This window comes from Melitaea cinxia, chromosome 30, assembly GCF_905220565.1.
Source record: "Melitaea cinxia chromosome 30, ilMelCinx1.1, whole genome shotgun sequence".
In the NCBI taxonomy this organism is placed as follows: Eukaryota; Metazoa; Arthropoda; class Insecta; order Lepidoptera; family Nymphalidae; genus Melitaea; species Melitaea cinxia.
In genome coordinates this window covers 7075573-7136084 of record NC_059423.1, presented here as the reverse complement: position 1 = coordinate 7136084, position 60512 = coordinate 7075573, and the positions used below count along the sequence as shown (strand labels likewise).

Sequence of the window (60512 nt, the reverse complement as noted above, 5' to 3'; positions counted from 1 at the left end):
TTTTTTCCTCTACATAAACAAAAATTAATTGCCCGAGTGTATGTATGTGCACCTGTGAACTACTGTATCAAATTGGATAATGTTGTCTTGTGTTCCTTACTTGATTAAAGTTTTTTAAAGAAACTGAAATTGATAACTATACTAAACACACATTTTTTACAATATTTCACAGTATCTATATAGTTATATATATATTATAAAGTTTAAATGTTTGTTTGTTTGTTTAAACGCGCTAAATTTTTTTTTCTCTAATTAATATGCGTTAAATCATGGGACAGGTAGTAAGAAAATAAAGTAAAAAATGATTCCAGGTGTACGTCCCCCTCCTAACCAAGGCCCCGGTAGGCCCTCGAGTGGCCGGGCCCCTCCGAGAGCCGCGCCCACCACACCACCACACCAAGCACTTGTGGTAACTATACCAACACCCTAATCACTTTAGTATCATTGAGTCTATTTCGTTTGTTTATGTTTGTGTACGTTACGTATCGTCAGGTTGACGGATATTGTGATGTTGTCTAGTGATTTATTTGATAATTGACTTAACAATTAAAAAAAAAAAAACAAGTGTGCTTTATACCACACGACTGAAGTAATGAAACGTAACTGGCTATGACAGAAAGAGAGAAATAAAATTTGTGCTCACACCTTTACTATTACATACTTTACATTTTTGAAGTAAAAATTCCATAGGCACGCTTGACTTGCAGAGTAAGCTGGTGATTGCATAACGAGAGTGTTATGAAAAGTGTGATCGGGCGAGGCAAACGGAAGTTGAGAGGGAGATATAAGTTAGATGGGAGTTGAAGAAGTTTTACTTCAGTCGTGTGGTCTAAAGCACACTCTTTTTTCAATTTATTTTTTATTTTTTACTGAACGATACTATTTTCTGTTTACGACACGAACTTTTGAGCTTAATGTCTGTGCTGATAACTCTAAACTCATATAATTATTTATTATTACAGCCAGTGAGTGGATCGAGCAGTGCTAATGCAGGAGTATACCGTATGTCTGGATGTGGGGCAGCGGAAGTGGCTGCCCATCTCCGCTTGTTGGGAGAGAGCCTGGCTATCATAGGAGAACGGCTCAAAGAACATGAGGTTTGATATCATTGGTATTTTTTTATACGACTAGTTCAGTAAACAAGCATACGGCTCAACTGGTGGTAAGCGGTTACCGTAGCCTATAGACAAATAACACTAGAAGCATCGCAAGCGCGTCTCTAACCCTATCCCCAGTCCCCCCAGAACTCTGGTCACCTCACTCACCACGAGAACTCAACACTGCTTGAAACGGTACTATTTAGCCGTGATCTTCAGTGTATTTAGCCGGAATAGTCAACACGTAGCCGTGGGGTCCCCGAGGACCCGAGGACAGACCCGAGCTGTGTCCGCAGGGCCAGATCGCCGTGTCGGGCTCCGTGTCGGTGCTGCTGGACACGCTGCTGTGCTCGCTGGCGCCGCTGCTGGCCGTGGCGCGCGCCGTGCCCGCCATCGCGCCGCCGCCGGCGCTCATGCGGGACACCCTGCACAACATCGCCTACATCATGCCGGGCCTCTAGACCCCCCGCCGGGCCTCTAGACCCCCCGCTGCTGGCCGTGGCGCGCGCCGTGCCCGCCATCGCGCCGCCGCCGGCGCTCATGCGGGACACCCTGCACAACATCGCCTACATCATGCCGGGCCTCTAGACCCCCCGCCGGGCCTCTAGACCCCCCGCTGCTGGCCGTGGCGCGCGCCGTGCCCGCCATCGCGCCGCCGCCGGCGCTCATGCGGGACACCCTGCACAACATCGCCTACATCATGCCGGGCCTCTAGACCCCCCGCCGGGCCTCTAGACCCCCCGCTGCTGGCCGTGGCGCGCGCCGTGCCCGCCATCGCGCCGCCGCCGGCGCTCATGCGGGACACCCTGCACAACATCGCCTACATCATGCCGGGCCTCTAGACCCCCCGCCGGGCCTCTAGACCCCCCGCTGCTGGCCGTGGCGCGCGCCGTGCCCGCCATCGCGCCGCCGCCGGCGCTCATGCGGGACACCCTGCACAACATCGCCTACATCATGCCGGGCCTCTAGACCCCCCGCCGGGCCTCTAGACCCCCCGCTGCTGGCCGTGGCGCGCGCCGTGCCCGCCATCGCGCCGCCGCCGGCGCTCATGCGGGACACCCTGCACAACATCGCCTACATCATGCCGGGCCTCTAGACCCCCCGCCGGGCCTCTAGACCCCCCGCTGCTGGCCGTGGCGCGCGCCGTGCCCGCCATCGCGCCGCCGCCGGCGCTCATGCGGGACACCCTGCACAACATCGCCTACATCATGCCGGGCCTCTAGACCCCCCGCCGGGCCTCTAGACCCCCCGCTGCTGGCCGTGGCGCGCGCCGTGCCCGCCATCGCGCCGCCGCCGGCGCTCATGCGGGACACCCTGCACAACATCGCCTACATCATGCCGGGCCTCTAGACCCCCCGCCGGGCCTCTAGACCCCCCGCTGCTGGCCGTGGCGCGCGCCGTGCCCGCCATCGCGCCGCCGCCGGCGCTCATGCGGGACACCCTGCACAACATCGCCTACATCATGCCGGGCCTCTAGACCCCCCGCCGGGCCTCTAGACCCCCCGCTGCTGGCCGTGGCGCGCGCCGTGCCCGCCATCGCGCCGCCGCCGGCGCTCATGCGGGACACCCTGCACAACATCGCCTACATCATGCCGGGCCTCTAGACCCCCCGCCGGGCCTCTAGACCCCCCGCTGCTGGCCGTGGCGCGCGCCGTGCCCGCCATCGCGCCGCCGCCGGCGCTCATGCGGGACACCCTGCACAACATCGCCTACATCATGCCGGGCCTCTAGACCCCCCGCCGGGCCTCTAGACCCCCCGCTGCTGGCCGTGGCGCGCGCCGTGCCCGCCATCGCGCCGCCGCCGGCGCTCATGCGGGACACCCTGCACAACATCGCCTACATCATGCCGGGCCTCTAGACCCCCCGCCGGGCCTCTAGACCCCCCGCTGCTGGCCGTGGCGCGCGCCGTGCCCGCCATCGCGCCGCCGCCGGCGCTCATGCGGGACACCCTGCACAACATCGCCTACATCATGCCGGGCCTCTAGACCCCCCGCCGGGCCTCTAGACCCCCCGCTGCTGGCCGTGGCGCGCGCCGTGCCCGCCATCGCGCCGCCGCCGGCGCTCATGCGGGACACCCTGCACAACATCGCCTACATCATGCCGGGCCTCTAGACCCCCCGCCGGGCCTCTAGACCCCCCGCTGCTGGCCGTGGCGCGCGCCGTGCCCGCCATCGCGCCGCCGCCGGCGCTCATGCGGGACACCCTGCACAACATCGCCTACATCATGCCGGGCCTCTAGACCCCCCGCCGGGCCTCTAGACCCCCCGCTGCTGGCCGTGGCGCGCGCCGTGCCCGCCATCGCGCCGCCGCCGGCGCTCATGCGGGACACCCTGCACAACATCGCCTACATCATGCCGGGCCTCTAGACCCCCCGCCGGGCCTCTAGACCCCCCGCTGCTGGCCGTGGCGCGCGCCGTGCCCGCCATCGCGCCGCCGCCGGCGCTCATGCGGGACACCCTGCACAACATCGCCTACATCATGCCGGGCCTCTAGACCCCCCGCCGGGCCTCTAGACCCCCCGCTGCTGGCCGTGGCGCGCGCCGTGCCCGCCATCGCGCCGCCGCCGGCGCTCATGCGGGACACCCTGCACAACATCGCCTACATCATGCCGGGCCTCTAGACCCCCCGCCGGGCCTCTAGACCCCCCGCTGCTGGCCGTGGCGCGCGCCGTGCCCGCCATCGCGCCGCCGCCGGCGCTCATGCGGGACACCCTGCACAACATCGCCTACATCATGCCGGGCCTCTAGACCCCCCGCCGGGCCTCTAGACCCCCCGCTGCTGGCCGTGGCGCGCGCCGTGCCCGCCATCGCGCCGCCGCCGGCGCTCATGCGGGACACCCTGCACAACATCGCCTACATCATGCCGGGCCTCTAGACCCCCCGCCGGGCCTCTAGACCCCCCGCTGCTGGCCGTGGCGCGCGCCGTGCCCGCCATCGCGCCGCCGCCGGCGCTCATGCGGGACACCCTGCACAACATCGCCTACATCATGCCGGGCCTCTAGACCCCCCGCCGGGCCTCCAGACCTCCCACTGAACCTCTAGACAACCCGCTAGTTCTCTAGATTTCCGGCTGGACCTCAACCCATAGTGCGAATAAGTTAACAAAAACCTCCTTTCCAAATCTGTGTGTCGAAGAAGCAAACCACATAGTACGACTCGGGCCTCTAGGCCTCATATCCTCCCGCTGGGTCTCAACCCACCGATGACTCCGCCCTTCTCCATTGAATCTGTTCCCACTATTTCAACAATAACTCGTGTTTGTTTTTTGACAGTTGATATTCAATGTTACAATTTAATTAGTTTATTCGCGTTAAGAAACTAGTGACACATCGCTGAGCTTCAAATTGACAATTGAGCACTTGTTCAAATGGATTTAATATGTTTTAATTGTTCAAGAAACGTGGCAAAGAGACAAAGTTGATTTACTATTTCTTAAAATTCTAACGTAATATTAAATATATTGAAAAACAATGGATTGACAATTGATAAGATATTCTTTGATGATCTATTTTAATATAAAAATGTAAATTTATTTAAGATATGAAAAAGTAAAAGACAATGTTATGGGTAGATAGGAAACTTTTATCTGTTACTTATTTACATAAATATTTAATGTTCAAATGTCTTTGTGTAAGTTTGTGTTTAAATAAATTATTTTGACAGAACTGGTATTTCATTTCTTTAGCTGTAGAAATAAATATTTTCATAAAATGGTTTTACTTCGAAAACATATTAAACTTTTATACTTCGGGCACCGTTATCTGTCAAACAGCGTTCTCCACAAGCGGCGAAACAGGCCCATAAAGCATATTAAATACTGTTCATAATACATATACAAGCTGTGCCAGCGATCTTGTTCGCGATAACACATTCTACTTATTCCGTTCTAAGAAAGACCTGATTTTCACAATTATCCCGTCATAGCCTAGAAAGGCCTATTGTTCTATTTACGAAGGGCATAGCAGGGAATAGCTTTCTCAAAAGTTGTCCTAGCTTGATAATAAAAATAGTATTTATCTTAAATCTAGATATACAGAAAAAAAATAAAATAAATAACTAGCGCGGTCACATAGGGCTGTACCGACTGTCAGAGACAGGGTTCCACGCACCCACCGCAATAAGGACAGTACTAATTATCTGAGACAACGTTTCAATGTCCAATAGCTAGGCAGTACCGACTGTCGAGAGACAGTGGCCCGTGCACCAAGACGCATCCGTTTGAAATGCATGCAGACTCTTTTTTATTTTTTATTTTTTCGAATTGTACGAGTGCTGTTGGCCCTAGCGGCCTTAACAGCGTCACCGATGAGAAGGGCCGGGCACTTAGGCAAGCCGGCCGCGAAGGAAGAAGGGGAGCCCTCTGGGAGGGCTCGGGAAGAAACGCACGCCCTAAGGGTGTCTCCCGTGTAAGGGTGTGTAGGGAGATCGCACCTCGGCTTAGAGCGTCGTCGGAGTGGAGGAGGCGCTATGCGGAGCGCTGGGACGGCTTACGGACGGTCAGCTACGCGCCTGGCGCGTGCGAGCCGTCAGAACGGGGACCTCGCCCTCGCCGGCGGGGGCGGTGTGTGTGTGTATATTGTGTGTGGTGTATATGGCGTTAAGCGCCGTGATCCTATCGTCAGGGTCGGTTAAGACGTGCATGGGACGTCTTTGTACGGTCTGTAAGTCTGTAAGTAGTATTTGCAAGCCTCTGCTACAAGAGGATTTGGGTGACTGCGCGCTCTCTCAAAATACGTTGTAGCGAGTATTTTGAGGTGCTTCGCGATTGAATCGATCTTAAGGTCGCGATGTAAGTCGACATTACGCACGTACCACGGCGAGTACGTGGCAGTGCGTAGAAACTTGTTCTGAATGATTTGGAGCCTATGGATGAAGGTTGGCTCCACATGAGCGAAGACAGGACACGCGTAGGTCATAATAGGTCGTACGCAGGCCTCGTATAATGTCGTCTTATTTCTAAGAGACATTTTACTCCTCCCACATAACAGTGTGTGCAGTCGACCTAATACGAACGCTGCCCTGTTTCGAACCCGGTTAATGCGGGCTTTGAACGTCAGTTTACTGTCGAGTATGACGCCTAGGTACTTTGTTTCCTCTAGCCAAGGAATCGGGGTGCCGAATGGGGTTACTTTCCTGGGTCGACCTTTCGTCCAGAAAACGTGCCGACCCAACAGCGCGGCTCCTTATTATAAAGGCGATCGCTTGGCGGGGAGAACCGTTACAATATTGTACTGCCAATGGTGCGTCCGGTGCACGTTCCGCTAGCGCCATCTAGCCGCCGTCTCTCCCAACTGTTAAATAACATGGCTGCCGTCATATAGATAACATAATAATAAGGTTTATGGGAACATACAGAAAATATTAAAAATAAAAACATATTATTTATTCATTTATTTATTCTTAATGTACACCGAAATACAGACATACAGAAAGATACAATACAAGTAATTTAATTAAGATTATTATTTACAATATTTACATTATCACAAACATTTTGTCTATACCCACAACTAAGTGTAAAAAATTCTTACATTCGAATTCTTGCATTTTTTTTTATATTTAGCATAAAAGCAAATTAGTTGTTTTTAAATCTCTACCCCAAGGTTGTCTGGAAGAAATCGCTTACCTAGCGAAGGCTAGAGAGGCGGTCTTACCGCCTCTGTGCATAATATTATTTTGTAAGTTTTATTTTTAAAGAAACCTATTTATGTTAGCCTGTAATGTGCACAATAAAGTATATCTCTTCTTCTTTCAAGTTATGTATGTAAATGACAGTTAATGATATGATTCACTACCCACGTTTGCCTCACTTATGTATATCATTAAAAAGATCTTAAATTATTCCAATGCAAGTAGAAAGTCAGCGCTCAATATCTGTCCCTGTAATTATACCACTGAAGTTATCAAATACACAATTATTTAATATCTAACAGCTTGGTAAGGCAACACCCATACTACGTAACCCGTTTAAGGGGAAAGGGGTATTTAAAAAATACCATTCTCGGTCACGAGCGGAGGTTGGTCTTACGTTTTCGTCACGTAGTATACCGAGCTAGACTAGATACTAGACCGAGATAGTGAACTATGGTTAAAAATTATTTAAGGAGGAGGGTGGGTCTTAGCAAATACTACGAGTGGTCACCAGGGGAGGGGGGGGGGGGGGGTTAAATTGGAAAAAAAAAAACGGGTCACGTAGGGGTTATATGATATGAAAATAAGTAAATTGCCTTCTGTACTTCTGTGTTCTAAACTTTTAATACCACTACTCTTCCGTAGTAAAATATAATTGATTAACTGAAATTTCTCCTTTGTAACAGTCATTTTATACAATTTCTCACTTAAATCAAACTTAATACAAAAAAAAAAAAACTTAAAACTAAAAAAACTTCAGAGTTTATTTAAGATTTTAAGACTTCAATTGATAGTATAACAGTACTAAGTCCATTTTGATAAGGTTTACTTTATTTCCACTAAAATAATAACTAACGCAAATCAGTCTATTAAATAAAATATCGTTGACTAAAAAAAAACATTAAAAAAAAAAAAACATCTTTCAAACGAGTTTTAATCTCTTAGAAAGAATATTCTCGAAGAAACTTCTATAGGGGTGAAATAGGGGTTAAGTATTACATATTTAAAATCTTAAATTATTTAAATATACATTTTAAGGTACTTGAAAACTTTTAACACAAATTATTCAATGCAATTACTGAAAATAGGAAAAGAATACCGTTTATTTTCAAGTTACTTCCTTAATTTATGTAACTGACACAGCAAAAAGTTATAACCCATAATATAAACCAAAAATCAACTGAATATAATAATAGGCCTCATTACAATTGATCACAAAATCCTACATAACATTCTTAAATTTTTATAAATTTGACGTAAAGGACTAATCAATACATACCTATAATAAAAATGTAACGGGTCGCTGTCTGTACATTTAAGACATATGAGAAAAAATATTATTGGGACCTTTATCAACGCAAATAGCACCCAAAACAATGATTGTCAGAACTTTTGTTGTTTGTCTGTGCGTTTGTGCATGCTATTCTCAGAAACGGCTTATCCGATTTAGATGTGGTTTGTTATGAAATATTTTGGCAAGCTTAGCTTAGCATTTAGTGTTTGTTTTAATTCAATTCATTCAATTTTCTAATTGTTTCATTTCAATTGTGTCAATCGGTTCATAAATAAAAAAGTTATGATAATTTAAAGTATCACGTTGAACATGTAAAGTCACTATCCCACGTGGACGAAGTTGCGAGCACAGCTAGTGGTATATAAAACCAAAATTGACTAATTAGTTTCACCGAATAAAAAGACCTTATTATAACTCATTCCAAAATCTAGCCCAATAAGTTTTTGTTACAAAATCATTTTTACAAAAATGTTATTACGAGTACAAGTGATCCACACCCCTCCAACATCCAAACCCCTATTTTACAACAATCTCCCCCTACAGTTACTCGCCCCGCAGTGGCAGTAAAGCACCTTGCCCGGCACTGAACCCACGTCGTAGTTGTAATTCCACGTTAGTTCTGTACCAGCTCGGATGTGGCTCAGAGCGAAGAACGCCACCCATGGAAATCGGGGATCGTGGGTGTCGACGAAAACGTTCTGGACGAAAACGTTTGGAGAGCAGGAGTGCTGTAAAATAATTATACAATAAATAATAATAAATAATACACACACATTCTTTATGAACTACCCAATGGAAAAAATCTCATAAACCTCATAAGAACATGGATATTTTTGAATATCATATCAAAAATTGACCGCTCCAGCGGGGTTCGAACCCGCGTCTCCGACTGACCGTGTCGGCGCTCTAGCCAATTAAGCTATGGAACGATGTACCCGCTAGATCGAAACTTTTGATATGATGATTTTTATTTTCGGTTTAAGCGAACCGTGGCGCCGTCTATTTTTGATATGATATTCAAAAATGTTTAGAATTCCTAATGTGTGGGTAACACAAAAATAATATCGTAGATATTATAGATATATAAATCAAAACTCACATTAAGGTACCGTCCAATGTTGCCTTGGACCTTCGCGTCCATGATGTAGCAGGCTTCGTCCTCACCAAACAACGAACGGACCGACCTGCGAACACGGATAAACACGTCTTTCAATACAATGGTTACATTTGTATATCACTGAACTGAAACGTTCGTATGTCGAAAGGAGAGGGAGTGGGAAAAGAAGATAGAGAGAAAGAGATAGAGATATTTGGAACATTTTTGTATATGTATATAAGACGCCGCCATGACGCAACGGTGACAGCCATGGATTGTGCCTGTTGCGCTGGCGGTTGCGGGTTCGATCCCGCACATGACAAACATTTGTATTGGCCATACAGGTGTTTGCCGTGGTCTGGGTGTTTGTGCAGTCCTTGTGGGTCTCCCCACCGTGCCTCGGAGAGCACGTTACGTCGGTCCCGGTTGTTATCATGTCACCTGATAGCGATCGTTACTCGTAGTAGGGAATATATCCGCCAATTTGGAGCCGCCCGCATTGGAGCAACGTGATGGATTAAGCTCTAATCCTTCTCCTACATGGGGAAAGAGGCCTATGCCCAGTAGTGGGATATTACAGATTGAAGCGTCATATAGGAAATATTAGGGAAAAATATATGAAGAGTTAAAGAGAGACTAAAAATATTACACTTAGAACTCTTAACTGTCCGTCTGTATGTCCTCGTATCATGCAAACACTATTAAATGAAGATTAAACATAAAAACTTATGCATGTTTCATCTTAGAACTTGAGATATATATAATAATAATTTTTTCGCAAGACTGTATGTCTGTCACATCAACTAGTCACACATTGACATCCTTAGAGGATATATAAATAAATACAATAACACACCTATATTTCGATATAAATTCATTCGCTCCCATACCAGCGGCCGCCGTGAAGCAAGACGGCTCTCTGACTGCAACAAAACATATTACAATTGAACTACACGCATTTGATAGTTTAAAATACACGACAAGGGATTTTGAATCATACAGTAACTTATAGGGGTGTGTCAGCTGCGACACGCGACTGGAGTTAACTCCTAAAGTAAGATTACTTGATATTTAAAAATAAATTCATCTCGTTCTCGCAAGAGATGTCGCGCGGTAAATCGTCACTGACGGGTCAGCGTTACTGTTTCACACGATCTCGCCACTAATATTATAAATTATTATCATTTAACTGAGGTAGGGCACAGCAGGAATTTCCTGCTCAAAATATGGAGCAGCCCGACTGCGGAAGTACCTCGACCTTACAGAAGATCACAGCTAAATAATACGGTTTTCAAGCAGTGTTGTGTTCCTGTTGGTGAGTAAGGTGACCAGAGCTCCTGGGGGGATTGGGGATTGGGTCGGCTACGCGCTTGCGATGCTTCTGGTGTTGCAGGCGTCTATAAGCTACGGTAATCGCTTACCATCAGGTGAGCCGTACGCTTGTTTGCTGACCTAGTGACATAAAAAAAAATATTTCTTTCATACGAACCTCATATGGTTTCTTAAAAAGTAAACTTCAAAAGTGTAGAGAGTACAAAAGAGTAACTTCCAATTAAAACTTAAAAAAAACGAGCGCGCTTTAGACCACACGACTGAAGTAAAACTTTGGCTCCATCTTACTTATACCTCCCTCTCAACTTCCGTTCGCCTCGCCCGATCACATTTTTCGTAACGCTCACGTCACGCATGCACCAGCTCACTCCCCAAGACAAGCGTGCGTTGAAGTTTTACTTCAAAAATATGATTAAAGAAAAATAATTGTTTTAAAATTCACTGCTTACCTTCTTCGTCGTCACTGATAGTGATACAGTCTTCGTCTTTGTTTCCTTCCTTGTCCCCTTCTCTCTTTTCTTCTTTCTCTTTCTTAATTGCTTCTTCTTTCTGTTTCCTCGATTCTCTTTTTCTGAGACGTTTACTGAAATATAAAAGGAATTAAAGACATTTTTAGATAATTATTACGAAGGGTTTTTAGGATGCACATTAGCTACAGCTTCAAGCAATAAAAAAAACAAGACGTAAGCGATGAAACTTATGAAAAACGTTGGCAACTAGGTCAACAAACAAGCGTACGGCTCACCTGATGGTAAGCGATTACCGTAGCTTATAGACGCCTGCCACACCAGAAGCATCACAAGCGCGTTGCCGACCCCATCCCCAATCCCCCCAGGAGTCCTGACCACCTTACTCATACAGGAAAACCACACTCCTTGAAAGCAGTATTATTTAGTTGTGGCTGTGGTGTGTCTGTCGGCGGTACTTCCCCAGGCCGGCTGCTCCAGATTTTTACCAAGACATTTTTGACGGTCCCTCTCAAAATTCTCATTAAAAAAACACATATGTGTAACAATGAGTTACCATTATATTTCTATTTTCTAGAATTTTAACTAACTCAGTTTATAACATCCCACCACTGGGCATAGACCCCTGTTTCCGTGTGGGTGAAGGCTCGGAGCTTAATCCACCAGAACTTTTACCTGAATTCCGCAACTCCCAGTCCGATGAACCCAGGCTGGAAGTCATCATCTTCTGGATCAGTCTTGTTGTTGCCGGTCTCTTCTTCTGAAGACTGTTCTTCTTCTTCTTCATCTTCTGTACCTTCTGACGCTTCCAGCTCTTTCTGTTTAACAAAAACAAACGTTATAATTTTTTTGATTACAAATATCGACAACATTGCACCAAAACTGTCTTCACTCGAGGTTTAAAAAGAGCTTTTGACTCGTCACGAGTGGGATGTTAGACTTTTGGGGGTGCGAGGAACAGGGTGTAAGGTTCGCTTCAGCCTGTAATATCCAACTACTGGGCATAGGCCTCTTTCCCCGTGTAGAAGAAGGATCAGAGCTTAATCCACCGCGTTGCTCCAATGCGGGTTGGCGGATATATTCCCTACTATGAGTAGTATGTAAGGTTCCTCGTCCACCATTGTAAAGGGAGGATCCTCCGACCAGACGGGTGTTACATCTTGTGGGCTACCGCCCCCAAACGGTTGTTGTCGGGTTCTTGTATATATCTTCAGTCGCTTGGACAACTTTAATATCGCGATTTAGGATACGCCAGTTTTAAGTCGTACGTTGCGAGGTAGATGTCGCAGACCGAATCGATAAATCACACACTAACCTTGTCCAATTTCTTGATATCCTCCGGTATATCTTCTTCGTAACCTTCTTTCATCTGCTCGACGACTTCTATGTAGTCTAACTCCGCTAAATATTCGTCGCCCTCATTTAGACCGTCCTTTTGACAAATAATTTATAAATAAATACAAGTTTTATACAACATATTTTTGATTTAAATAAATGTGTTGTAAAATACACACAAGGTCGTCTGTTCTATGGTAAGCAACTTAGTGCTCGTGTTAAAGGACTGCTAGGGTTAAATATTTATATTTGATAATCATACATAGAAATAATACATATATAAATAAATAAAAATATTTACACCCAGACTGAGGCCGGAATCGAATCCGACCCCAAACAAACTGCGCCAACGCGCTAGTCAATTTAGTATCAATATAAGACAAATTTGATAGGCCTTGTGATATATTTTTTTTCATGTATATGGCTGTATGAAGTTCGCCAAGTCAACTAGTATAATTATAAAAATACTATCGTACCAAGTTGGCCGTGGCGTCTGTGAGAAGATTACCAGCATAAACACACAGGAAGGCCCCTTTAGGGACATCGTTGAGGGCCCGTATACCCCACCCTCGATTTAATGTCTTGAACACCTGGAAAAAAAACAAAAACTTTATAAATGTATTTGTTATCGGATAAACAAAAGCGTGTGTGTACTTATGTACGCACGTAAGATGTTATACTTCATCGGCTAGCTAACTTCACGTTGCTAACTCCTTCTTCGTTGACTGGCTAACTTCGGGGTGTCGGTTTTTTGTGACGGTGTGCGCGCGCATCGTAAAAATTTACCCCCATTTTTCCCTAACGCGCCAAAAGAAATGTAACTTCAAAAACAACTTCAACTTACAACGACAATTGCTCGTATAAAAAAAAACTGAAAACACCATGAACGCGGGTAGTCGAAAAAATAGTTGATTACATACGCATTACTAGCGACACCTCAAAACTAGTCGTCAGAGCTAACCCAAATATAAATCAACACCAATTTGAATTAAAGCCTGTAGCTAAGTAAAAAGTTACGAAGTGGTCACGTAAAATTAAAAAAAATACAGTCGAAATGAAAACATCTTCACTTTTCTTGAAGTCGGTTAAAAGCGAACCTTAAAACTGATACATACGGTGCTAGACTACAAGAGAAAAAAAGACACACTTCTGGTAGGTATAGAGTTATCTGAGGGTAGAAATAAAAAGTTTTACTAAGAAAAAGGTTGGTAGCCCCTGCTCTGGACTTACCTGTAACTTGAGTTGTAAGGGATGTTGCGCGACGCGGTTCAGACAAGTATGTTTGCATTTACATCTGAAAATAAACAATAGTATTAATCATTTGTGGCCGTTTGACTCCTCACGCGCCCCCCCAAATGGTGGGTTCTGTATTTGTGATCACTACTCACCTAGAGTTACACTCATAAATCCCTGAAGGCAATGGTTCCGGGAGTCTTTTGTACACGTAGCCAATATTATCACCTTCTAAGCCAATCGTTCTAGCTCCTTCTAGAGTCATCTTCCAACAGGCACACTTAGTTTTATCCTATAAATGAAAATGAAACGAAAATATAGATTCAGAGCCCACATATAAACTCCGAATCGGTCAATGAAGAATAATGATGATTTTGGAAGAAACACGAAATACACTTGAATTTTTTTTTAAATTGAATATGGTAAATAATCGGTCAGCAACCCGCCTGCCCAGCGTGGTGACTATGGGCAAAACACATGAGTTCACGCCATTTTTGGCGCGAACTTGTGGAGGCCTATGTCCAGCCGGCCTAGCATGCATACAACGAGATATCTCTTGACGAGAGAGAGAGATAATGTCTACATCGAGTATTTTCTCGATTACCCTAACATGCGCACTACGAGAGACAAAATTCTCTTCCGAAGACTTCGCCTTGTCGAGTAGAGAAACATTATCAACCATAATCACAACTGAATATCATTCTTATTTCTTATGTTGTAAAGTTGAATTTACAAGGTTATTGACCAATCGTGCCAAACCGGGATGAGCCAACGTTTGTATAATTTCAAACGAGTGACACATGTTTTATTTAACAATGTTCTCGGCCTTTTGGCTAAGATAAAAAGTGTATGTCAAATTTAAAAAATCTAATATGGAAAATAAAACGGCGTAAGTAAATGAATTTAATTATATATGTAAAACAATATGCTCGTGTTGTGCTTTATATCTTGTCGCACATTAGATAATTGTAATTCTATCACGCATTGTTTTATTTATTTATTTATTTATTTTTAATTTTTAAAATTTTTTGAATTTTTGAATTTATTTTTTTTTTTTTGATTATTGATTTTACTTTTATTCTATTTAATTTTATTTTTACTTATTGATTTTTTTAATATAATTTTGTTTTGTTTTTTATTCTGAATGTTGTCTTGTCTTGTTGTACTAACCCAATATGGACTTATACTTTGGTCTGAAATAAAGTATTATTATTATTATTGTACGGTGTTCCACACAACTTTAAATGATACAGGAAATGATATGTAAAAATGTTTATTGATAAAATAAATAATAGTTAAAAAATGATAAAATTGCTATTGAGTCCACGCGCCCGCGAGGTTATATGTGAACCGAACTTATTGCTTAACATACAAAAAAATTAATAAATTTAATTATAATATAAAATGCCGAGTGGGCGCAAATGTACGGTCGTTCACCGTACATGCTCCGGGTCAGGAGATGAAGGGATGATGCTACAGGGTTGACAATAATTAAAGATACCTAACTTAACTTAATAACCTACTAACTAAATACTATAAAACGCTTATATATCAATCAAGAATGATAAAAATTAAAAATTAAAATGATAAAAATGAATCTTAAATAACACATGTAACTTAGAAATATTGAAAATTGATAAAATAAAAAATTAACACAGCATATTATTTTGTAAAATGATTAATAAAACTCGGAGAAGTCGCCTTATGGGCGATCTGTGAATATCTCTAAAATCGTTCATTTCGATATGTTCATGTGACGAGTTGCTCGATGATGATGGGGATTTCTTAATTACTAATAGGTAACGTTGATAATTTTACGACTGGCCTCTGGATGGTGCCATTCTTCGTCTTGATAGTTACGACCCGTACGTGTCCATCCTTTCCAGGGTGTAGATCAACGACTCTGCCAAGGGGCCATTTGCCGGGCGGTAAGTTTGTGTCATGAATGATGACTACATCACCTATTTTCTGATTTTGCTGGGGCTGTTGCCACTTGCTGCGAGCTGATAATTGGCACAGATATTCGTTTTGCCAACGCTTCCATAAATCATTGAAGATTTTTTGAGTTAGCTGCCATCTTGTTCTTTCATCTCGTTCGGTTTCTAGGATGCTGAGTGTCGGGCCACTTGCCAAGAAATGAGACGGTGTGAGGAAATTTATGTCATCGGGATCTTCCGTGATAGCGCACAGCGGTCTGGTGTTTAAACACGCTTCTATTTGTGCTAATAATGTAGCATATTCCTCGTAGGTCAGTTTTTGCTCTCCAAGAACTCTCCGAAGGTGATGCTTTAGGCTCTTGACAGCTGCTTCCCAGAGCCCACCGGCACTGGGCCAAGATGGTGCGTCAAAATGAAATTGTATGTTCATGTCAGTGATTTGGCGATAAAATTGTTCATCTAATAATTGTTGCAAGTTGAGGTATTCTTTTTGTAAGACGCGACCGGCGCCTACAAAGTTGGTCCCATTATCGCAGTATATATGGCGCGGTGCTCCACGTCTAGCTGCCATCCGCCGAAGTGCTGATATAAATGCTGACGATGATAAATCGGAGACAAGTTCGAGATGCACTGCTTTAGTGACCATACAAACGAATACGGCGATGTACCCTTTGGTCATCTTGGCTCCTCTACCTTTGTTGTACTTGATGTCAACGTAGCCAGTGAAGTCGACGCCGCAGTTGTAAAACGGCCGAGTTGGATTGCAGCGGGCAGCTGGTAAATCACCCATGAGTTGGTTTTGCTTATCAGGGTTATGCTTTCTGCAGATAACGCACTTGCGGATGTACTTCTTAACTGCTCTGTTCCCTCCTATCACCCAGTAGTGCTGTCTAAGGCGTGATAGCGTTAACCTCGCGCCACCATGAAATGTGTGTCTATGCGCTTGGTCTATAAGCAAGTTTGTTAAATGACTTTCGTGAGGTATGATTAAAGGAGTCTTCATATAATCTTCAATCTGTGCATGCTTGATTCTACTTCCTACTCGTAATAATCCTTCTTTATCTAAGAAAGGATTTAAGTTAAGAATTTTACTTTTCGAACTGATTTTTTCTTGATTAAAAATACAGTTAATTTCCTCCGTAAACTCGATGTTTTGATAAAATTTTATGATCATATGTTTTGCTCGTAATAATTCATTAATTGATAAATAAAACTGTTTATTTGATAAGTCTCGGTTACGTGACACCACACGTAGTATCCAAGCGAGTACTCTGGTTGCATGAATGAAATTGCTGTATCTGCTTATTATATCGTTAATTATACAATGTTGGTTTGTAATAGCAACAGCTGTTTGATGTTTAGTTAATTGTTTTGTTTCTTGATCTGTGTAGTAAATCGGGCATTCTTCTTGATAATTTGAATTGAACGAGGTTAACCATGATGGTCCAGTCCACCATAAGGGGTGCTGCTGTAGTTGTTTTACAGTGATTCCTCTACTAGCACAGTCCGCTGGGTTATCTTGTGATTTTATATAGCGCCAGCATTCTGAAGGCATAATTGTTTTGATCTGTTCAACCCTGTTTGCTACAAATGCCTTCCATCGATTAGAGTCACCTTGGATCCATCCTAATGCTGCGGTGGAGTCCGTCCATCCAAACACTTTGATGTTATAGTTAGTTAATGTGCGTGAAACAACATCCATTAACTTTGATAGTAAAAGGCATGCCATTAATTCGAGTCGTGGCAATGTGATTTTTTTCTTTACAGGTACTAGTCTTGCTTTCGCCGCTCCGATGACAACAAATGAATGATTGGTACTCTTTTGATCTTGATGATTATATATTTTGTAGTAAACAACACAGGCGTACGCTTTAGTTGATGCGTCACAAAACCCATGTAGCTCGATCGTGTCGTATTCGTGACTTTTTAACCACCTCTGTACCTTTATCTCGTTGATAGATTCCAAATCTTCCCGGATTATATTCCACTCCCTTTTCAATTCTTCTGGTAGTTCGTTATTCCATTGGATGTCGTGTAGCCACACTGTTTGAAATAAAAGTTTCAGCTTAGTTGTAACGGGAGACAGCCATCCTAACGGGTCGAATATTTTGGATATTTCCGACAAAAGTACCCGCTTAGTTAGCGATTTAGATGGAGTGCTTAAATTGAGTTGAAACGATAAAACGTCTTCCTGAGGGATCCATTTTAATCCCAGAGCCTTTGTTGATTCATAATGCTTGAAGTCGAATGATGTTTGATTTGAGACAGGGTCCGTCAATAATTTGCTGTTGGACGACCACTTGCGGAGGTTAAATCCACCTGAACTGAGAAGTGCTATCAGTTCAGTTTTCAGTTTGAAAGCAGAGTTGATGTCATCACTCCCAAACAACAGGTCATCCATGTAGAACTGTTCTTCTAGTGCTTGCTTAGCTCTGATCGAGTATTTATGACCTTCATCTTTCGCTAGTTGTTTCAGCGTCATCATAGCAAGAAAAGGCGCGGCCTTAGTACCGTAAGTAACGGTTGATAATTTATATTCAAGTAGAGGGCGATTATCGCTGTAGTATCGAGTTTGTTGTTTGATCGGTTCTCTCCAGATAATTTTGTGTAAATTTTGATCTTCAGGATGTAATTTGATCTGTCTGAACATTTTTTCAATATCTGCCGTAAATGCGATCTCGTACAATCTCCATTTTAAAATCAAAGATAATAAATCTTTCTGCAACTTGGGGCCGCTATACATTAAGTCGTTAAGACTAAGTCCTGATGACGTGGGTGATGACGCATTGAAAACGACTCGCAACGTTGTAGTAGTGGAGTCGGGGCGAATGACACAATGGTGCGGTAAATAATACGACGGTTTCGGATTACCGTCAATTTTGTTTACCTTTTGCATATGACCCAATGTAATATACTCGTCAATGAAGGCTGAGTAATCGTGTGATAATTTTTCGTTTCTTGTGAGCTTTTTTTCTAACTGAAGAAACTGTGCTGTTGCTCTCTGCTTAGACTCTCCTAATTTCTCCATGGCGTCTGGTTTCATAGGGAGTCTTACGATGTATCGACCGTCTGATTGACGTGTCGTTTGTTCATTATACTGCTTAACACTATGATGGGCTTCTAATGAAGTGTTTTCAGAAGTATCCACGATGTCTTCGATTGACCAGAATCTTTGTATATCTTCTGTGTTAGTTGATATCACGTTACATTGATAGGTTTTAACGTTACCGCATAATAACCAACCAAGTTGCGTTTGTTGCGCAATGGGCTGGGATTCGTTATCTCCCTTAATAATTCCTCCCATCATGATAAGGGAATAAATGTCAGCACCTAGTAACAGATCTACCGGTTTACTGATATAAAACTCGGGGTCCGCTAATTGAATGTGCTCTATATGCGGCCACGCTGGTTTAGAGAATGATTGATTCGGAAGATTACTGATAAGACTATTCATTATTATTACTTTCGTATTGAACGTGAATTCGCTGTTTATTGCTGATGCTGTTATTTGTATAGAACCCTTGCTATTATTTCCTTGAGAACCTAGTCCAAATACTACGCCTTTGCAACGACGACGGGGCAATCGCAGTCGCTGCGCTGCATTCTCGGTGATGAGAGATATCTGAGATCCTTGGTCAATAAGCGCTCGCATGGTGTGCTGCGTACCATCTGCAGCTGTTACTTTTATTAGTGCTGTTGCAAGAAGGATTTCCGCTGCTTTCTGCTGTGATACGTTAACTCTGTCCGAGTGGCTGGCTTCTGTGTGTGAAGAATAACTGAATGCGTCATGCAGTAAGGTGTTATGCATTTCTGTACATTTATTACATGTCTTTGTTGAGATGCATTTGTTTCCCTTGTGATCATATAAACAGTTAGTGCATAGTCGTAGGCCATAGACAGTCTTTAACTTCATGTCATTTGACATTTCTAAAAATTCTTTACAGTTGAAAATGCCGTGTTTCCCTTTGCATTGGGGGCATTGTAATGCTGACGAAACAAGTAACGATTTAGAAATATGTTTGTTCGGTTGATATGCGTTGTTAGTTGAATATTTATTGTAATTATAATTATTTTGCTGATTCGGTTTCTTTGTATTAAATGAAGAATACTGCGAGGTTGATTTTTGCGCAATACTATCTTGTTTTCGTTTCGAAGCTTCTAGTGAGGTAAATTTCATTTCTAAGAACTCGAAAAATTCGGCCAATGTAGGTAATTCTCTCGGGTTTTTTAAAGACTCTATGTAATCCTTATGTGTCTCTTGGTCAAGTTTTTGAGAGAGTATATGAACCACTAGCGGGTCCCACGTAGTGATGTCGACTCCAAGCGACTTTATGGCATTCAAGCATTCATTTGCAGTATCGTGAATTTTCTTTATAATTGCTGCAGTTTGAAGTGACATTGTTGGTAAATTCAATAACATGTTGATATGAGAGCTGAATATTAACTTTTTGTTGTTATATCTGTGATTCAGAATATCCCAACAAATTTGATAGTTCTCTGTACTGACGTTTAAATGCTGTATGAGTTTTTCAGCTTCCCCTTTGACCTTGCTCTTTAAGAACTGCATTTTCTGCGCATTGGACATGGAACGGTTTTTATGAATCGTTTCTAAAAATAGATCTTTAAATGAATTCCATTTATGATAATCTCCGTGGAAGAATGGTATGTCCATAGTTGGTGTTGATTGTGTTCTAAAAGATGCTGACCACATTTTTTGATTTAAAACTTTCTTGATTTCGATATATTCCCGCTCGTAAATGTTAAAGGAACGCTCGTATTCTTTATCTTCTTCGTACAGTTCACTGTCGATCTCCCAATGCAAATTGTCAATATTTGACCAGCGTGACTCTATGTGCTTTAAAATGTCTTCGAATTCCCATTTTTCAGAGATGTTGTTGAAGTCGATGTTAGTGATCGTTCGTGAAAAAGCCTTAAAATTGCTTTTTTGTTTGAGAAGCATTTCATCTAATTTGCTACAGGTGCTGCTGTTCTTCATTTCTTTTGAATGAGAACTCTGATGTGGTCTAGCTTGCGGTACTGGTATCGCAGGAGCATCTACATGGGCGTCGATGTCCGATGAGGCGGTAGCTGGTGTTGGCGACGCTTTGATACCACCTCTCCTAGCAGGTGACGCTGATGGCTTTAACATAAGAGTTTCAAACATTTGTAACTTGCCAAGCTGCGGTTTCTCAGGCATTTGGTGAACAGAAGGATTTTCAGTAAATAAAGAGTACAGATGCAGGTACTGTACCAGTTCTTGATAATAATCATTAGTTTTTTGATAGCAATTATGCTTGAAGTATTCATGATCAACGTTTTGATAGTCAATAAGCTGCATATGATTGCCATTAAACTCGTTCCAGTAGGCTTCTAGAGTTGATATACGTCTCTGGATGTTAGAGTATGTCTTCCTTTCAGCACCATCTTTCTTAAAGTTGGTGTAAATATTTTCAATACTTTGCATAAGCTGGTACTGCGTGGTAATGATATCTTCCATTTTTGATTCACGATATTATGTTGTTAACTGATACACCCGGAAAACAGTTGATAAAAAACACTGATTGTTTGATAATGATGATATGTTTTTCGAAAAAAAATTGTAAATGATTTTGAGTGTCACTGTATAAGTTCCACGTTTCACTTATTGTTCGCCTCACAAGTCCCAGAAAAGCGATTGTCCACGTAATCAACACGCACTTGCGAGGTCTATCGAAGGACCATAAAGTTGTACGGTGTTCCACACAACTTTAAATGATACAGGAAATGATATGTAAAAATGTTTATTGATAAAATAAATAATAGTTAAAAAATGATAAAATTGCTATTGAGTCCACGCGCCCGCGAGGTTATATGTGAACCGAACTTATTGCTTAACATACAAAAAAATTAATAAATTTAATTATAATATAAAATGCCGAGTGGGCGCAAATGTACGGTCGTTCACCGTACAATTATTATTTAGAATAAGAAGCAACAGGGCGCAAATACGTTTTTTGTGTCATTATATGGCACACTTCACTCGACTTTTCGCATTTCCCGCTCTTCGTATACCGAAATTATATAATTATAATAAGGAAACGCCATGGTATACAAAAAATAGGCACCCGGTTTTATTTATTTTTTATTTATCGTCTTTCTCGTCGATAATATTGTTACGTGTTAGGGTTCGAAGGATTTGTGTACACACAGTAGGTGTGGCCTCCGCAGCTCGTTGCGCCCTTGTCCTGACGCCCTTGACGTCCTTAAAGTCTTCTCTCGGAGTCAATGGCATCTCCAAATCTCACTTCCGACACCAGTTGTTACGTGTTAGGGTTCGAAGGATTTGGAGAGAAAGACCTGCTGACTCTTTACAAGACTTTATTCACTAGCACTAGGTCCAACACAAAGCACTAGGTTCAAACACTAAGCACTAATTTCAAACACTAAGCACTCACGATGTCCTCAGTCGTAGGTTTCGCTGGTACCACTCTTGATCACTAGTTTTCACTCTTGAAGTCGCCTCGAAGATCGCTCAAACTGAACTGTACTCGCTCGCCTCCCTGCGGCTATTTATATCGGCCGACACGAGGCCCAGACCATTCTGGAAAGTTCGCGCATGTACCCGGTTTCGAGACTATACTTCTACAAAGTTCCACAGTAGTTCCCCTAATGCCATCTAGTATTGAGTAGGGAGTTTCATGCTATCGCTGTCTTTGTGTGGTTTCAATGGTTGCCGCTAGATGGCGCTAGTTTCTTTGTGTCCGTAACAATATTGAAAACGAGAAGTTTCTCTTCCTAAAACGACAAAATTCGACAAAATTACGATGTCATGTTAGCTTCCGTAGAGATAAATACCACAGATCACTAAAATTTAATGATTATCTCTTCTATTGACGTAACGAGAAGAGTATCACGTGCACGCATGTTAGCTACTGTAGACATAGAGAGATAATACGAGAAAAGGGGTAGACAAAATTTTGTCGTGGCGCGCATGCTAGGCCTGCAGCAGTGGACTATATTAGGCTGAAGTGATGATAAATATTTGAATACTATACAATATCTAAATATTATTATTACATTTCAGATTTTTTTTCATCGAGGCAGGGCACGGCAGGAAATACGCTGCTCAAAATCTGGAGCAGCCCGACTGGGGAAGTACCTCGACCTTACAGAAGATCACAGCTAAGTAATACTGCTCTCAAGCATTGTGTTCCTGTGTAAGTTGGAGAACTGCTGGAGAGGGTTGAGGGTAGGTTTGGCACCGTGCTTGCGATGATTCTGATGTCACAGGCGTCTATAGGCTACGGTGACCACTTAGCATCAGGTCTATGTACTGTACTCTAGTTCGCCACCTATTGAGTATAAAAATAATAAAAAGATATGTAACCTCACAATCGTCTTCACAATCACAGCCGCATAGAAAGTCTGGGTCCAAATTGAGTGGGACCCCAGTAGTGGGCGTTCTTTCAGTATTGTAGGTACAAAACTCTGGCAGGGACTCGTCATAGTAGTTCACACATGGAACTGGCACGTTTTCTTTACCGTGAGACAAATCCTAAAAAGAAATATATATGTATTCAAAATCAAGAATTATTCGAATTATGAAACGAAAAAAAATCTTAAAAATACCTCGTCTATCTGTAAGACATGAGGGACAGAAATTTATTAATGGTTAACCCATAAAAGTTAGAAAAAAAATTGAAAAATAAAATAATCTTCCGGAACCCTAAGGGCTTTGAGAAACCCCTTGTTAAGTAAGCAGGAATATTTAATTTTGACATAGATGCATTTTATAATAGAAAGACTAAATGGATTTGGATAAAATTTGTCAGATGTAGGTTATTATAGTCTAGAATAGTACAAGGCTATTTTTATCGTAGAATATACGGTCCCGTGAGATAGATTTCTATGCAGAAGTTGCAAGCAAAAATTAGTAGACTAAAAAAAAAATACTATTATTATTAAATTGTTTGCTAGCTCTGATTGCAGGGTTTGTAAACTACATACTTTAAGCAAACAAAAATAATTTAAGCTATCAATTCATAGGATTTTTTTGCTTAAAAATATTTGGGGTCATTTCATAAACCAATGTAGTTTCGACAATCTCTTTCCCCATACGGGTTTCCTATTTTACTTCACTAAACAACAACACAAGTTTTCTCCCATCAACCCCATGGATTTGTATTCCCATAGATTCCATATGTCTTCTACGCCCCCTCCCCCTCTTGATAACAAACCTTTTTTCCAACGAAGCACTTGTTGAGCACAAACTCAGCCAGACAGTGTGTCGCTGGCGAGAAATCAAACAAGTCGACTGGCATGTCTGACTTTATCGCTCGCAAGTACGTATGCAACTCCCGAACGTCGCGCAAACGTCTCCCACAGGGCGCCACGTAGAGAACCGCCTTTTGGCCCTTCCAGCGCACTATTTGTCTGTCGGAGTAATTATTATGATGTAAGTGCCTGTTTTAATTGCAGGTGATATTGTTTCGGATAGTTATCTGACGTACAACTGTATCTAACAAATAAAGGCTTTTATACGTTTTGTTTTTAACTCATCATCATCATCATCATCATCATCATCATCATCATCATCATCATCATCATCATCATCATCATTTCAGCCTATTGCAGTCCACTGCTGGACATAGGCCTCCACAAGTTCGCGCTGAAAATGGCGTAAACTCATGTGTGTTGCCCATAGTCACCACGCTGGGCGGCCGGTTGGTGACCGCAGTACTGGCTTTGTCGCACCGAAGACGCTGCTGCCCGTCTTCGCCCTATATTTCAAAGCCAGCCGTAGGATGGTTATCCCGCCATCGGTCGGCTTTTTTAAGTTCCAAGGTGGTAGCGGAACTGTGTTATCCCTTAGTCGCCTCTTACGACACCCACGGGAAGAGAGGGGGAGGCTATATTCTTTACTGCCGTAACCACAGTTTTTTTTTTTTTTAATTGTCGTTTATAAAAGTAGTAAATACGCGAAATATTAAAAAAAAAATAGCAACAAAAAACCACTAAGGTTTCAACCTGTGCTATCTTAGTCTAATTATACACATTCATTATTTATAACGGTTACAGACAATGTTCAAATTCTTTTAACAAGAAAATAAATAAATTAGTACTCTATGGTACAAAAGAATGATACACAAAAAACTTTTATATGTTGGATACCGTCTCACGTTTGATAGCGTTAACGGCAAGTGGTGTAACCCTTAGTGAACCAACTTAATCTTAACTCACCTTTCCCAACCGCTCAGTAGCGGTTTGGCTAGCGGGTTGTAGGTTCGAAGATCTTTAAGTGCTAGAACGTCAGACCTTTTGCATTTCGGGGTGCAATTGTGAGGCACCATTTTGTAGGGTTTCACTGCGTTCTTTGGTGTGTAGTACTGTAAAATATTTTGCATAATGTCTAAAATGGTCACCACAAAATTAAACTTTTGAAGGCGATTTTTCTCACACTTCCTATTAAATATTGGAAACTATTTGGTTCCTTTCAAACCGCGCCTAATATAATGTGGGTTCCCTTAGTCAAATTTTCAGTCCCAATTTTAAAAAATAACCTATTACAAATTAATGGGTTTTAAATTTTGTTGTTTGTGGAATTGTGCAAGAATGGACCAATTTTGAAAATTACTCTACTTATATATATATATATATATATATACAAGTTCGTGCCAAAAATGGCGTGAACTCATGTGTGTTGCCCATAGTCACCACGTTGGGCAGGCGGGTTGATAACCCCAGGGCTGGCTTTGTCGCACTGAAGACGCTGCTGCCCGTCTTCGGCCTGTGTATTTCGAATCCAGCAGTTGGATGGATACTAGGGAATATATCCGCCAATCCAATAAAAAGTTACGATCAATACATTAAAAATACAGCCGCATTGAGAAACCCCTTCTTTTTTAGAGTTAGTTAGTAAGTTAAAAAACCACAGGCAGTTTAGACTCTATGCATGTTGTTCATTTTAATAATAATAAAAAAAAATTAGACAGAAGGTTTGAACCCTCACCACAACCCTGCTGGTGACGTTGTCCAGGTTGTCAGCGCTGGGCGCGGGGGGCGGTGGCGCGGTAGTAGACTTCCTGGCCACTGCACGCTGGCGACGAATCTCCTGGAGACCAGATTACCTTGTTAGATTTCACAATCTGCGATGTGGGGGGGGGGGGGGGGAGTGGTGATAGGTGTGAGTGTAGCTTTGGGCGGCTGTGCTTGTGTTGGTTTGTTGTGTCTGGTCGGTTTTTTTTTAAAGCTAGATTAAGTAGGGCACAGCCAGACATATCCTACTCAAAATTTGGAGCAGCCCATCTGAGAAAGAATCTCACAGAAGATCACAGCTAAATAACACTGCTTCCAAGTAATGTCGTGTTCCTGTGTAAGGTGGAAAGTTCCAGGGGTAGTGTCGTTAATGCGCTTGCGATGCTCCTGGTGTTGCCGGTGGGCCGTATAACTGTTTCCAAAAAAAATCTCACACCGCGTGATGTTTGAGAAAGGGGGGGAGGGTTGTTTGTAGTTTGTGCTTGTATTGATGTGTTGTGTTTGTAGACCCTCGACATAACAATCATCTCTTGTAGTTTTAGTGTTTTTTGAAGTTGTTAGGTATTTTACTGGATTTTATAAAGGCTACATTTTATGCGATGTATGTAAAACAAAGAGATTTAATTGTTTAAAATTTTAAATGTGTAAACATTTTTGTATTTGTTGGGCTGCTAACCTCATTTTGTTGTTGCTGTTGTTGCTGTTGTTGTTGCTGCTGTGGTAGCTGTTGCTGCTGCTGCTGTTGTGGCTGTTCAATTTCAATTGGTTTGTCCGTTTGTTCGTCTGATCTGGTGTACTCCACGTACGGCATGTTCGTCTGTAAAATAAAAAGTTTTTTATCTTAAGCTCCCTTCCACTACCCTATCTTTATAGTCCGACAGGCCTTAGCCTCTCCAAATGTTGCAAGAGTCTACTGCTAGTAAATATCAGGCTTCAGAATTAGAGAAAAAAAAATGTTGCAAACTGTATCTACGACGTCCTCCGCAAGTAATTTTTCTTCTAAAACAGAATGTAGAGATCGTATTAAGATGAAAAATGCAGCAGTTTTTTATGTGAGACCACCTCTAAAAATTCACGCAACTCATTTTCCGAACTCGCTCCGCCGCCTGCAGCTCGAGGTAGAGCGTGGAGCGCGCCGCCCAGTGACACCCCCCCTCCCCCCTACACACACTCACCCGCGCCTGCGGCTGCGCGCGCGGCACGGCGCGGGGCCGCGCGCGCTCCGCCGCCTGCAGCTCGAGGTAGAGCGTGGAGCGCGCCGCCCAGTGACACCCCCCCCCCCCCCCACACACTCACCCGCGCCTGCGGCTGCGCGCGCGGCACGGCGCGGGGCCGCGCGCGCTCCGCCGCCTGCAGCTCGAGGTAGAGCGTGGAGCGCGCCGCCCAGTGACACCCCCCCCCCCCCCCACACACTCACCCGCGCCTGCGGCTGCGCGCGCGGCACGGCGCGGGGCCGCGCGCGCTCCGCCGCCTGCAGCTCGAGGTAGAGCGGCGCCAGGCGCGTGGACCCGCGGTAGATCCACTCGCGCCGGTCGCGCCGCAGGAACTGCACCTCCACCAGCGACGCGTCCACGCGCACCACACGCGACGACCACCACTTGCCTGGCGACAAAGAAACAGTCTTATTTGTCGCACCCTTCACTTTTACGCACATACAAACACACGAACACACGCACGCACACGTACTCATATACGAACGCTCGCGCGCACCAACTCACTTACACACTCATCCATGCACTCACTCACTCACGCACTCACTCGTGCAGTCGCTCACGCATACAAGTACTTACTCATACACTCATGCACACATTCGCTCATATACTCACTCACTCTTGTACGCACTTACGCACTCGCTCACTCATGCACATACCCACTTATACACTCACTTATTCATGTACCCATTCACTCATACACTCGCTCACTCTTTTACGCACTCGCTCACCCTTGTACGCACTCATTCACACACTCCCTCACTCATGCACGTATTCACTCATACACTCACTCACTCACGTACGTTTTCACTCATACACTCACTCACTCATGTACGTTTTCACTCATACACTCGCTCACTCTTGTACGCACTCACGCATTCGCTTACTCATGCACGTACTAACTCACTTACTGATGTACGCACTCACTCACACACACGCTCACTCATGTGCACACTCACTCTTACACACACTCATGTACCTACACACTCACGAACTTATTCACACACTCTTCCATGCATGAAATCACTCAACACGCACTAGTGTACTCTCGTTCAATCTCGCACTCACGCACACACTCAAACCAAACTATTAGCATTAACTCACCTCTCCACTCGGTCTTCAAGTTCTGTCCGGCATGCAAACGGACCATGGGCCTCTCGGGATACGCGAAGAGATACTGGCGCACGAACTCGCGCGAGTACGGGTGTACTTCTTCCCAGACGAGGACGGAGCACTCGCACACCAGTCGAGTTTGAGCGTGGTGGGCGTACTGCGCGTAACCGTCGTCGAAGAAGATCAGGTAACTGTATTTTATTTTATTATTTTATTCATTGGTAGATTTTTTTTAAATATATGTCGAGACAGTCATTAATACGGACGAAAAACGGAAGTTCGGCGCTACATTCTAATATAGGCAGCAATTTTAGCTGATGAGGGATGACAAAAAGACGACACGATTGACAAGAAATTTGTGGAAATTATTTAAATAAAGATTACGTCAGTTATAATCTATGTAGTTTCTTTGCTCGATTATCCCACCGTTCACCCATGTGATGTCTGACGATAGTTAGAACAACGCCGTCTTCAACAAGTATACTTGTCCCACATATTATATAAGTCAGCTGTTACGTTAAATACGAGTTTATGTTAAACATATATTTATATTTTATAATTAGTAACTGACTTCAAAAAAAGGAGGTTTTATGACTGTTACCCTTTAACTGGGCGAACCGATTTTGATGAGTGTTAAATTTGACCAAGTTCAGACAAGTGGTTATTGAATTATCCATTATTATGTATTGTATTAAACTTACATGCAAATTAAGGTCGGTTTTTCTTTTATTTGAGAAAAAAAAACACAATTATTTAGTGCTGCTCACCGATAAGAATTAACAGGATTTGGTATTTCAGCAATAATCCCGGAATAGTACGCTTCACGCTTGCCCGAGTTCTTGAACAGGGCTATCACACGCCGACCTTGGGACAAAAAATTATAAATCTATACACCCGTATCGAACACAATTTTTATTGAGCATTGGCACAGCAGTTAGACCTGTTCGAAATTTCTGAACCGTTCGATTGGGAAAGAACCTTAACCTTACAGAAGATCACAGCTAAATTTTTTTTTTTTATGTCACTAGGTCAACAAACAAGCGTACGGCTCACCTGATGGTAAGCGATTACCGTAGCTTATAGACGCCTGCAACACCAGAAGCATCGCAAGCGCGTTGCCGACCCAATCCCCAATCCCCCCAGGAGCTCTGGTCACCTTACTCACCAACAGGAACACAATACTGCTTGAAAACAGTATTATTTAGCTGTGATCTTCTGTAAGGTCGAGGTACTACCCCAGTCGGGCTGCTCCATATTTTGAGCAGGAAATTCCTGCTGTGCCCTACCTCAGTTAAATAACAATTATAACACTGCTATCAAGCAGTGTTGTGTTCCTGTGGTGTGTAAGGTGACCAGAGCTCCCGGAGGGATTGGGGTTAGGGTCTTCAACGCGCTTGCGATGCTTCTGGTGTTGAAGGGGTCTATAGAATATGGTCCTACCATCAGGAGGCCGTGATGAAATGAAAATATTTATTTCGCCATAAGGTAAAGATAGATAATACACACTTGTATTCACGCATTTAGGGACAAGGGTCAGAGCTTAATCCACCACGCTGTTCCACTGCGGGTTGGTGGATAGGTGGCCTATGCCCAGCAGTGGGATATTACAGACCAAATCGTAAACATAACATAAACTTGTTTGCCGATCTACAGGAGTGGTATCTACATGGTGGTGGTCGAGAGAGACAGAGAGGAAGAAAGAAATCACAATCAATAAATTACTAGCTACTAAGGGTTAGCTAACCTAGCTACATACCTATAGTCATCCTAACATCAGGGGGGTCGAAGTACGCAAGGCACCTCCCCGGTAGTATCTTGTAAGGGTTCTTTGTCGAAACGTGTTCGAACTTGACACGGCATGACGTGAACGTAGTATTCTGAAAAATGAGAAAAATATTACATATAATGCCCTGTTTAGTACGATACTTGATCTAAAAGTATCACGATTTTCTCAAGGCTTTTCCAAAATTTTCTCTTAAAATTGTGAATGGTAATATTCTGGGCTGGACTGGAAATAGAAAAATTACTATAGACATGACATCATCCCGTCTAAAAACTGTCAAACGCGTAAAATTTAAGCATTTATATAGTTGATTCTGAAAATTTCCAATTTTCTTTGTTCTATCCTGTATGAACCGTCCACAAGAACACTTAAATTGATAAATAACATCTATCCAAATAATCGTAATATACCCAGAGTATGGCACATTGATTTTTCTGTACTCACGGCCGGTTTCGGCATTATTTCAACAATCTTCGCCTTCATCCAGGAGCCGAAAGCGTTTTTCATAGCATAAACCGTCATGCCAACTTTTATGGGCGTCATGGTTATTTCTCCGGGTGGCGGGAGGTCCTTAGGCGCTGACTCCGCTGATAATTTCACCACTGCCACGTCGGTATTCTGTAAGAGATAAAAATTAATAATGTTAGATATAAAAAAAAACCGATTGTGCTTTAGACCACATGACTGAAGCAGAACTTCTTAAGCAATAGGCCTGGACTATGTCGTAGATATACGAAACGTAAATGGCTATGAGAGAAAGAGAGACAGAAAATGTGTGCTCGCACTTCTCTCCTGCTCCGTTCCCCTCGCCCGATCACACTTTTCGTAACACTCTCATCACGTATTCATCAGCTTACTCCTCAAGTCAAGCGGGCGTAAAGAAGTCTTACTTCAAAAAAAATATCTAAGATACGAACCTAAGTCTATTTCACCATGCTGATAATAGAATGAAACATACTTTATAATAAACTAGCGACCCGCCCCGGCTTCGCACGGGTGCAATGCTGATACTAAATATACTACAGAATGTCTTTATTTATAGTGTGAAGCTAGCTTATAGCATGGTTATTAACATAATAAGAACAACATTCAAATATGCGGCTTTAGATTACACGTTGTTACAGAGTGCATTGAAGAAATAAAGGTTCACTGCTCGTTCCCCGTAGGTAATAGCGTGATAATATGTAGCCTATATGTTGACCCGACTTCTTAATAATATTCGTGCCAAATTTGAAGTAAATCCATGCAAGTACTTTTTGAGTTTATCCCGGACATACAAACAGACAAACAGACAAAAATTCTAAAAACTATATGTTTGGCTTTGGTATCGATTGTAGATCACACCCCAAGTATTCTTTAAAAAAAATATTCAATGTACAGTTTTGACTTTCCTACCATTTTATTATATGTATTAGAGCCTGTAAAATCACTATGCTTGGCCTTATTTTTCATGAAGGAGGAGACGTTGTTTACTATTTACTGGGTTTTATATAAAATGCTAGTAAATTTGAGATGATGTAAGGACAAGAGAGTAAGGCTTTACAAATTCAAAAAGAAAAAGAGAAATGAAATAAGGAATTAAAAGATTAAAGACAAAGAGTCCATATAAAAAAGTGATTGTAATATTTTCAGAAAGAATAAAATAAAATCATAGGGCAGAAAAATTAAAAAAAAAAACTGGGCATTTTATTACTTACGTCGTCTTCCGCTTTTTCAGTCGTGGTTTTTATATTCTTATCCTAAAAAAAATTAATTGTTAATGTTAAATATTTTACTGCAAATATTGACGACAGATCCTAGAGTATACATATAGGGGATGAGATTAAGGGGGTTAATAATATATATGACAAAATAATGATTGCTAAGTCAGCTAGTAGATAAATAGATAGAAAGATAATTGTGTTTGCTTACAAACGAAAAAATACTCTAGTAAATATGCATTATTAGATATAACTCTACAATTACTTGACCACCTTTCGTTTAAAAAATATCATCAAAATCGGTCCACCCAGTCAAAAGTTCTGAGGTGTAACACATAAAAAATATATACAATCGATTAGAGAACGTCATCCTTTTTTAAGAAGTCGGTTAAAAATACATACTTGATTAGTTTTGTCATCTAGCGGCGCGTACCCCAGCGGTATCGCGGGACGCTTGGGGGGAACTTCCGTGGAGGGTGACAGGGTTCGTTTGGCTGGTAATTGCTAGAAATAGATTCATACATTTAAGAAACTATTTAATTACCAATAATTGTTATATGTTTAATATTTTTATACTATTTTAAGATAAGAAAGTTCCACATTTCCAAAGCACATCATCCTTATAAATTTTAGTTATTCCATCTTAGTATGTAAATAGTGGGTACTATATTTAAAGAAACACAAAATTTTTATTTGCTTAAAATTTCGTCACGATTTCAAATCACTGATGTTGTATAAATAAACAAACAATAGGCCTCTATAATTAACTGACTGAGGTGGTGGACAGCAGGAAATATCCCGCTCAAAATCTGGAGCAGCCCAACTGGGGAAGTACCTCGACCTTACAGAAGGTTCTTGTGGTGACCAAGGTGACCAGAGCTCTTGGCGATAGTCTAAGCTACGGTAATCGCTTATCATCAAGTGAGCCGTGCGCTTGTATGCCGGCATATTTATATGAATATATATATATGTGTGTGTGTGTGTGTGTGTTTATGACACAGATCACTCACCTCTGTTTCCGCAGACGGTTCCACACAGGAGTACTGTAACGATTTTACACAAAAAAAAATATGATTTATTTGAATATTATTAAAAGAAAACATGAATAAATAATAGTATATTTCATTACAAGTGTGGAAAGGCTGTCATTGCAAAGAGTTCAATGACGGTTCCGCACGTGTACCGAACGACTATTTTTAATACAGTTGCGAAAAAATGAAGCAATTTAATAAAATAATAAAAACAACTAAACTCGCAAAGAAAATTTCTGAAAAATGGCGCCAACTGTAGAATATAAGCAGAGTTTTTTTTTTCTTCACCCATTCTGGTAGGCAAAGGGAACTATGCCCATACAGCCAAGTCTTCAGTAGAAGTTTTTTATTAATATGAAATGAAATGAAACCTAACCAAACTCATTCAATCAAATCATTAAATCTGATATTGAAACAAATTAGTAGCTTCTTTTTAGAAATATACGTATTTGCATGAATCATAAAAACTTTGAATATTTTTAGTAAAAACTTCATGAATTGACCGCTCCAGCGGAGTTCGAACCCGCGTCTCGGACTGACCGTGTCGGCGCTCTAGCCAATTAAGCTATGCTATTCTATATAGGCTATAGCTATTCCATCAATTTCTGATATGATATTCAAAAATGTTTAGAATTCCTAATGTGTGGGTAACACAAAAATAAAAATCGTAGATTTTAAAACTTCATTGTTGGTTTTTCTTTTTAATAGACATTATTTTGACAGTTGGGAAAGAGAACGCACGAGTTCGGGAAAGGTTCGGGCAAGAAAAAAAAAAGCACGAGTATGTAATAGCCCAAATCCCGAACGCTATACGTCCCTGCAATACGCCACTTTTTGAGCAACTGTATTAAAAATAAATAAACACTTCCGGTCCACTCCACTCCAGGTCCGGAAGCACACAATACACAAACGCCCAGACCACGACAAACATCTGTATGGCCAATGCCAAATGTCTGTCGTGAGCGGGGATCGAACCCGCAACGGCCAGCGCAACAGCCAGTGCAGTGATGAAACATACAGAATGACCAACATCAACAAATCCGTCTTTCAACTGAGGTTTAAATAAGTATTATATGTAGATCGCCTTCCACATTAGAATATAATTCACAATCGTGACGTTCTACTGCATAAAATCTTCCAAGTCTTAGCTACGAATTTCAAATGATACTTTTATTGTAAAACAGCAAAAAGTATGTATATATGTATGTATAATTTTATAATCTATTGAGATGTATTCTAATTTCTATAACAATTATTTGTACACTTCCTAACCACTTTTCTATACGCTGTCCTATACCCAAAGGTTGTCTGGAAGAAATCGCTCTTTTAGCGATAAGACCGTCTTTGTACATCTTCTAATTATACTACTTTTGTTTCTATCTTTTAATGGTGTGCAATAAAGAATATTATTATTATTATTATTAAGATTGATCAGTCTCCGAAGACTTGTGGATTCGATTCCCGCCTCGAGTCTGGGTGTAATATTTTTTTTTTTATTTGTATTTATTTCTATGTATACTTATCAAAAATAGAGTGGGCTTATGACCGCACGGCAGAAGTGAAAATTTTATTGTGAATATACTAAATAGCGACACAACAGCGAAGAGCATCCGACTGTATCTTTCTCGCTCGGGTACACTCGGCGGTCCCGAGTTCACCCGATCGAGCCTTTCACCTTAGAGCGTGACGGATCAGCCTAACTTACTATTACGAAATAATGTGTGTGCTGTGCACCAAAAAAAGTTTTCAATACAAAAAATTATAGCTATTACAGTCAGAGGTTACCTATTTTTATTTTTATTATTTATTTATAATTAGGATTTATTTAATTATTATTATTATTAGCATTAGGTTCGCTTACCATAAGAACAGAAATATAACCATATCAATAACTTCTGTCTCTTGGATAGACTATATGTTGGATAACATTATAAAAGATAATATCTACATAACTCACCGCGCAATTAGGCATGTCGTATATTACGAATGGCGGCAGTACCCGGATATCCGGTTCGAAAGTTGAATACAATTCGTTTCTGAGTTGATCAGTCGCCACTTGACACTCGTTGAGCATTTCGTTTATTTCTGCACTTTCCTCTGGTGGAAGAAAATATGGCGTCATAGTATCAAATCAAAATTAAAATAAAAAACTTTATTCAAATGAGCCTCAAAAGCACTTTCGAATCGTCATCTTACAAATTAAAATTTTAAAGTGATTATTATTAAAAACAGTAAAGCTACCACCAATTCGGAATGTAGATTCTGCAGAGAAGAATCGGCAAGAAACTCCGCAGTTACTCTTTTGAAAATAATATATAAACTGTGTTTTAGTATAAAATTAGTAATATCTTGCATGAAATACAGCGTCACTAAGTCGACACATCTTTAAAAACTATGTAAAACAATAATGACAGTCACTTTCATTCTCTTTTATCTGATTCGGTAACTTCTGACTTGTATATTGATAAGATTGTTAAAGAAATTTATGGTGTAAAACTATAATTTGAACGTTTCTGGCTGAAATATCCCACTACTGGGCATAGGCCTCTTTCCCCATGTAGGAGAAGGATCAGAGCTTAATCCACCACGCTGCTCTAAAGCGAATTGGCGGATATATTCCCTACTATGAGTAACGATCGCTATCAGGTGTACATGATAACAACCGGGACCGACGACTTAACGTGCTCTCCGAGGCACGGTGGGGAAACCCACAAGAACTGCACAAACACCCAGACCACGGCAAACACCTGTATGGCCAATACTAATGTTTGTCATGTGCGGGGATCGAACCCGCAACCGCCAGCACAACAGGTACAATCCATGGCTGTAACTGTTGCGCCAACGCGGCGTAATTTGAAATTATCAGTAATTAATTTACTCATATCAACATTTGCTCAATTATCAAACTTCATATTTGTTATCAGAACACTAAAATCTAGCAAACTGCCAAATAAGAAACATATTTTCCTCCGGGATGAAAATTTATAAGAAGATTGTTAAGTAACCTTAGTAAATAATGACAAAAATCATCTACCTGTAAGTCGAGGGAAACGTCATCAGCTGGTAAGACTCAGTAGGCGTTAGATTTTATATTTATTTTATTTTATTAAAATATATGACAGAATATAAAATACAATTACTAATAAGATACCAGATAAACTCATTCGAGTTTTACCGGACATCAGTATATTCGACATTATTACTAGTTAATAATCAATTATTACTAGGTGCTGCTGCGTTACACCTTTCAAGGTACCAGCTGACAAACTTTCCACCGTGATACCGAGAGCCAGCTGACTTTAATGTTCATTTATAGTAGTGTGGCGACATCTATACGAACGACTACAAACTATGTAATTACAGAAAGCTGACGTATGCTACATCGCGCTATCAGAGTTTTCAAAGTCATTAAGTATATATACAAGATCCCGACAACAACCACCGGGGCGTTAGCCCGCCAGACACAACTTCCGTCTGGTCGGAGGATCCTCCCTTTTCTTCACACTTTCAAAACTAGCATATAAACTATCACCAGCCGGCCTAGCATGCATACAACGAGATATCTCTTGACGAGAGAGAGAGATAATGTCTACATCGAGTATTTTCTCGATTACCCTAACATGCGCACTACGAGAGACAAAATTCTCTTCCGAAGACTTCGCCTTGTCGAGTAGAGAAACATTATCAACCATAATCACAACTGAATATCATTCTTATTTCTTATGTCGTAAAGTTGAATTTACAAGGTTATTGACCAATTTCAAACGAGTGACACATGTTTTATTTAACAATGTTCTCGGCCTTTTGGCTAAGATAAAAAGTGTATATCTAATTTAAAAAATCTAATATTGAAAATAAAACGGCGTAAGTAAATGATTTTAATTATATATGTAAAACAATATGCTCGTGTTGTGCTTTATATCTTGTCGCACATTAGATAATTGTAATTCTATCACGCATTGTTTTTTTTTTCTTTTTTAATTTTTACAATTTTTTGAATTTTTGAATTTTTTTTTTTTGATTATTGATTTTACTTTTATTCTATTTAATTTTATTTTTAGTTATTGATTTTTTTAATATAATTTTGTTTTGTTTTTTATTCTGAATGTTGTCTTGTCTTGTTGTACTAACCCAATATGGACTTATACTTTGGTCTGAAATAAAGTATTATTATTATTATTATTTAGAATAAGAAGCAACAGGGCGCAAATACGTTTTTTGTATCATTATATGGCACACTTCACTCGACTTTTCACATTTCCCGCTCTTCGTATACCGAAATTATATAATTATAATAGGGAAACGCCATGGTATACAAAAAATAGGCACCCGGTTTTATTTATTTTTTATTTATCGTCTTTCTCGTCGATAATATTGAAGACGAGAAGTTTCTCTTCCTAAAACGACAAAATTCGACAAAATTACGATGTCATGTTAGTTTCCGTAGAGATAAATATCACAGATCACTAAAATTTAATGATTATCTCTTCTTGACGTAACGAGAAGAGTATCGCGTGCACGCATGTTAGCTACTGTAGACATAGAGAGATAATACGAGAAAAGGGGTAGACAAAATTTTGTCGTGGCGCGCATGCTAGGCCTGCAGGTACATTTTTAGTTGAGGGGAAATCATTGAAATTTTTTTTTTCATGTTCAAGCAGCCAGCTGACGATAATCCGCCATGTTACGGTCAGCTGACTTTATTTTTCCTTCTAGATATTAGCTAAACTATAATCCAACAAATTTTTAAGTGGGAAAATGGGAAAAAATGACTAAATAACCATTTTTTCTCCATGCGTAGGAGGCTGCTACTGCCGAACCCACCCACGGAGTCGCGGCTGACGGTCGCGAATATTCATAATATAAATCCCAATTGCATCTTACAAAGTTTCGATTGGGATGAAATTAGTCATGATCTGTCACTGGCTCCCGGACCACTACCTCGATTAGTTAACAAAACGATCTTACTTTTCAATCTCTCCATCTCCTTCAGCACAGTATCCTGGGTCTCTGCAAGTCGATCGTCCATCTTGTATTTCTTCCAAGTTTCGTTTATCATTTGCTCCAGCATTTCTTCTGCTACCCTAACAGATAAAACAGGCTTCATGAGCACCTTTCATTCGTCATTTTACAAACTAAAAATTAATCCACCATGCTGCTCAACTGCGGGTTGGCGGATATATTCCCTACTATGAGTAACGATCGCTACCAGGTGTACATGATAACAACCGGGACCGACGGCTTAACGTGCTCTCCGAGGCACGGTGGGGAGACCCACAAGGACAGACATCCAAACTTGAAAGAAATATTTGTACAAATCAAATATCGATCCTGAGCGAAAATCGAACCCGCAAACCGTTGATGTTTGAGGCGACAACTAGCCCGAGAGCGGTTGTTAATAATAATTAATTAATTATGTAGCTACCATCAATTCTGAATGTAGTTTTTGCGGAAAGGAATTGGCAAGAAACTCCGCAGTTAATCTTTTATAAATAAATCACTTCAAAATCAACTGCCTCTTGTAGTGATACAATCCTGTATTAGAATCAGTAAGCCCAAACAAATACAAATGCCCAGACCCAGACAAAGAACTGTATGATCTATACAAATATTTACCAAGACTGAGTAGCTAAGTCAGCCCCCCTCCCCCTCCACCCCAGGAGCTCTGATCACCTTACTCACCACAGGAACACAACGCTGGTTAAAAGCAGTATTATTTATCTGTGATCTTCTGTAAGGTCAAGGTACTTCCCCAGTCGGGCTGCTCCAGATTTTGAGCAGAAAATTCCGTGCTGTGCCCTGCCTCAGTTAAGTTTTTTAGAGTAATAAATAATATATTTATTTATTTACTATAAAGTATTTACTCACTTGGCCCCCTCCACACCAATAATCTGAATTTGATCCTGATCAAGTTCCGGTTCGTTTTCCGACTCAGAATCTGATATCTCGACTAATTCTTCACCGCTTCTATTCATGCTCAGTTCTAGGAGTGGCATGTAATTCTTTATGCCGTTTATTAATTCCTGTTTACAGAAGAAAACATATTTAACACTATTTGAGTAAATTGGTTTTACTTTCATAAAATAAGAAAAAATAGTAAGGAATCGTTGAGTCAATTTTTTGTTGTCATCGGTCAATGACATTAATATAACTATCACTCATCATTATCATCATCATCATTACTTCAGCCTAATACAGTCCACTGCTGGACATAGGCCCCCACTAATTCGTGCCAAAAATGCCGTGTGTGTCGCCCATAGTCACCACGCTGGGCGGCGAGTCGGTGACCGCAGGGCTGGCTTTGTCGCACCGAAGACGCTGCTGCCCGTCTTCGGCCTGTGTACTTCAAAGCCAGCAGTTGGGTGGTTATCCCGCCATCGGTCGGCTTTTTAGGTTCCAAGGTGGTAGTGGAACTGTGCTATCCCTTAGGCGGCTATATTCTTCATTGCCGTAACCACACAGCTAATATAACTAAATACATTGAAAAGAAACACATCCAACCCTATCCACGACTCTCCAACGGATCTCTGGTCACCTTACTCACCACAGGAACACAAAACTACTTTTTCTTATGATAATTTCGCATTGCCGCTATTTATATTGCAACAATTTTTGACTAGCCCGCAGTCGCAGTAGTGACCCTGCTTTCTGCTCCGAGGGTTGTGGGTTCGTTCCGCACCCCAAGTCTGGGTGTACCATATATATATTTATTTATATGTGTATGATTTATATGAATGTTTATCAAAAAAATGTAGCTATACCAGTCGGGGGTTGCCTATATGACAATCACGCACACAAAAACAAATTAAGTTGTTTAATTTAGGAACAGATGACCGTGTGTGTGTGTGTGTGTGTGTTGTAAATATTAATGTCTGCGTTTTTACATCTTACTTTATTAAGTAATTCTCTTTTGTTCTTTGTGGTTTGTGAAATATAGACCCTTGCCACCAATTATCAGGCTACAGTTACCTTGTCAACATATTCACAGACATAATTTTGCTTCAGTAGGTGTTATAAATTTTAAAACAATATTTATATAACTCAAGACTGTTAAGAGATAAATTTTATTATGTCCGTGCCTATAAATTTAAAAAGGTATGTCTTTCCGCTAAAAGTATTTCCGGTTTATCGTCTATTTTCTATTGCTTATCATGTTATTATCGCTTATGTTATGTTATGTTATGTTGTGTTGTGTTATGTTGTGTTATGTTGTGTTATGTTGTGTTATGTTATGTTGTTATGTTATGTTATGCTTATCTTCATATCGTGTAGTCTTGTATTCAATTAATAAAAGTAAATTTCATAAGAATTCTTACTTAGGTGAGCCGTACGCTTGTTTGCCAACCTAGTTATATGAAAAAAAAAACCCAATCTCACCTGGTTCCGTTGCTCCACAGCATCAGAGCACTTCTTGCAGACATATCCTCGCTTTTTCTTATCCGCATCATAAAAATTTATCGCTTCGCTATCTGCTATATAGTATTCGATGCCAGTGTCGCTCGTGCATAACTTGTTGATGCATTTAAGAGATTCATTGTTCAGAGGCTGTTTGGTATCTTCTGGCTTTTCTGATTATAGATAAATACGATATATTAAAATAAAAGATATCTTCTTGATTTTCTGGCAAAAGATAAAATATTATAATAACATCATTACATAGTAAAAACAAAGTCGCTTCTGCTGTCTGTATGCTTAGATCTTTAAAACTACGCAACGGATTTTGATGCGGTTTTCTTTAGTACGCTTCAGCCTGTAATATCCCACTACTGGGCATAGGCCTCTTTCCCCATGTAGGAGAAGGATCAGAGCTTAATCCACCACGCTGCTCCAATGCGGGTTGGCGGATATATTCCCTACTATGAGTAACGATCGCTATCAGGTGTACATGATAACAACTGGGACCGACGGCTTAACGTGCTCTCCGAGGCACGGTGGGGAGACCCACAAAGACTGCACAAACACCCAGACCACGCCAAACACCTGTATGGCCAATACAAATGTTTGTCATGTGCGGGGATCGAACCCGCAACCGTCAGCGCAACAAGTACAATCCATGGCTGTAACCGTTGCGCCAACGCGGCGTTTTCTTTAGTAAATAGAGTGATTCCAGAGGAAGGATTATATGTACAATACATGCATTATATAGTACAGAAACACTGATAGTTTCTGCAACCGTGCGAAGCCGGGGCGGGTCGCTAGTGATATATTAAGGTCTAATTTAAGCAACAATAATGTATTAACATTATTGCTTTTGAAGCCTACTTGGATCAAGCCAATTTGATTTGATTTCAGACAAAGACAAAATGAGCCCCAGTTAAATTAAAATAGGTACACGAAAGGACGTACGGTGTCAGTAAAAAGTTTTGCCTATCAATAGCATTTGTAACATCTACAACATACCTTCTTCCTTGACCGGCTCGTCATCATCGGAATCGAGGTTGAAGACTTCCAGACCCACTGTAGTTTTTAGCTGAATCAAACGAATTTGATGTATAGTTATTAGCTTGTCAGTTTCCTAATCTTATAACTATAATCAGTAAGCTATCCATAAAAAAACGATACTTTAGACCATTCGACTGAAGTAAAACTGCTTTAGCTCCATCTAACTTATCTCTCTCAACTTCCGTTCGCCTCGCCGGATCACACTTTTCGCAACGCTCTCGTCACGAATTCACCAGCTTACTGCCCAAGTCAAGCGCGTGTAAAGAAGTTTCACTTCGAAAATTAAAAAAAAATCTATATCTCAGTTTAGTTCAATAAATTTTTGTGATTTAAAATAGGATAAGACGAATTGTTCATCATTACAGCCTATACAGTCCACTGCTGGACATAGGCCTCCACAAGTTTACGCCAAAAATAGCGTGAACTCATGTGTTTTGCCCATAGTCACCACGCTGGGCAGGCGGGTTGGTGACCGCAGGGCTGGCTTTGTCGGACCGAAGACGCTGCTGCCCGTCTTCGCCCTATATTTCAAAGCCAGCAGTTGGATGGTTATCCCGCCACCGATCGGCTTTTTAAGTTCCAAGGTGGTAGTGAAACTGTGATATCCCTTAGTCGCCTCTTACGACACCCACGGGAAGAGAGGGGGTGGCTAAATTCTTTAGTACCGTAGCCACACAGTAATAGATAAGACTAATTGTTACGGTCCTATTAAGACGTACCTTTGTTTCTTTTGCATCGCCGTCACTTCCAATTATTGTATCCTCCTTGACTTCTGACACGACCTGTTTACAAAAGTAGTAATTTGCCTAAATATATAAATAAATAACAATTACTGCTTGAACGGTGACAAAGATTATTCTATTATAACTAGTTTTAATTTGTTTGAGGTAGGGCACAGCAGGAATTTTCTGCTAAAAATATGGAGCAGTCTGACGGGGGGAGGGGGGGTTACCTCGACTTAACAGTAGACAGCTAAATAACACTGTTTTCTAAGCAGTATTGTGTTCCTGTTGGTGAGTAAGGTGACCAGAGCTCCTGGGGGGGATTGGGGATTGGGTCGGCAACGCGCTTTCGATGTTTCTGGTGTTGCAGGCGTCTATAAGCTACGGTAATCGCTTACCATCAGGTGAGCCGTACGCTTGTTTACCGATCTATTTTTTTTTATATCACTAGGTATGGTAGGTATCTAGTTACATAAAAAGAAAAAAAAAATTATAACGAGGATTGGAAAGTCCTTTTAAAGCCTAATATGAATAAGGAAATTTATTTCGATTTTGACTATTTTTGTTATATTTCAGAAAAACATATTTGATCGATTTTGATTAAACGAATGATATTTTGGTATTAAAAGTGTTATGATGTTGTATCAAAATGTACAGTATCCAAGGCATGAATAAATATTTTTAGTCTGTTGCGAACCAACTACTTGTTTCAATAGGTTATGGGCTTTCTACCGGTTTATCAGTTTATTTATGGTATAAAATAGATAAATTGTGTGAGTTGTATCGCTGAAACACGACCATGAACTATATTGCTAGTGTGCCGAAATTAAAAGGCAGGGAGAATTACGATGAGTGGTGTTTTGCGGCCGAAAGCTTGTTGGTACTTGAGGGTATGGATAAGTACATCAAACCAACGGCAGATTTCGATGTAAAGCCGATTGATGACGCCAAAACGAAGGCAAAGTTAATATTAACAATTGATCCAGCTTTGTACGTGCACACAAAGAATACCAAGAGCTCAGCAGGATTATGGAATAAATTAAAAGTCATGTATCACGATTGTGGTTTCTCAAGAAAAATTACCCTCCTTCGAAATTTAATATCCATAAGGCTTGAAAATTGTGACTCAATGGCTACCTATGTGACACAAATGATTGAAACAGCTCAAAGGTTAAATGTAACGGGATTTATTATAACAGATGAGTGGTTAGGATCGTTACTATTAGCCGGATTGTCCCATCGTTATTCTCCGATGATAATGGCAATTGAACACTCAGGTATTTCGATTACTGCGGATGTCATTAAATCAAAATTACTCAACATGGTGATTAATAGTGATTTTGACAGTAATGGCGCAGCATTAGCAGTGAAAAATAAATATTCTTCTAGTAACAAGACAAAGAAACATGGCGGATCATTGTCTACCTCAAATAAAAAAATAGTGACTGGGAATACGTCAACAAAGTTAATCACATGTTACAAGTGTAAAGAAGATGGACATTATCGAAATCAGTGCCCTATGTTAAAGAAAAATGCAAGTAAATGCTTATTTTATGTTGTTTTTCCGAATGGAAAGTTTAATAAGAAAGAATGGTACGTGGACTCTGGTGCAAGTGCACATATGACTGCAAATAAAGCTTGGGTAAAGAACGTGAACTTAACGCCGTGCTTACCAAAAATAGTTGTTGCTAATAAATCAAAAGTGCCAGTGGTTTGTTCCGGAGACGTAAACATTGTTTCAGAATTAAAATGTCAGATAACAGTTAAAAATGTACTGTGTATTCCAAGTCTAACAACCAATTTATTATCAGTAAGTGAGCTTATTAAAAATGGTAATAATGTCATATTCAAAGAGAAGCACTGTTATATTCGAGACAAGAACAATAGGTTAGTTGCGACTGCGGATTTAACAGACGGTGTTTATAAGCTAAGATTACAACCACATAGTTGTTTGTTGGCTGCTCCAGTGGTTAGTGGAAAGCTTTGGCACAGAAGACTGCACATATAAATAGTCAAGATATGCATAAAATGAGAAATGGTATTGTGGATGGCTTGTCATATGATAGTAAGTTTGATATATCTAAGTCTCAATGTTCTGTTTGCTGTGAAGGGAAACAAATGAGATTACCCTATTCACATGTGGGTGAGTGAAGCACAGAAACGCTACACAGAATTCACAGTGACATTTGTGGTCCCATGGAAACAAATTCTTTGAGTGGTGCTCGATACTTCTTGTTATTTATCGATGATTATAGTCGAATGACTTTCATTTATTTTCTGAAGCACAAAAATGAAGTTTTCAACAGATTTAAAGAGTACAAATCAGTTGTTAAAAATCAACAAAGTAAGAAAATAAAAATATTGAGAACCAATAATGGACTAGAATATTGTAATAAGGAGTTTGCAACTTACTTAAATCGTGCTAGTATAATACATCAAAAATCAAATAATTACACTCCAGAACAGAATGGTCTTAGTGAAAGATCCAACCGTACAGTTGTGGAGAAGGCTAAATGTTTATTATATGATGCAAAGTTAGACAAAAAGTTTTGGGTTGAGGCGGCCAATACTGCTGTATATTTAAAAAACCGTTCTATTGCATCAGGATTGGATAGAACTCCATATGAACTGTGGTATGGATCAAAACCAGACTTGAGTCACCTACGTTTATTTGGCAGCAAAGTGATGGTTCATGTCCCTAAACAAAAACGTTTAAAATGGGACAAGAAAGCCACACAGCATATTTTAATTGGATATAGTGGAGATATAAAAGGATATCGTGTGTATGACCCTATCAAGAATACTGTCATCATTAGTAGAGATGTGATAGTGTTAGAAAATGATACAGATGTTTGGGAAACCAGTAAAGAATCCGCTACTTGGATTACTAATGAAGTGACATCAAAAGATATGGATGAGGAGAGTAGTGATGCAGTGGGGATATCCATAAATATTTCAGAAATAAAAGATACCTTAGATTACTCTTCAGATTCTTCAGAATTTATTGATAGTAATGAAATGTTACCTGAAATTGCAATACAAGATGTTCCAGAACACGCAGTCCAATCAACTTTAAAACCTGAGCTGGTGACAGATGTACTTAGTATGCGTCAGAGAAAGGCACTTGAGCGTTATGGTTTTAGCAACATATGTGTGCTTTCGAGGGGCCCGAGAAAGAGCAGTGGAGCGAGCAATGGCTGAGGAGTTGCAGTCGTTTGAGGATAGCGCAGCGTGGGAGCTTGTTGACAATCTAGGCGATGTGACAATAGTGAAGTGCAGATGGGTGCTTAATAAAAAATTTGATATTGATAATAATGTGCGATATAGAGCTAGACTTGTGGGTAAAGGTTTTACGCAAAAACCTGGAGTGGACTATAGTGATACATTCTCACCAGTAGTGAGACATTCTACTTTAAGATTATTATTTGCTCTTAGTGTAAAGATAAGAATGAGCATTAGCCATTTAGATGTAACTACTGCTTTTTTGAATGGTTTTTGAAGGAAAATATATACATGTCATTACCTGAAGGTTTTGTAAACAAAAGTGGGGGAAAAGTATTAAAATTAAAAAAGGCTATTTATGGGTTAAAACAATCATCCCTAGCATGGTATGAGAGGGTTAAAGAGGTTTTAATTAAATTAAATTTTAATAACAGTCAATATGAGCCATGTTTGTTGACAAAAATGAAGGGTAAAGTTAAAATTATAGTAGCATTGTATGTGGACGATTTTCTTATTTTTTCAAACTGTGACTCAGAAACTAATAAATCAAAAAATGTGTTAAGTTTAGAATTTAAGTTAACAGACTTAGGAGCTGTAAGACAATATCTGGGCATGAGAATAAATTTAGATAAAAATAAAAATGTTATTACTGTAGATCAACAACAATATATTGGACAGTTAGTTTCTAAATTTCAAATGTATGATTGTAAAATACAAAGTACTCTAATTGAGCCTAAATTAAATTTAGAGAAGTCATCTGATAAATGTTTACCTGATGTTCCTTACCAAAGACTAATTGGAAGTTTAATGTACTTAGCAGTGTTAACGAGACCAGATATTGCCTATTCTGTGAGCTATCTTAGTCAATTCAATAGCAGATATAATCTTATTCATTGGAACTATGCAAAGCGTTTATTGAGATACTTACAATGTACTAAGAATTATTGTTTAAAATATTGTAATAATAATAAAAATCTAGAAGTCTTTGTGGATAGTGATTGGGCTAGTGATGCTCTAGATAGGAAATCCTGTACTGGATTTTGCTTTATGTTATCAGGTTCAGTTATTTCGTGGCAAAGTAGAAAGCAAAAAACAGTTTCACTGTCTAGCACAGAGGCGGAATACACTGCACTATCGAAAGCTTCTAGAGAAGCTGTATACTTAAGAAATTTAATGTATGAAATTACTGATAGACTTTATGTAATTAATTTGTATTGTGATAATCAGAGTGCATTGAAGTTAGCTTTAAGTAACCAGAGTCATAACAGATCAAAACACATTGATGTACGTTACCATTATATTAGAGATGCAGTAAAACATGAACATGTTAAAATTAAATACATTTCTAGTGAGGATATGCCGATATACTTACGAAAGGTTTATGTCCCATAAAACATTATAAGTTTATGGATCTGCTTGGTATTGTTTGTATGTAATATGTAATAGTCTGTACCTATGTTTGATTTATTTTGATAAGTGGGGGTGTTATGATGTTGTATCAAAATGTACAGTATCCAAGGCATGAATAAATATTTTTAGTCTGTTGAGAACCAACTACTTGTTTCAATAAAAACATTAACAAATATCACTGCATTTAGATTCAAAACTTACACTTTTCACCGGTGACGTCTGCAAACCACTTCCGGGCTGAATCTCTTTGACATGATCTGCCTTGACTACATCTGTAGGTTCTGCATCTATTGTTTTTGATTCTTGATCTTTTAGAGATTGTTTCTTTGTTTCTTGAACATCTGGAATGATATACACGTATATAAGTAGAAATCCAGAAAAATTTAAACCAAGGAATAGCCTAGTACGCTTCAGCCTTTAATATCGCACTGCTGGGCATAGCATCTTTTCCCGTGTCGGAGAAGGATCTTAACTAACCATGCTGCTCCAATGCGGGTTGGCGGATATATTCCCTACTATGAGTAATGATCTCTATCTGGTGTACATTAAAACAACCGGGACCAACGACATAACGTGCTCTCCGAGGCACTGTGGGGAGACCCACGAGGACTGCACAAACACCCAGACCACGGCAAACACCTGTATGGCCAATATAATGTCGCACCGAAGACGCTGCTGCCCGTCTTCACCTTATATTTCAAAGCGAGCCGTAGGGTGGTTATCCCGCCATCGGTCGGCTTTTTTAAGTTCCAAGACGGTAGTAGAACTGTGTTATCCCTTAGTCGCCTCTTACGACACCCACGGGAAGAGTGGGGGTTGGCTATATTCTGTACTACCGTAACCATACAGCATATTTACATAATAAATTTATTTGCAAAACATATTCAAAAAAAGAACATAGCAGTCGACTGTTACCTAAAACACAGATATAAATGATTAAAAAAAAATTAAAATTTTTTTTTTGTCTAAAATACTTTAGAAAAAAATATTTTTTAATTTCTGAGTTTTGTAATACTACTTACCATCCTCTGACGAACTCTCTTCGAGATCAACAAAATTCATTACATGGTTTTGTCTAACTATTTCCAATTTCATTCTTTTGCTCGGCGATTGCTTCTCTGTTGTTTCGGTTGGCGGTTTATCTATTAAATAAAAATACTGTCAAAAACAGTTTTTTTTTTAATAGCACGGGCTCTAAAATTCAAGCATTTGGTGTTTATCAAGTTCATAAAAATGTTACATTTTTCATACGTTCGAAGTATTTTAGAGTACTGCTGTAGCATATGGTCACCAAATTATTTAAAGTATAAGGATAAACTAGAAGCGATACAAAAAAATTTTTTAAAATTTCTGTATTTTTTGATTTTAGTGAATATAAAAATTATACAGAAACCTGTAAACATTATAAAATGGAAGCTTTAGAAATCAGACGTCAGCAATGTGGTATGTATATGTTATACGATATACTGGCTGGAAATATTGATTGTAACGACTTGGTCAGTGCTTTATATACGAACTACAAATCGACAGTTTTGTGACTACTTAGTAAAGCTAGGACGTGGTCCGCTGACGGATTCTTTAAACTTTTTTTAATGTATATACCAAACATAAGTACATATACATTTATATAATTATTTAAAAATTATTTTTTCAAAAACAGTTTGAGAACTGCTGAGTTTAAAAATACTATTATCTAAAGGCCAAATTACAACAGGTTAATAAATTTTCATTAAGAGGCTCCCCCTTCTCAATGACCTTGAGCATTTAGACTTTGCCACACCTCACCCACCCGCACTTCACCTGATCAGTATTACGTAAAGGTTATTAAACTCGGCCATCTACCGGCTCTAGCTTGTACTACTTAGGACATGCGATTGATCCGTTTCCTAGACCAAGAGCTTGCGTACAAGTTGTGATCATCCATAATTATTATTTAATTTTCTTCTTGTCGTGTCGATCATTTAGGCTATAAAATTATATTAATTACTAGTTGTTACTTGTTGTTCAGTTCGCAGTTATAAAATAAATAAATTTCTAAAATAAAAGTAGCCTAAGTTACTCCTTACTATATCAGCTATCTGCCAGTGAAAGTTCCGTCAGAATCGGTCTAGCCATTTCAGAGATTAGGCGGAACAAACAGACATACAGACAGACAAAAATTGTCAAAATGCTATTTTTGTGTATGTATCCATATGAATTTAGTAAAAAGCGGTTATTTTAATATTAAAAGCAGCCGCTCCAATTTTATTTGTATAGATATACTAAATTTATATTTTATTCTATTATCGGCACGGTGAAGATCGACTTTAAGTTCGGATCTTAGGCCACAAGCTAAGCAGCTTTACATTTACACAGCTCAAAATTAATAATTTAAATTATTTTTTTATTTGAAGTAAATACAATTGCAAAATTCAACAGTAAGTCTGTCTACCTGTTACATTTTGATGCCTATCTTGGATTAAAAAAAGTAAATAAATTTGCGCGTAAGCAAGAGCAGCGTGCGATGACGAGCGACACAAGTTCCCCGTACAAAGGCCTCTGGCCGTCTGCCGCGGGCCGCCTGTCGCCCGGCAAATAACCAAAAATTATTTTTTTACGATTTTCTAATAAAATACTGCACTTAATAAAAAACCCTTCTGTAGAAATATTAAGTACAGGATTCTTAATTAATAAAAAAAATATTCACTATTGTAAGTAGTAAAATTAGAAAGCCTATACGATTTTTGTACGCGAAAGGAGGTCCAGGTAAACAATTATTTCTCTTTATTTAGAGAATTTTATACAATTATCTTACAGTCACATTAATAAATCCGAGTTACAACATATATTTATTTGATATTTTTAACGTAACTTTAACGTATACTTTATAGCACATGAAAACGGCCGAATTTGTCTGGGATCCCTTTAAAGATCTGTTTCATGTAAGTAATTTAGTGTAATAGTGTCTGTCTTAAAAAAACCGACTTAAGTGTCACATTTTATCGAAAAGTATAGTAGGCTACGCTCTACGCTTCACCCTATAATATCCTACTGCTGGGCATAGCCCTCTTTCCCCATGTAGGAGAAGGATGAGAGCTTAATCCACAACGCTGCTCTGATGCGGGTTGGTGGGTATATTCCCTACTATGAGTAACGATCTCGGTTAAAATTTACTAATAACTTATTTATATACTTATATATATTTTACTTTTTTATTGTAAATATAAAATATATATATATATATATATTAAATTTTTTTAATTTAAATACATTACTCAACACAGCTATTCTGTAAAATTAAACCATATTGACTGCTTTTATTCAATATGAGCTGTGCCTGTGACTTCGTCCGCATGGCATTTAACAAAAAAAAGTTATTGTTCAGTTCGCTGAGTTATAAAATAAATTTCTAAAACAAAAGTAGCCTAAGTTACTCCTTACTACATCGGCTATCTGCCAGTGAAAGTTCCATCAAAATCGGTCCAGTCCACAAAAATTATAAAAAATGTTATTTTGGTATATGTACCGTGTCTACATCCGTATGCATTTAGTAAAAAGTAATCATTTTAATATTACAAACAGACACACCGATTCTATTTATTTGTATAGATGTATAGATAGGATCACATACATGTACCAAGTTTAAGTCTTTCTACTGTTAAGTACCTGACAGACTATTCATCGTCAAGATAACTTTTAAGAACAGCCAAATTATTAAAAAAAAAAATGGAAAATACAAATGTTACGAAATATGCCGTCGACCCTCCTCCCCAATTATCATATCTCGTCTAGTTAGCTAGACAAGCAAAGACACCCCCTCTCCAATTTATTTGACTCCTAGAAACTCTTGAATCCGTTTGTACTATTTATACTAAGCTACTAACCTCGTAGTAATAACTTTTCAAGTATGGTCTTCCCCCCTGTCTCCATATCTACTTCGTTGTCAGATGTATCAGACAGTTTCACAGTCTCTATGTCCATTTGCACGGCATCTTTATCATCTTTCTGTGACAAAAATGAAAAGAAATTTCATTGATTCAGCCTGTCCCACGGCAGGAATCTTTCTGTCATCATCAACATCAATTTTTTGGCAAAATTTAAAATTTTCGAAAATGAAAAAATTAAAATTTTGGGATGGGCTACACTTATATCTTACGGGTTTAAAGAACAGTTTACGACCGATATTTAGACTTTCCAAATATACACAACAGCTACAAATTTGATTGCTTACTTACCAATAGTAGCACCACCTACCGGGTCCAGTTGAGATAAAAACCACCCTAACTCCCAAGTTGGACTAAATTACAGATGCTTACAAAATTTGATAATAATTGGTTCAAATTATTTCGACACTTACAGTACTGTCTGCAGGTACAACTTCGTCGATTTCATTTGTTTCCTGTGTCTTTTCTACTGCAATATTATCTGCATCTGTGTCAGTCTGAAACAAACACGCGAACAAAATAACGTAAAATCTAACGTTAATTACGTAACGTACATTAATTTCACCTTTTTTATATAAAACGAAGTCGGCAAACAAGCGTACGGCTCACGTAAACGACTACCATAGCTTATTGACATCTGCAACACCAGAAACATCGCAAGCGCATTGTCACCCTACCCGCAATTCCCAAGAGCTCTGGTCACCTTACTCACCAAAAGGAACACAACAGGAGCACAACAGGAACACAACAGTATTATTTTGCTGTGATCTTCTATAAGGTCGAAGTTCGAGCAGATAATTTCCTGCCCTAACTCAGTTAAAAAAAATATTAAAATAACGTTAAATTACTGAAATATGGATTCTTTTTTTATTAACATCTACTACAGTTGTATTATTTTCTATTCCTAACACATTTAACTTTATATTCGACACACAGGCATCGTACATACATAAAATCACGCCTCTTTCCCGTAGGGGTAGGCAGAGACCACTTCTTTCCACTTGCTACGATCCTTACATACTTCTTTCGCTTCGTCCACTTTCATTATTCCCTTCATACGTATTCTTCGGTTTAGGGTACTCTTGACCTGGCCTTTTTTCAAGACGTCCCTTATTTGGTCTCGAAACGTCCGCCTAGGCCTACCCCTTCAAACCCTTTCATTCCCACTCGCCTTATACACTTTTTTCGTCAATCGTTTTTCACTCATTCTCTTGACATGACAAAACCATCTGAGCATACCTTTCTCAATTTTTGTCACATCTTCTTTCAGACCACAACGTTTCCTTATCTCACTATTTCTTATCCTGTCACTCAGTTTAACTCCTATCATACTTCTTAACGCTCTCATCTCAACTGCATTTATTCTGCTTTCATGTTTCTTCTGCCATAGCCAACTTTCACTTCCGTACATAAGTTTCGGAACCAACACCCCCAATGCACAGCCAAACGAGCCTTGTTAGACACTTTCCGAACCTTCCGACTGCTCATAAAGGAGTGCAAAGCTCGATTCACCCTGTTCCCTGCAATCACTATTCATTCAATATCACTCTCATACTTTCCATCTCTTGTAAACTTTGAACCTAAATACACGATGTACAGGCATCGATTTTATTTTATTTATTTTTCTAAGGCTCGTACTGTAATAATCATTGTGTTGGTTGGCAAACAAAAAAAACCGACTTTAATTAGATCGACAAGTAATACAACGTAAGTACACGAAAAAATAGTCAAGTAAATACGCATTATCAAAGATAACTCCAATAGTTGTAATCAGATTTCGATGAAATTTAAATGTGACCACATGATAAACATCAGCTTTCGATTAAATTAAAAATCATCCAAATCGGTACATCCAGTATAAAGTTATGCGGATTTTCGAGGGTTTCCCTTCGATTTCTCTGGGATCCCATCATCAGATCCTGATTTCCTTATCATGGTATCACACCTGAGATATCTCCTTTCCAACAAAAAAAAAGAGTTATCAAAATCGGTTCATAAACGACGAAGTTATCCCCGAACATACATTAAAAATATATATATTGTATATAGTCGAATTGAGTAACCTTCTCCTTTTTTGAAGTCGGTTTCAAAATTACCTTGATTCGGTTTTTATTTTGACAGACAATTTATCAGTTTGAATTGTATGTATTGAAATTCTTGAATTATTGCATAATAAACTTTTCATTGTGACATTTACAGTAACTATGCTATTAAACCCTTATTGGGTTTGACTTGGCATATTTACATTCGAAGTTCTAAATTTTAAAAAATTACAATCATTACATACATCTCTTATTATTTTGATTCTTTTCTACAAATCAGGCTTTTTAATAATAATTTTTAACGCATTTTGTACTGAAAATTATATATATTTGTGTTATATGACCGAAAGTAGTAGTAAGGATTTATTTTTGGCCTAGCAGGTACATTTGATATGCCTGTGGCCTATTTAATTAACTTAGACGTTGGTTATTACAATTATAAAATCGATGATTCAGTATATAAGGTTTCCCTTTAAAAAGCTGCGTATTTTATTTAAATTTCATAAATATGCGATGTTATATAAATAGATATTAAAAATAGATAGATAATTTAAAACAGACTCGGGGCGAGAACTGAGCTAACAACTCTTGGAGTAGAAAGTAGGATTTGTGTAAACTTAGCCAATGTAATAATAATAATAATAATATTAATATTATTATTAATATATTATTATTTTAAAATATATTTAAATATGAAAATACAATTAAAATATCACAAAAATGACTAATAACAAGAAGATAAAATGAATAAAGCCAGAGGACGACGCGCACAAAAAAGACCAAAGGTTCCATCGAGCTCCGAAACACAGTCGTCAACGACAGATGACGAATATCAAACACCGCCGTCCACCGCGGAATCGGATGCTTACGATGCTGACTCATCTACGAGAACATCTAACCGTCGACGAGTCATACGCCCGCCACCAGCTTGCTTGGAGGTTCAGGGACAATGCGCTCCCACAAGAAATCCCGCTGCCGGTGGTGCTGTGCGCCGCATGAGATGGACTCAAAAAATGAATGAGAGTGTCATGCGAGCGTACTATGAGGCGACAGGTGGGGGAATTAACCTCACTGCGTATCGTTCAACGATGTTGTCTCTGTTTCAGGCGCTTGAACCAACCGTCACCGTAACCGCACAACGACTATCGGATCAAGTACGAGCCATTCAGCGTTGTCACCTCCTGGATGAATCAGTACTTGAGCGGCTGCGTACAAATTTACCACAACTTAATACTGTTAGTCACATTCGTGATATACAAACATCACAAAAAGAGCAAAGAGAGGTAATAAATTTTAATATAAATCATATATCTCCTAACAGTGTTGATTTGTCGGTAAACGAACAGGATAATGAGCCTATGAGGAGAGCTTTGGAGGATGCTATTTTGAAATATAGATCCTTGCCACCAAATATTAGGCCACAGCTACCTCGTTTACCTATTCACAGACGTAATTTGGCTTTAGTAGGTGTTATGGATAAAATTTTACAACCATATTTAGACAGCACTCAAAATTTATCCGATACTCACTCACTTCTGTACTGCGGAGCTGCAGCTGTTTGTAATGTAGCTAATGTGAAGTTTAAATCAAATAAAATTACTTTACCATCCCATACAGCTCCAGCTTGGCAGGCCAGAATTGAAAAACGAATAAATTTAACCAGAACACTAATAGCCAAATTAACATGTTTCAGGGCAGGTAACAGGCGTCCAAAAATCATGCGGTTTGTACACCAGGCTTTTGCGGGTACAAATATAAGATCCAACGAGTACATAACATCAGTCTCAGACCGCATAGATTTTCTGAAGCAAAAACTCTGTGCATGGGCAAAACGCATTAAGAGGTATAAAAAACGCAGGGATCGATATCATCAAAATAGCATATTTCAAAGCGACCAACGAAAGGTATACAGGAATTGGGAACAGTGCACTACTAATGTGGTCAATGGTAATTTACCGACCCGAGAATCGATAAATAATTTTTGGCGAAATATTTGGTCGAACCCCATTGACCACATTGAGAGTGATTGGATGGATGTTGTCAGGAGGAGGTGCAGCTCACTTCCACAAATGGAACAAATTAAAATAAATTCAGAAGATATAAGTTATGCAATCCGTTCAACGTCGAATTGGAAATGTCCTGGACTGGACGGATTGCATAACTTTTGGCTTAAATGGTTTCGTAGTTCGCACCCCATCCTGGCATCACAATTTCAAAACGCAATTTCAACTAATACTTTACCAAAATTTATGACGACTGGTACCACATTCCTGTTATACAAATCGGGATGTACCGCTGATCCTAAAAACTACCGTCCTATAACTTGCTTACCCACCATCTATAAGCTACTTACATCTGTTCTCGTCACAAAAATTACAAAACATATTACTACAAATAATATTTTGGCTACGACTCAGAACGGATGTAAGTCTGGTAGTCGCGGTACCAAGGAACTTCTCCTCATAGATATGACCATATGCCAACAGGTACGTCGAAACCGGAAAAATCTGGCTGCCGCTTGGATTGACTACAAGAAAGCGTATGATTCAGTGCCTCATACATGGCTTATGAAAGTAATGGAGCTATACAAAATTGATGCTGCTTTGTGCTCTTTTCTGAGTACGTGTATGAGACAGTGGAACACTTTTTTACGTCATCCGGGTGCGGTTGATGTTTCAGGATCGACTGAACCGATAAGGATTATGCGGGGTATTTTTCAAGGTGATAGTTTGAGTCCATTGTGGTTTTGTCTAGCCTTGAACCCTTTAAGCACTTTATTAGAGGATTCAAGGTTGGGCTTTCACCTTCGTAGAGGAAGCAAAGCAATCTCTCACCTACTTTATATGGATGATTTGAAGCTTTTCGCATCCAAACTACCAGACTTATACAAGTTGTTAAAAATAACAGAAACCTTTAGCACTTGTATAAGAATGGAGTTTGGTGTGGATAAATGCGCTGTCATCCATGTAGAAAGAGGAAGAACTGTATCATCACAAAATTTAAAACTTAACAACTCTTTGTCTTTTAGATCTCTCAACGAAGGTGAAACCTATAAATATCTCGGAATGTCAGAGGCATTGGGCATTGATGACGGAGCCATGAAACAACTGGTAAAGGAACGATTCTTTGGCCGGCTGAAGAAAGTTCTCAATAGCTTTCTTTCGGGCGGTAACAAGGTGCGTGCCTTTAACAGTTGGGTTATGCCCTTAATCGTTTATACCTTTGGCATTTTGAGATGGACTCAAACGGAATTAGATACTCTTGATCGCCAAGTCCGTAAACTGTTAACAGCGTACCGAATACACCATCCTCGATCGTCTGTGATGAGATTATACATCCCACGAAAATGTGGGGGTCGTGGCTTTTTAAACGCTAAAAATCTCCACAATCGTGAGGTGTATAATCTCAGACAGTACTTTTTAAATATGAAAAGCGATATGCACATGGACGTTGTTGCAGTTGATAGGGGCTTTACTCCGCTGTCCTTAGGCAAAGAGAAATGGCGTAAGCCTATAGTAATGCGTACCGTTGATCGCGTGGCCGTATGGAAGAGCAAGGAATTACATGGCCGGTTCTACAAAGTTCTGACAGACCCAGATGTAGACCAGCCCAGCTCTATATCCTGGTTACAACACGGGAACCTCTTCGGAGAAACCGAAGGTTTTGTCTGTGCAATTATGGACGAAGTTATTAAGACGAATAACTACCGGAAACATATCATGAAAGACGGAACTCCAGACATATGCCGGGCTTGCCATAAGCCTGGAGAATCCATTAGACATGTTGTTTCCGGTTGTATTCATCTTGCTAACGGTGAGTACTTGCACAGACATAACCAAGTAGCCAGGATTATACACCAACAACTTGCTATTCGATACGGCCTCGTTGAAAATGAGTTGCCTTATTATAGGTATAGCCCAACGCCATTTCTTGAGAATGGTCGTGCATTGCTCTACTGGGATCGATCTATTGTCACTGACAGGTTTATTGCAGCCAATAAACCTGATATAGTGCTAGTAGACCGATCAGCGCGCCGAGCAATTATTGTTGACATTACAGTTCCACATGACGATAATCTCGTAAAGGCCGAAAAAGAAAAATTAAGTAAATATTTAGACCTTGCCCACGAAATTACCGGCATGTGGAATGTAGACTCAACAATAATTGTTCCTATTGTTGTATCGGTTAATGGTCTATTCGCGAAGAGTTTCGACCAACACCTTAAGAAACTCTCACTTGACTGTTGGATCAAGGGTCGGATTCAAAAGGCAGTGTTGCTTGAAACGGCCCGCATTGTGAGGAGGTTCCTCAGCCTGGAGCCTTAACTACCGGTGGCCTGGGCCTCAACCTGTCACCGGAGGACTACTATTTTTATATTTTTAAATATTTTTATTTGTCTTTTTTATAAATATATTTAAAAATGTAATCATAAGAAAATATATTGAATAAAAGAAATATTAATATTCTTTATTGCACACCATTAAAAGATACAAAAGTAGTACAATTAGAGGAAGATGTACAAAGGCGGTCTTATCGCAAAAAAGCGATTTCTTCCACACAACCTTTGGGTATAGGAGAGCGCATAGAAAAGCGGTTAGGAAGTGTACAAATAATTGTTATAGAAATTAGAATACATCACAATAGATTATAAAATTATACATACATATATACATACATACATATGCTTACACACTTACATACATTCACATATACACATATACTCATATATAAATAAATGCTGGATATTTCCTACAATACCGTACAGCAATAAAAAAATTAGTTAAACCATTTCCATCCTTACCACATCACACTCCATACTTTCAACTTCATTAACTTCTGTCGCTACGTCAGTAATGGTGAATGTGAATTCTTTATCAACTGTATCTTCTTTCAGCTGATCTGTCTCCGAATGCTGGGCGTTCGAATCTTCTGAATGTTCCGCTGTCATCTGGTTACTACTTTCTGTAATTAATATATATTATATTAAAAAATAGCATATCTATTTGAATATTAGTCACTTAGTACTTTTATAAAACATAATAAGGAATTTTTTTACAAATTTCAAGAAATAATTTTAAAAACTTTTTCATTCATTATATTTCAGTAGAATTGTCGTTGTTGATGACCAATATACAAAAAGAAAGAAGCAAAAATAAAAAGCATGTATCAATTACAAAGTACAACCCAAAAAACATTATTAAAATAACATCAATTTCCATAAATATTACAGTTTTATAATAAATAAAAATATATATACGCCAAGGACAGTCATTAATACAGAAGAAAAACAAAGTTTTCTGAGGTATCTGGAAGTTGGCAGTACTGTCGGGCAACTCAAGCAGATGAGATGAAGTTGTGTTGCACAATTAAGAAGAAATATGGCATTTATGACGGAGTCTCTTTGCTCAATCATCCCACTCTTTGCCCACATATTGTCTGACCATAGTTAAAATAGGAACAAAGCCGTCTGTGATGTATAAATATTAAAGTTTACTCACCATCATCCTGATCCTGGTCAAAATCATCTTCATCCTCTCCTTCATCATCATACTCCTGTTCCTCATCTTCCTCCATAACCCTCGATGACTCAGCTAACAAACCTAAGCTATCCGTCATCTCTGGCACATCTTTAGACGTCTCTTGAACCATCATCGAGCCAAACATCGATGCTTCTGATCCCTTTGTCTCAAAAGCAGATGTTGATGGTTTAGGTTCATCAATTGTTTGAGCTGATTCAAGCATTGTCTCAGTGAGTGATTCCTCTCCAATTGGTACTTTTGTCTGAGAAGAGGTAGATGTTAAAGGTTTTGGCTCATCAATTGTTTGAGCTGGTAACTCAACTGTTGTCTTTTCGAGCGATACATATGAACTCATTGTGAGTTTTGTCTCACAAGCAGTAGATGTTGAAGGTTTTGGCTCATCAATTGTTTGAGCTGGTAACTCAACGGTTGTCTCATTGAGCAATTCATCTGAACTCATTGTGAGTTTTATCTCAAAAGCAGTAGATGTTGAAGGTTTTGGCTCATTAATTGTTTCAGCCGGTAACTCAACTGTTGTCTCATTGGGCGATTCACCTGAACTCATTGTGAGTTCTGTCTCACAAGCAGTAGATGTTGAAGGTTTTGGCTCATCAATTGTTTGAGCTGGTAACTCAACTGTTGTCTCATTGAGCAATTCATCTGAACTCATTGTGAGTTTTATCTCACAAGCAGTAGATGTTGAAGGTTTTGGCTCATTAATTGTTTCAGCCGGTAACTCAACTGTTGTCTGATTGGGCGATTCATCTGAACTCATTGTGAGTTTTGTCTTAGAAGCTGTAGATGTTGAAGGTTTTGTTTCATCAATTGTTTGAGCTGGTAACTCGACCATTGACTCATTGAGTGATTCATCTGAACTCATTGTGAGTTTTGCCTCACCAGCGGTAGATGTTGATGGTTTTGGCTCATTAATTGTTTGAGGCGGCAACTCAACCATTGTTTCATTGAGTGATTCATCGGAACTCATTGTGAGCTCAGGTGTTTTTTCTCGATCTGCAGTAGATATGGGTAAAGGATCATCTGCTACTATATCACTCTTTTGTAGGTTTGAGTCTGGTTTTTTTAATGATTCTCTCACTGGCTGATCAACTTTCGGATCATTCTGTAACTTTTTTATTTCTTCTGATAGTTGTAATGTTTTTTCTATTGTATCAATTGCGTTTTCATTAGAAATATTTTTTACTTCTAATTCTTTCTTTAATGTGTCTGGTTCATTGTATTTTAATCTTTGAACATCAGTCAAAGATTCTTTTATTACTGAATCAACGTTTGACTCGTTGAGCAACATTTCTTCTTTTTCGGTCTCAATTGAGGTTTTATCTAAAATTTTTGCATCTATACTATCGCTAGATACACTTTCTGGTAATGTTGATTTATCAACTTTAGATTCTAATATATTAGAGGTATGTTTTAATGCAATATTGGATTCAATACTTATAACTTTACTCATTGAATCATCTGTTGATTTAGTGTCAGTAATTTTATTAGGAACATCAACTGGCAATTCAGATTTTAATTCTGTATTTTCTAAATCTTCAGCCTCGTTCTCACCAATTTTCAGTAACATTTCTTCACATGAATTAGTTATATGATCTTCTATACCCTGTATGTTATCTTCTTGAGATTCTTCTGCAGTATTTAGTGTATTGTCTATCAATTTATTTATAATTTTAAACGGCTCTTCTGTTTTGTCTATTGGACATTCTAATAATTCTTCTTGTAGTGCATCTTGTAAAAGTTCATCTTCATTGATTTCTTTATTGATCTCAGTCAAATCATCAGTTATTAAACTTATGTCATCATCCATGGCATTAAGCTGTTTTGTCAAGATATCAGCTGCAAGTCGAGCTTCTTTTTCTAGTGCACTTTCCGCTATTTCCTTTGATGTTTCAGTATCAATTTCTTTTTTGTGTACATCAACTTGTATCTCTTCAATTGGAATATCATTTGCTTTAGTTTCTTCATCAGTCTCTATATCTGGAGACATTTCAAGATTACTAGTCAGATCATCTTCATCATCACTAAATTCAATCAGCTCATGGGTTGGTATTTCTAACATCATGTCGGGTTTGTTCAAATTGTGGTCTATTTTAGGAACAAACACATTATCTAAAGTAAGGTCTGGTGGTGATTCTTTAGTGTCATTGATTTCTGCTTCTAGAAGCTTCTCTTCCTCTTCTATACTTTTCATTACCTTCTCTTCCAGAGTTAATGGGTACTTTGATGTATCTGACGAACCTTCACCAAGTAACTCATTCTCATTTTTTACTTCTTCTTCATCTAAATCATCATCATCCCACCTCAACTCCATCTCTTCATCTTGGTTATCACTGTCTGACTGTTTGTCTATTTCTTTCCCTTCCTGAGCGACACTGTCGAGTAAAGTTTCTTCCATATGTTTACTTACTATCTCACAACTCCCAGTATCATCCGCTGTACCATCTTCGTTTACAATATTCAAGTCAGAACTACCTTCCACCTCTTCAATCGATTCTGCATAGTCTTTTTTCTCTAATAATCGTAAAGACGCCATTTCGTCGCCGTCTTTTTTATCACCAATTACTTCTACATTATCCGTTGATTCCATTTTTAAACTCGAAAAGACCAACTTTTAAAGTTACAAAAACAAATAAGCTTTTAACAAAACATGAGTTTATGAAACTAATTCTGTATAATATTGTAATGAGAAATGAGTTGTTTAAAGGGAATAAACAGTTTTTGAATATTATATGGGCAATTGTGATTCTTATAGGATATTATTTAGAAAAATTGAGTAATAGTAAATTCGCATTGCACCAAACACGGCTTTTACCATGTTTGACGTTTTGCTTTTGACAGCTTTTTTCTTTATATTCTTTCTCGTAAGCAAAAGGCGAAGACTTTACACCATGCAGCCCAACTATTTTTTTTAATTGTAAAAATCAGAAATTAATAATTTAAA

At 39.7% G+C, this 60512-nt stretch overlaps 3 protein-coding genes across 3 annotated transcripts in view; 1 reads left to right on the top strand and 2 right to left on the bottom strand.

Moving 5' to 3' along the window:
- LOC123668145 overlaps positions 1 to 1585 on the top strand; it is a 3966-nt gene extending 2381 nt beyond the window's left edge. Inside the window, exons 4-6 of the mRNA XM_045601936.1 lie at positions 301 to 409; positions 963 to 1097; positions 1394 to 1585. Of these exons, the coding sequence (XP_045457892.1) occupies positions 301 to 409; positions 963 to 1097; positions 1394 to 1558 (409 nt within the window). The 3' untranslated portion in view covers positions 1559 to 1585. The remainder of the gene's footprint in view (positions 1 to 300; positions 410 to 962; positions 1098 to 1393) is intronic.
- Positions 1586 to 8542: 6957 nt separating this feature from the next.
- Positions 8543 to 38248, bottom strand: LOC123668144 (histone-lysine N-methyltransferase SETDB1-B). The gene is made up of 25 exons (XM_045601935.1): positions 38142 to 38248; positions 37242 to 37357; positions 34231 to 34370; positions 32253 to 32285; positions 31645 to 31746; positions 31240 to 31281; positions 29987 to 30160; positions 29516 to 29636; positions 28527 to 28623; positions 27751 to 27950; positions 26853 to 27037; positions 26112 to 26252; positions 25410 to 25511; positions 24641 to 24786; positions 23638 to 23833; positions 22788 to 22955; positions 13640 to 13776; positions 13482 to 13545; positions 12728 to 12841; positions 12232 to 12348; positions 11592 to 11734; positions 10899 to 11032; positions 9974 to 10040; positions 9121 to 9205; positions 8543 to 8749 (listed from the first exon to the last, which is right to left on the bottom strand). Exons 1-25 carry the CDS (start codon positions 38246 to 38248, stop codon positions 8543 to 8545), a joined length of 3138 nt encoding a protein of 1045 aa, XP_045457891.1.
- An 8835-nt stretch (positions 38249 to 47083) lies between these two features.
- On the bottom strand, positions 47084 to 60158 carry LOC123668143 (nucleoprotein TPR-like). Its single transcript, XM_045601934.1, has 5 exons — positions 57533 to 60158; positions 56836 to 56996; positions 50406 to 50489; positions 49933 to 50053; positions 47084 to 47211 (listed from the first exon to the last, which is right to left on the bottom strand). The coding sequence occupies exons 1-5, from the start codon at positions 60156 to 60158 to the stop codon at positions 47084 to 47086; spliced, it is 3120 nt and encodes a 1039-aa protein (XP_045457890.1).
- Positions 60159 to 60512: the final 354 nt, after the last annotated feature.

Excerpts from the sequence above, each read along its gene's own strand:
- LOC123668144 (XM_045601935.1), bottom strand. The coding sequence starts at position 38,248 with ATGAATAGAAGCGGTGAAGAATTAGTCGAGATATCAGATTCTGAGTCG. Across the intron at positions 11,735-12,231 it reads ATATCAAGAAATTGGACAAG|AAAGAGCTGGAAGCGTCAGA; the intron begins GTTAGTGTGTGA and ends TTTGTTAAACAG. Across the intron at positions 11,033-11,591 it reads CTGGGAGTTGCGGAATTCAG|TAAACGTCTCAGAAAAAGAG; the intron begins GTAAAAGTTCTG and ends TTTATATTTCAG.
- LOC123668143 (XM_045601934.1), bottom strand. The coding sequence starts at position 60,158 with ATGGAATCAACGGATAATGTAGAAGTAATTGGTGATAAAAAAGACGGC. Across the intron at positions 56,997-57,532 it reads TGACCAGGATCAGGATGATG|AAAGTAGTAACCAGATGACA; the intron begins GTGAGTAAACTT and ends TATTAATTACAG. Across the intron at positions 47,212-49,932 it reads TGAAAAGTTATTACTACGAG|ATAAACCGCCAACCGAAACA; the intron begins GTTAGTAGCTTA and ends TTTATTTAATAG.